The sequence below is a fragment of the Numenius arquata genome, chromosome 24 (genome assembly GCF_964106895.1).
Source record: "Numenius arquata chromosome 24, bNumArq3.hap1.1, whole genome shotgun sequence".
NCBI lineage: Eukaryota > Metazoa > Chordata > Aves > Charadriiformes > Scolopacidae > Numenius > Numenius arquata.
The window spans coordinates 2356277-2409924 of NC_133599.1; the positions used below are offsets into that span (position 1 = coordinate 2356277).

Genomic DNA, 53648 nt, shown 5'->3' on the forward strand with positions numbered 1-53648 from the left:
AGCAGTTTTCAGGAGGTGGAAGTCACTGATGGCTTAATTTGGACAGAGAGTTGGCTTTAAAAGTAACATTAGACACCAGGAACTCCCAGCCCTCATTCCTGCCCTCAGACTTTCCAAGGAGATGATCCCAAGCTGCTGTAAAGCAGTTGCACCACCATTAATTTTACAGTGTCTGAACCAGCCCAACATGACCAAAACTTGCTTTTTCCTGACCTGAACCACAGGAGGCATCTCAGTGATTAAATGCTAATGACGGACCGAGTACGCTTTGTGCTGTCAGCAATAGAAGTTTAACACCATCACATACCACAAATAAAATATTTGTGTTGAAAAGTGAGCCAAATCAGCATATAAACCCAAGCCAGCAAATTTCATTTATTTATTTAAGCAGCGAGCTATCCGCCAAGCAAAGTCACCAGCTCCTCTGCCAAGTGATTTAGCAATCACAAACCCCCTGCCTCCGTGCTCTCCAGTAAAAGGGCGCAGGATGCTGGTAATAGAAACAGCATCTCATGAGCGATGCTTCACGGGGTATTGATGCTACCAGCTGCCAGAAATTAGCTCTGTAATACAGCATTACCTCGACAAACCAAACGTTAAGAGCTTAGAAACGCAGTTACATGGTCCCACACCTCAGCATCGCACCCGGAGGGAAGGGAGGTAACACAGACCGTGTGACAACAGGGTTTCAGGGCTCAGGTCACGCCGTGGCAGCGATAACCAGCTGGCAGAGCCCTAAGGGTGACACTGCACACGCATCCTCCCTCCGCCGGGCACACAAACCACCCGAGCACAAAAAGATGGGTTACCAGAAAACGGCAGCATTTTCCTCATCCCGCAAGACCTCCAGGCTCTGCTCCCCAGGGCTGGGATTGTGGGAAACAGCCTAAATATCTACAGCTGGGGTGGGGTGGGGTTGGGATGCCCGGGGCCATCACCCCCCCGGGGTTCCCAGAGCACACGATTCCCGAGCTGCCGAGTGGGAGAACCCAGCCCCGGTTTTGCTGAAGCACGTACAGCCTGGCAATGCTAGCGATGTGTCAAAATGTCTAGGAAACTAGTGAAAGAAAAGGGGTTTATTTTTTAATCCATCCACTTGAAAAATTTCCTTGGCGCGCTAATCTCTCTCTCTCTAAAGAAAATGAATTTCTATTTTGCAAGGATCATTTTTCCTTCTTTTGTGAAATAGCTTCACTTTCCTCTAAGTGCCTTTGCAGAAGGATTCTCCCCGCAACTGAACTTAGGTAAATCTGGAGTAAAAGCTCTAACTCCGAGGGAATTGCTCCCAAATCAAACTGGTGTCAGCAGAAGCCGAGTCTGCCTCCAAAACCCTTTAAATGTTTCTTTCTCTCTGCAGAATCTGCCCTTCCATCTCTGCCTTCATCTTAGCTTTTCAACGCCTTGTAGGTTTTTTTTTTTGCACTGCCCTCTATTAATCTTCCAGAAAATCAGCTGTCTGATCACAAACATAGAAAATTACATTATTCACTGAAATACATTCCCCTCTCTACCTCCAGCACCTCAGCCAGGCGCTCTCCCATGACGGGTACTTTATATCCATAGGGGCTCTTATAAGGATGAATGTCTTTTAATTAGATACAAACTGCGCTCATTTATGGTTATTAGAGGTGATCTGCAAATCTTTACTCAGCAAATAGCAGCCTTCTTGCAGGCAACTTAATTGTAATATCCCAGCCAGCGAGCCAGAGCGGGCTCTGCGAGCAGCAAAGCCCGTCTCAAGCAGACAAGAGCTGGGAAGAAGCCGGTGCCGGTGGTTTCTTTTGTTCCCTGCTGCCGTCTTTCCCCAGTAGAGAAAGGAAAAAATGCTGGAAATAGATGGGTGGCTTTATTTGTTATTGACAGAATTAAGTTGCCAGTAGGGGAAAACCAAAGCCTTCATGTTGCGAAACAAAAGTGAAATTGTGTATATACAGGCAAACACACGTATATTTGTATAGGTATGCAATGAAAATGTTTTGCAATCACACACCATGTGGGAAAACACACTGAAGGCTCAAAAAAGAGTGGGAAGAGAAGATCAGGAGAAGAGACAGGCGAGGGGGGGCCTGAGCTCCCGGCCCCAGCTCTGCCGAGGCAGGCGAGATGCGGGAGCGTTTCAGCTGTAGCTCCATCTCTATTTTCAGCCACGCAATTTATAGTGCATTTGTCCTTTGACTCCGGGTGTTTCTGCCATTCATCGCCGCTCCCCTGGCTCACACCTTTGCATGAAGCCTGCAGCTGCTGAGACCCCTCCAGCTCCCTTCTCCCCAACACGCCGCAGAAGAGGGGACGCAGGGGACGAGGAGGGAAGCGCAGGAGGATTCCCAGCCTTCGGTTCTTGCTCAGAAATCACATTTGGTAAAAGCCCCAGGATCACAGCTCCGGAGGGAATGGCAGGAAGGGAACTGGGTCTCCCCTGCCCACTGCAGCGTCCGGCAGAGCCGGTGCGGTGGAGCCCGGAGGCTGGGGCCAGCCAGGGAGGGGAGCTGCCAGGCTATAAATCCCAGACCCAGGCGTGCACACACGACAGCGTGTGTGACAGCGACCGAGAGCCACCGCTGGCAGACAGCCGCCCCGCTTCCCGCAGAGACACAGACGCTCGGACACCGCTCCCCTGGCTTTGACTATTCTTGGAAGGAAGAGGCCAAAGAGGTGCAGCCTCTGTAGCTTTTTCTGTTATTTTTGCTGCAGCAGAAAGAAGCAACAAAGAGGAGTCCCCTTCTCCCGTCAATTTACCAGCGCAGGGGGAAGAGAGGATGCACAAGATGAGCACTCCAGGGAGAAACAGGGATTTGGGAATGTTTAGTGCAGGCAAGAGGAAGATCAAGGACTGAATCAGGGGCTCTTGCACCTCTTTGCTTATCAGGAATATTTGCATGGAGCATCCCAGCCAGAGAGGGGAATTACAGCTGCTCGGCACAGGGTTAATGTGATGCTGAGGAGCACAGGGGAGAGGAGGTGACAACCTGTGCCAGTGGGGAGGACCACAGGATGTCCAGATCCCCTGGCTGGGGGCAGAGGAGCCGGTGTAGTGGTGCTTAGGGGCAGCACTGACCCACAGAGCTCAGCCCTGGGGAGGTGGGGAAGGGTTTAACAGGCCATCAGAGAGGAGCATTTTAGCTGCCTGTGCTCCTGCAGAGCTTCCCAGAGGGATGGAGCCAGGCTGGGGCTGGAACGGCACTCATCACAGCTGGCCTGGGCACGGCCAGGGGCTGCTGAGCCCCCAAACCCTGGCAGGGGACCCCAACCTGACCCTCTTGCACACCCGGGACGAGGAGCTGGCCAAGGCAGAGATCGGGGTGCTGGCCACCATCCTGGCTGTCGCGACTCTAGGCAACGTGGGGGTGCTGCTGGCGATGTACCGCCTGAGGAAGAAGATGAGCCGGATGCACCTCTTCATCTTGCACCTGGGGCTGACCGACCTGGGCGTCGCGCTCTTCCAGGTGCTGCCGCAGATGATCTGGGAGGTGACGTACCGCTTCCTGGGGCCGGACCCGCTCTGCAGGGCAGTCAAGTACCTGCAGGTGCTGAGCATGTTCGCCTCCACCTACATGCTCATCGTGATGACCCTGGACCGCTACATGGCCGTGTGCCACCCGCTGCGCACCCTGCAGCAGCCCAGCCGACAGGCCTACGTGATGATCGGGGCGACGTGGCTGCTCAGCTGCCTGCTCAGCCTGCCCCAGATCTTCATCTTCTCCCTGCGGGAGGTGCGTCAGGGCTCGGGGGTGTTGGACTGCTGGGCGGACTTCAGGTACCCCTGGGGAGCCCGAGCCTACATCACCTGGACCACACTGTGCATCTTCATCCTGCCTGTCGGCATCCTCACCGTCTGCTACGGCCTCATCTGCTACGAGATCTGCAAGAACCTCAAGGGCAAGACCCAGAGCGGTGGCCATGGCACGAGGGGACCCACGGTGGCTGTCCCTCCTGCTCCCTGCTCCTCCGAGAGGAGCGGGCAATGCCCCAGCGGGCAGCATTCACGGGTGAGCAGCGTGCGGACCATCTCCCGGGCCAAGATCCGCACGGTGAAGATGACCTTTGTCATCGTGGTGGCCTACATTGCCTGTTGGGCACCCTTTTTCAGCATGCAGATGTGGTCAGTGTGGGACGAGGATGCTCCTGATGATGGTGAGTAGTGGTGGGGATGGTGGGCTGCAGCCCAGAGCAGGCACAGAGTGCGCCCATTGCATTTTTAACAAACAAAACCTGTCTGTTATTTTGTCGGTTTAAAAATCATGGGGAAGGCCACAGACTAGCTCCCCAGTGGTATTTATAGAAAGCAGTTTATGGAGTCAGATCACCACTTTCACCAGAAAAACCACTGAAAAGCAATGGCTTCTGACATTCACCTGTAGGGATGCATAAAGATGTTGTGGGCACATCGTTCCTAAGTGTGTCTCTTCCCTCATGTGGGAATTTGCTTCAGGAGCTTCTGTATGGAGCTCGCACTTGGTACCTGAGTGCAGGGAAGGTTTTAACTGTGCCAGCTGCCCCCATTCTCTGCCAGGATGGCTTCGCCGTGCTGCTGGAGCAGACCCTTCACGTGGAGCATCGAGTGGCCCTCAGGCTTTTGCTGAGCCAGCTGCCGAGGCTTCAGAAGTGGATTTCTGATTTCGAGGGTTGACTTTTTCTGGAAATTTTCAGTAGCTCTCCTAGCTTGCCCGTGGGTAGAAGGACCTTTATCCGAGATTGAAAGGCCTCTGGAAGGTGCTTTGGCCAGAAAACAGGGTGAAGGTAGGTCCAAAAGCTGCTGGGTCTCACCTCGCAGCACATCCCCATTACAGTACATCACCCACCGGCAAACCTCAGCCAAGGGTAGAGCCCAGCTCCGCCTGCCACGCTGCAAGCTCTCCTACCCCAAGAAATGCCAGTCAGATGATGGGGATGGGACAGAAGACACGTGGCTGAGCCGCAAAGAGCCCCCAAAATCCTGCCCATTGCACAGTGGGACCCTGCCCAGCCTGGTGGATGTTTCATCCCTCTCTTTTGCCTTCCCAGAGTCCACCAACGTGGCTTTCACCATCACCATGCTGCTGGCCAGCCTCAGCAGCTGCTGCAACCCCTGGATTTACATGTTCTTCAGTGGGCACTTGCTGCAGGATGCGGCTCGCTGCCTGTCCTGCTGGGGTGGCCCCCGGCCCAGGCTGCGGAGACAGGCCTCCACCGGCAGCCTCTGCAGCAGGAAAACCACCATCCTGAGCCACAGCCACCACGCCAGCCCCACCGGCCTCCCCCTGCATGGGGGCAGCGCCAAGGACTTCTACCCACCCTGCGAGGAGGTGGTGACAGAGTCAGGCACGCTCTAGGCTGCGGTGATGGCCGGTCCACGGGCACATCCCTCCATGGAGGATGTGACACCACTAATATTGTCACTGCAGACGTGTCTCCTCCCACCTGGTAGCACCTCATTTCGCAGAAAGCTGTGTGCTTAACGCAGAAAGCATCATCGTCCATCCTGCCCTTGTGTGGGCACTACTGCTGTGAGCATCGGGGGAGATGGACAGAGCCCCATCAGCATCCTCCTCCCTCGGACATTAGGAATCTTAGGAGGCTGCTCTCCTCCAGGAACACCTCACAGCCCAGCTATCCACCAGGGATGCTGCACCGGCACGTCTTCCCTGAGGCACCCGAGCTCTGGGTGTTTCACAGATGCCAGCAAAGCAGCCTGAGCACAGCAGCAGGCAACGTGGCTACACCTGCTCGAGAGCTGCCTGCGAGCAAGTCCCTCATCTCCCATCCTCGGGGCTTTGCTGGCAGAGCAGAGAAGGCAGACTCAGATTTCCCACGCCCTGGGGCACAGCACAGGCTCCCCCCTTCGCTCCCTGGCATCGCCCTCTGCAGACAGGCAGCTCTGGGGCCAGACCCCCTGCCCATCTCCCCAGGGGACAGGGATGGAGCCAAAGCCACAGGGCAGAAATGTCCCCTCCTGTCACACACAGCCGTCCTGCTACCGCACAGCGGCATCGCACCGCGCTGGTGTGAACATCTGAAACACAACACGGACACCACCACCGAGCTGCTGGCAGTAGCCCGGGCCCGGCTCCAGCTTGCCCAGGCAGATCCTGCCTCCCTCCCTCCGCACCCCGACACTCTCCATCAGCTTTGCTCGCAGCCCCCACTGCTGCTCCGGGTTGCTCAGCAGCTGCTGCGTCCCATTAAAGAGCTGCTCTCAAATTGCTGCTGCTTTTGTGGTATTTAGCAGAGATCAGAGTGCCGAAACCACCCGAGGCTCGGGGACGGCTCTGGGGAGCTGGGAGCACAGAGGAGGGGTGGCCGGCGGTGAGCCATGCCCTTGCAGCGCCATCCTGGCCCCTGCCCTTCTCCCTGCGTGTTGTGGGTCTCCCAGAAGCTGTTTAACTGAAGAAAAAAGCAGGAGGGAGGCAGGCAAGAGCATCCCTTTGCTCTGGGAGTCGAACTCAAAAGCTGCTGATGGGCGATGTACAACTGCCCCAGCAAGCACCGAAGGTACTGAATTCCCCACAAGCAAGGTGCATTAATCCCTCTGTTACCACAGGCTAAATCCATAAAAATAAGACATTAAGAATAAAGGGTTTTTTAACTCTTAAATTATTTTCACTTTTTAATCACCAAGCATTTGAATCCGTTTTTCCAGAAACCGTCACTATCTGGGTTTTGCAGTTCCATGAACACACCTCTCCTGGCCTTCAGGGACGTTTCCCAGAGATGGTTTGGGGTTTTGCACATTTTCCTTCATGTGCCCTTCAAGTTGGGCCCAATCTGCACAACAAGGTCATAAAACCAGGAGTCAGGAGTGCCTGACCCCTCCGGGATCGATACCAAATCGATCGTTCTCACAACCTTTCATTAAAGCACATCCCTGCTGAGCCGATCTGAGATGCACTTGGGGCAGCTCCATCCCTGGGAAGCAGCAGCTCTTGTCCCCCAAACAGAGCTCCCAGCTATTGCAGAGCTCCCCTTCTCAGCACTTGGGAGGTTTATTTCTTGTAAAATCATAGGTAACAAGCTGCAGAGTGATGGGAAGGAGCTGGCTCCGTTTGCAGCAGTGATTTGCTGTGGCAGAGCAAGGACAGGGAGCCCCAGCCGTGGGCACCGGTTCTCCCAGACCTCAGGAGCATGAAGGTGACCTGGCAGATGTAATCAGTGATGGGCAGGGGACGCAGCACCTCAGAGAAGATAACAGCCTTCGAGCATGTTCCCTTCACAATCCCAAGCTTATCTCTGCAAGCTGGAGAGCCCTCAGCTCAGTTTTGTTAGAGAAAATTACAGTGCTGGACCATGAGTCCCCAGGAAATCAAACCAATAGTTAAGGAAAATGTGCAACCTGGTGGCAAATCACAGTGGGGACAGTGGCATGTGCCCCAGCCCAGGGCACTGACCCCCCCATCCTCTGCAGCTCTGCTGGGTGCAGGCATCACTCCGGTGGGGAGATCCCAACTCCTGCACCCAGGGAATTTGGTGCAGGGATAAAGCAGGAAAAGCAGAAGGTGGGAGACAGGGAATATCGTCCCTCCCCACGCAGCACAGGGATTTGACTTACCTACACCCACATGGAGACCTGTGGTCCAGTGCTGTGCCCCTCACAGCCCGGAGGGGCCAGCAGCCTCCTCCAGCTGAGGAGGGAGCATATAAATCCCCTGGGAAGGCCCCGGCCCTTTTCCAGCTGGGCTAATGCCTACGGCTTTCAGCTGGGGAGGAAGCTCCCTGGCAGGGCCACCCTCCTTCCCTGGCCCTGGCATCCCCCTGATGTATGGCTGGGGGTCAAGCCACCCTCGTGGCCACCCCAGTCCCAGCGACAGCTCTGAGGGCGATGGGGACTTGGAAAGACTTTTAGCATCAAAGGAAAAGAGCGCGGGGGAGGACGATGAATCAGGGCTTATCGGGTAGTGAGGGCAAAGGCAGTGGAGAAACTGTATTTAAAAGTATTTTATGACAGCCATCAGCAAAGAAAGCATCATGCAGAGGAGATGCCAGCCGGTCTGGGTGGATATTTTAAAGACCAGTGTTTCCCTCCCTGAACTACATCACATTTTGAGGGACGGGGGGGGGAAGTTTCATTTGCTCTCATGAAATGAGAAAAAGGGCCATCCCACAGAACTGGAGTGCACGTTTCAGCCTGGGCAGGAGAAACGCTTTCCTGTGCCATCCCACGCTCAGCAGCCTTCAGGAACAGTGATGCATTTAAGTAAAATACCAAGCAAATTGTATTGGCGGGTTCAAGTGTTACAAGGAATAAAAGCTGTCAGGCATCAGGCGGTGCCAGGCACTGACCGAGGCAAGGGGAGGGGGAAACCCTGGTCCCACGGCTGCTGGGGGCTCCGGGCATCTGCCCGTCCCAGCAGCGGTCTGAGCCCCTACCCTGCCAGCAGCATCCCAGGAGTCACAGCTTCACCTCCGTGTACTCGATGGACTTGGATGCCACGGGGCTGGAGCAGGACCAGAAATCCACTTTCCTCTTCTTCGGGTCCACGTTGACATAGTCCACCCCAGTCTTCATGTTCTCGTAGTCCCCGGTGGAGCCTGGACCACGGCCTTTCCCTGGGAAGACCAGGGACGTGTAATTGAGGTTTTCTGTTGCGCGTGGGCCCTGGAGAAGCAGACATGAACCCCAGGTCAGGCACCAGCATCCACCCGGGGTGGCTTTGCCCTTAAACCCACACGAAGGCGCGGAGCCGCTCAAGGTGCCTGGGTTGTACCCCCCTGCCCCCTGGGGATGTTCCTCTCTAAATGGGGAACGTCACGTATGGCAGGTGACAACCACCACCCCGGCCTCATTGAACCTCACTGAAATACCTCATGCTGGTATTTCAATGTGTTTCAATGCATTTGCCCCCCCCAGATCGATGCTCTGTGGGTCTCCAGCCGGGCAGGAGCCGTGGGGACACGGCACCGTCAGCTCCACCGCTGCGGCTGGGGTTGGTCCTGGCAAAAGTCTGCCCGCGGCCGTACCTGCGGGCTGGAAGGGCTGCTGTCCGAGTCCTCTGAGGTCTCTGAAGACGTGTCACTGCCCCCTTAAAAACAGGAAACGTTACCACCGCCATCGCTACTTGGGGGGTTAAAGGGAAAAAAAAATGACCAGGGAGAAAAAGCAAACAGCACTCGAGGGAGGGTGGAAATGGAAAATCCAAAGGGCATCAGAGTAATCCCTCCCCTCGTCACCCGCCTGCCCATGGGGAACGGGGCAGGGAAAGCCCAGGGAGGCAGGAGGATGCGGGAATTGCCATCGGCTGTTGTGCCTGCCCTTCGCCCGGCCGCTTGCCCCCTCTCCCATCCCAGAAACAGCCAGTGAGGCTCCTCACAGAGGGCTAAGGAAGCAGGAATTGCACAAATGCAATACCACACCTTTATATTCACGTGCCAGGACAAACCCCCGTTGCCGCAGGATCCCCCCTTACCTGTGTAGGTCGGTCTCTGCGCCCCTTCCCCTCCCACCGAGGAGGTGGGCGGCTGCTGGGGCTGTGCCGGGGGGCTACTGCTGGCCCGCTCCCCGCGGGAATGGCTGGCTGCAACCGAGAGGCCAGTTAGTGCCTTGCTCCAGCCCGAGACCCCGGCTGTGTCCCACGCACCCCACACGCCATGCCATACGGACACCCCCCTGCTCCCTGAACCCCAGCACTGCCCCCCGGCAAAGCCAGTTCGGTGCTCGCAATAATTATTGTCATGTCTTGGAGCAGGCAAATATCTATCAATTCAATTACCGAGATGGTTAAGTGCGTGCCCCGTCCTCCCACAACGAAAGACCCCAGCGTTAAATCACGCCATCGGGGCCTCTTCCCGTGCAAGTTTGAAAAGGGTTCGACCCGCGGGGCCAAGCAGAGCTTGGTTGTGTGGGTTATTACCCACAAATGTGGGCAGAAGTTTTGGGGGAAAGATTTTTCTGCTGGAAGTAGTAGCTTCATCCAAGTTAATATTTTGCAAATGGATCCTGATGGTGTTTTTCCACCGCTTTACTAACCGGAGCAATAAAAGAAAATGTTTTCGAAAAAACAAAAGGCTGTCTAACCCTACCCCATGCTGCCCACGCCACACACAGCGGCTGTCGGGGCAGCCCCCGGCCACAGCCCGGCCCCCAGCACAGGGCAGCGATGCCCGTGTCAGTCCCTGCCCTGACCCATCCCCATCCCTGTCCCACCCGGGGGTCTGGCGGGTCCCTGGGGTGCCCGGCTCCCACCCTCACCCCCGTTGGCTCCATCAGCTCTCCTTCCCCGAGAACCAGCCCCAGAACAAGGACTTGGTTTTGCTTCACAGACCGGGGGATGCTGAAGCTCTGGAGAAAAAACTCTCTCTCTTTGAACTGGACGATCACGAGCAAGAATGAGGAGACAGTAAATTACCTATTTTCCTGCTGAGCATGATGTATAGTGTCAGCAAGAGGAGAGCGTATAGGATCAGGGTGACAGCTGAGATGGCCACAAGCACCCACCTGAACAGGAGGAAAATATTTTGTCAAAGTGAAAGAAACAACCAAAATTACTTTAAATCTTTCCGGCACCGTTTGGCTGCCATTGCTTCAGAGCGGGTTTTAGACCAAGGTTTGCTGGTACAGTTTTTTGGTTTTGCTTTTTCTCTTTAAGGTGACGTGCCCCGAAATCTGGGGCTTCATTTTCAAAAATGACTCGTGCTCCTTGCACTTCTTTTTTTTGGGTGCCCGTCTTAAGCAGGGTTTTCGAAAGCCTCACTGCCAGCGGGGGGGGGAGTGTGCAGGAAGGGAGAAGCTACGAATATGGCTCCTGCCAAAATCACAAGCCGTTTCTGCCACTCGTGCCTGTGTGTCTGCCAAGCACGGCCACCCAGTGACAATGTGGAATTGTCCCCAGAGCAGCAAAAAGCAGGAGCGGTGTCACCAGTGACAGGGGCTGCAGCATCCCCACGGCACAGCATCCCCATGGCCAGAGCACAGCCAGGCGAGGACCAAGAAACCGAGCAGAAAGGTGCCCAGAGTAGGGTCACCCTTCCATCTTAGAGCGTTCCCCCCACTGCAAGGGGGTGCAAAGGGCTACCTGAGGTTCTTCAGCCCGGGATGCTGTACTCACCACTCGCAAGTGCTCATCCTCCCTGCCAGGCGTCTCGGTGGCCGGTGTGACACCCCGCAAAGCACCAGAGGTCCTGGGTGGGACAGAGAGAGGCAGCCAGCCCTGGTGGCAATCAACCAAAATGGTCCCATTGAGCTTCACGCTGCTCCACATCAACCAGAGATTGGTCTCGCCACTTGCAAGCCGTGGTCTGACGTTGCAGGTATAAAGTCAAGGCACCCATCCCTCCCTCCCTCCCTCCCTCCCTCGCATACGGACCCTTCCCCAGCCCCAGACCCCTCCCCGCCGTTATCATCGAGCTTTACGGTTTTATTCACTGCCGCCTTGGTCCTTTCTGACACTTGGCTGGAGCTTCTGGGCTCCACCGCGGCGCTAGCGGTAACAGGAACTTAAATGTTGCTTTAATCTGCTCTCACATTTCTTTATTTTTCTTCTTTAAATCCACAAAAAATATGCGTTAACTATAATCTGGAAAAAAAAAAAGACCCATAGAAGAAAGTAACCAAAAGGTGGCCATGGGTTTGGTGTTGGGCTCTTGCATCGGTCAAGATCCAGCCAGAAAGGTCGGTGGCTCTTCAACACCTCTACATTCGAAACACCTCGGATTTCATTTTAGGTGAGCGCTTAAATCCTGTTGAAGTTAAGGGGACTTAAGGCACATAATCAGAAAACACATACACCTGAACTGGAGCCCTTGGCTTGGGACTTTTGGCCATAATATTCAAGAGATTTATAACAAAGGACATCAATCGAGGGCATTCATTTTGTGATCCGTCACTTGCAAAAAAGCACTTTAAATTTTCACTCAATGCGTATGTACTTACTGTTTATAAATGGCTAAAAGAGGGACGTTACCTTCAACTAAAGTTTTGATATGATGATTAAAGGAGCCATAATAAGAATATGATTGATAGCCTGATAGATAGATTGATAGTTAGAGCAAAGGCATTATCCACCCTATGGATCAGATGCTATAATTTCCTCTATGACACATTTCTAAGAGTAATTCATCAAACGCTTTTCCGATAGCCTCACCAATCTCCTGTGAAATTCCACTTACCCAAACAGTTTGGCAACTGCCAAGCTAAAAGTCCATTTCTCGCTGGAATTTTTCCCCTCCCTTATCGAACTGATTTGTCCCCAAATATCCTTCTCAAATGGCTGTGATTCTTAAACGGCTCATTTCCTATGGTGGGGCAGGAGACGCTGCAGCAGCAGATAACAATCTGAAAAATGAGCTGTTCAAAAGGAAATTGCAAAATAAGACCCAAATCCAAATATCAGTAGCAGGCAGCTTCTGTGCTGCGATGGGGTATGGCGAGATTGAAGAACTGATACGCATATGCGTATTGAAATATCTATTTTGAAGATAACAGCTAGTAAGATGCTGGCGGCACGTGAACTGTGTTGGTGTATTAGGTAAGTGGCTGTGAGCCTCCCTCCCTCCAGCCCCCAGGATATTAACCCTTTCTCAAGGCAGATGCCCTACTGAAATCGAGGCTTGTAGAGAGCTCCCACTTGGCTGGTTGCCGAGGAGTGAATTCACAACATCTACATTCAATCTAAAGGTAAGCAAAATCACAGGAATTAATTTAAATTATTTAATTATTTTGATCCCATTTGAGCCAGGCCTGGCTGCCCCAGGCAAAGCTCAGGCCGGCAGCGATGCATCCCTCGGATGCAGACACCAAACCCAGCTCTCGTCCCGATGTTCGACCCCTCCGCTTTCCCAGGCATCGCGTGCAACAGCCGGTGGAGAGCAATATCCAATGGGTTTTACCTGGGGAACCAGAGCTTTTCATACGTTCCCTTTCCCACCGGACTTGGACAGCCGGGGCTGTGGAGGGAGCAGGAATTAAAGATGTTTTGGCAGCATTTTTGGGGGTCCAGCAGTGCAGAAGCCTCGATGGCTCAGTGCCGGATGCGGTCTCGCTCTACCCCCATGGTTATGGTAGGAATGAGCCCACACGAGGTTCCATGACGCTTCCCCTCTGTCAACCCGCTCATTTAAATATACTTGGGTGTTTCTCTGCTGTTCTGCAGCCGCTTCTGCTCCGGGGCTGGGGACGCTGTATCCCCCTAGGTGGTCCTCTTTAGAGGCATCCCCCTTTTTGCTCCGTCTTCCAGCAATTTTGTGCTAAAATGCAGCTGAGCTTCGTTGGAGCAAATTGATCCCTGTGGGCAGAGAGCTCTGCCCAGCTGCAGTGGAGCTGGCTTAGCCATAAGTAATTCAGTTGCCACCCAAAAAGCGCTCTGGGTGCTCCCAAGTGAAAGTCTTCTATTGGGGTAAAGCATTTTAAATCATAAGGGATGTGGTCGCAGAGGCTGGCATGGCTTGGTGTCTGCTGGGGGTGAATCAATGGGCCTCCACCTGCCCATTTTCTGGAAAAAAATTCTGGCTTGTGGTCACTTGCTGCATCACTTAATAACGGCAGAGTCACAAACCCACTCTTGTCGGTTCACAGCAGATTTGGGGAGCTCTGGGGGACCACTCCATAAGAACTGACTTTTCAGCTCTGACACTGAAGCAGCTTTTGGTGCTGGAGATGCCCTGCAGCAGCCTGACCTCTTCTGCTTCTTCCCTGGCAGGAGATAGATGGGCAGGGAGCTAGGGACCCCCCTTCTCACGGGGTCTCTGACTCCTGGGGACGGTGCCCACTGGTGTTTAATCATCTCCATCACCCCCATGCTCCCATAGCAATGCTCTCCCGAGGAGGTAACATCCTGGCATCCCACTGAGCCTTCCCAGACTTTCTGCAGATGAAGAGAAACAGGTCTTGAGAAACTCTACATACCCCCAGATGCCGGATTCACCCCCAGGAGCTGCATCGCGAGTTGGGGTCCCCCACCAGGTCCCTGCTGTGAGCCAGTCACTGCCCATATCCCCCCCATCCCCTGGGACCATGGGGACCACATCATCTCCATCACAGGGGGATTCTAGTCCTGCTTCACCCGCAGCTTCTGTGCCTCGGGTAAATATTTAACTGAAGCTTGCTTGTTTTTATCTTTTTTTTTTTTAAAGTAAGTGTTTGCTATTGCAGGGTTTCACTCTTTCAAGTGCTCAATGATGCATACACAGATTAACAGGTGGAAGAAGTATTTGATAAACAGAAAAAAAGAAAAGGCTTTTCAGAAAATGCTACTTGGGTGCGATTTGAATCTGTGAGAGCTAATAGTGGAAGTGGCTGAAGTAAAGGAAATATGAAAAAAAAAAACCCCACAGATAACATATTTTTAGCCTGAAAGTGGGTTTCTTAAAATGAGTAAAGCGTCGTACACTGAGCTGGTAAGAGGCATGTTTTCCACACAAGGTGCATAACCAATTTCTAACGGATCCGAGGGCAAATATGTAAAGCTGGATGGGGTAAGGTACGGTTTATGACAGCTACTGCCTGGGAGTAACACAGGACTGTATGTAGGCCATATATTACTTATAAGACCTGGGATGTTCCAGTAGCTGGCAGTCACGTTTCATTCCATTTCTTCTGAACATAAGCGCCTTTTCTGCTGTTTTATTAACAAGATGGATTCAAAGGCCTTCGGTCTTATAAATAATTCTGCATGTTTTGGTCTGTTGCTCAGGGCTCCCTCCGCCACATCAGGAGGTGCCATAAAGGCGTGTGAAACAAAGCCTTTTTTCCCAATTTTCTGGACAAATACGTCTGAGTCTTGCATTGGCTCCCAAAAGAAAGAGGAAAAAAAATATTTCGTTAGAGTTGAAACACAGTTTTTATTTGCCTTTAAGAGTTTAGGTTTCAAAACTACTTTTAAAATAACTAAGTAAAAGTAGAAATAGATTTGCTTAACTTCAAAAATTTCTAAATGAAAGGTTGGGTCTCTTTATTTCTTTAGTCTTCGTATTTTAACTCTGAATCTACTGTCATGAGTTTGCAGATTATTATGATCCAATTAGAGAGCTTTTCCACTAAATAAACTATTTTGCTTAAAGTATTTGGCTCATCTGTGCTACAGCTCACACTCCCGTTTATCTCAGAAGCCAAATGACCCTTCAGGCTGGATTTTCTTATGGAATTTTCGGGTTATGAACCATGTCCGTAACAATCGAGTTGCTGCTTTTCAGCTGATCTGGCACTTGCTGCCATTGGTTTGGGTTTAGGATGTTTGTTTGTTTGTTTTTTAAATCCCTTCCATGAATACGTGATTAGGATGAGAAGGGAGGCCGGTACATTAAACTGCACCTTAAAAGGGAAATAGGTTAATAGTTTTGCATCAAAGCTACTCGGTAAAAAATACTGCAGCCAGGAACGTGGGCCTGGGGAAGCGCAGGGAGTTTGCACTTGACTCGGAAGAAATGTCTGCATCCAGCATCATCGTCTCCGCCGTGCCCCACGTCCCTGCGCTCACGCCGAAGAAACCTTTAATGGGATTTTTTTAAGCTTAAACCCGTCTTAAGCCATGGAGGGAGGAGCCCGGCAGCAGATCCTGGGGACAGAGAGACAAGACCCCCCCTAAGAGGAGAAGGGAGGTGGCTCTTTCTCAGGCCGGGTGCCGGTAGCCACGTTGGGCTCACAGCCCCGCCGGTACCTGTCCCCACAGGCAAGGGCTTTATTTTCCCGGGGCGAGGACTTTAATTAGATAAAATGGCCTAACCGAGATAAATGGAAATTTGATTAGAACAGTGCTAAGGGTAGAAACCCCATTAATTGCATGAACTCTACTTACCGGGTAAAACCCCCCAGCTTCGTGCTGCCCATCACCAGTGATTGCTTTGCCGTACACAGAGAAAACAACCACGAGGAGGACACGGCATCGGAGAGGTTGGTGGCAGCAAGAAAAGCCTCGCCTCCCCCCACTCGCCTCCCCTCCAGACCTGAAGGCTTTATTTGTTCGTTAGCATTTTTTATTTGCATTCACAGGGGCTTAATGAGACGGCCGTCCTGTGTTAAACAAAAATCAGCCACCGGGGAAGAGCCCATTAGCGGCTGTAAGGCACCATGTAACTGTCTGCCGCGCAAAGCCGACCGGGCTTTGATGACACTGACTGCTGTTTGAAAGGGAAAGTTGCAGATTCCTGAGCAGTCCCCCACTGCTAATTAGTCTTTGCCTTTTAAAGTCTGTTCAGCCACCACCCGATGCTACGAACGCTTCCCTTTCCTGCACCCCCCCCAGCACCCCATGGCATCAGGCAGGTCCCTGGGGAGGCTGCGGGGCAGAGGAAAGGGGAAACGGAGCATTTTGGGGGGGTTCCACCAGTTTAGCTGGGCCATGCGATTTCCAGTGGATAAGGGCCTGGTGGTGGGATGGGGACCCCGTTCTGCTCCTGCTGCAGGACCTTCGCTGCCCCCAAAAGCAGCCGACCCCCCCCCCCCGGCCCAGCGCCCGGCACGTCCCCGTGCCCCGTCCTGCTCGGCCCCTCGCCCACAAGAATAAACTTGACCCTGGGGCACTGGCTCTGCCTCTGCCTCGCCTGGGACGTGGCCAGTGATTCATTTCCACCGCCAAAGCCCCGTGTTGACATTGAGCAGGGCGTTATCGCGGGCGCAGTGGGGCGAGGGTGTACCTGGTGGTATAAGAACAACGCCGCGGCGCTGCCCGCACCTGCAGAGCCCGGCCGACATGAAGCGCCTCCTCCTCCTCGCCATGCTCTGCCTCTCCCTGGCCAGCGGCTTGAAAAGGTAAGGGGGGGTCCCCAGGGTGTCCCCCCAGCTCCCTGGGCTCTCGGAGGGGCTTTGCTCCCGGGGTGCAGCCGGCGCCGAGCGCAGCAGTGATGTGTGGGCAGAGCTGAGCTCCCCCAGCACCCTGTGGTGTCACGGGAAAGTGGGGACCATGCAGGGACCATGCATGGCTTTGCTGGTTTGCTCCCATCAGCTCCGTGGCCGTCTCCATCCCTCTGGATGGAGGGAGCAGCAGTGGGCTGCAGCGAAGGCTGGGGGATGAGCCACCAGCTCCAGCCCAGGGCTGTGCAAGCAGACGGGGCAGAAAACACCGGCATGAAGTCCCCTCTCCCAGCCTGAGGGTCCTTTTCCATCAGTCCTGCTGAGCTCCTGCCCGACCCCTCACTGCAATCAGGCTTGTGGGCTCTCCTGCCGGCTTTGCCCTTGATTTGCTGTCTCCTAAAACACCTCAGATGCCCCGTTTCACTCTGCCCCAGCTAGAGAGCATCATCGTGGGGGATGCAGGGAAGCAGGCTCTGGACCTGCATCCTGGTGGCATGGGGACCCTCAGGGTGGAGGTGGGGGACTGCAGGACATCGGCATCATTGGTGGCCCCAGGGCAAGTCACCGGGACCCTTGTTCCCCCAGGGTGACCCTGAGGCGTCACCGCTCCCTGCGGAAGACGCTGCGGGACCGTGGGCAGCTCTCCCACTTCTGGAAAGCCCACAGGCTGGACATGGTCCAGTACAGCGAGGACTGCGCCGCCTTCCCGGAGACCAACGAGCCCCTCATCAACTACCTGGACGTAAGCGTGGTGGCAGCGAGGGCTGGGGAAGGGGTGCCGAGTCCCAGCAGACACCCCAAAAGGTCATTAGTGAGTGGTCCCCAATGCCCAAATGCTTCCCACAAAGCCCATTCCTGCAGCCAGTGTTCCGGCGTGCCAGGGCTCGCCGCCTGCCTGCTCCCGCCTGGACCTTTGTTCCCAGGAATGTGATGATGAGAAGGGACAAGGGACCGCATTCATGGCAGGCACTGCCAGCCCTCCCCCTGCCTGCTGCCCTCCCCGAGCCCGCCACGCTCTCGGGCACACTGCGGGGAGACAAATTTCCTCCCAAATGAACACATATCTCAGGCAGCAGGGAAGTCCCCATCACAAAGGACCCAGAGGTGGAGGGTGTTCCCCAAGTTCACCCCGTTCCCTGCAGCATGAGGGTCCTGTCCCCAAAGCCCCTGCCACTGTCTGCATCCCGCTGATGAGGGTCCCCTCAGGGTCCTGCCTTCCCACTGAATCCAGCGGGAAGAGGATGGCGCCCGCACCCACCGTCCTGCCTTTTGTTCTGGGCTGGCCTTGCTGTTCCTTAAATATTTGCTTCCTATATTTTGCCTGGCACGATGTGGCCGTGAGAGATCAAACGCTGCCCCGGTGCCAGCCATCCCCCGCACCGAACCCCATCAGTTCCCTGCAGCCCCCCCTGGCACAGGCTCCCCTTTCCCAGGATTTCTTGGCGTGCTGATGGCTGACAGTGGTCTCTTCTCCACTCTGTGCCAGATGGAGTATTTCGGGCAGATTTCCATCGGGACCCCCCCCCAGAACTTCACCGTGGTATTTGACACAGGCTCCTCCAACCTCTGGGTGCCGTCCATCTACTGCGTCAGCAAAGCCTGTGGTGAGTGGGGGCTCACACCCCCCCCGGCCAGCAGCGGTGGGACCCCTGGGGTGGCCCCAGCGAGGCCGTGGGGTCACCAGCACACACAATCCAGGGACACTGGGGGGACCCCCCACCCAGCTGAGCCCCCCGAGGCACACAGGGATAACAGAAACCCGGGGGGTGGCTGGGGGGGGGGGGGGGTGCTCAGTGGGTTTGTTTGCTCAGGCGCAGGCGGCAATCACACCACCAGCACCATCAGCCCGCGGGAGAGACGGGACGTGTTCTTTAGACCATTCTTATGGGAGAGCCTTTAAACAAGCAGGCAAAGATGAGAGCACATAATATAGCTTGTCACCACGGGGCTGGGCGGCAGGAACAAGACGGGCACAGAGAGCATGGCACAGCTCCGGGCTGGTTGCCCAGGGGCTCAGCGGGTGACAAGCACAGGGCTTGTTGGGGCTGTCAGCCATGAGCCAGCTCTGGCGAGTCCAGCCCTGGCTGTCCTTGGACACGGGGCATCTCTGAGCAGCCCCAGGGCTCCTCGGCTCCTTCCGATGGAGCCCAAGGGCAGCTGGGGAGAGTAGATGAGTACAGCGGTGTCTGGGGGGCTGCTTCTGTCTGTAAAACAGGCAGATGGTGCTGATCAGAGAAGCTGTGGCTGCCCCATCCCTGGAGGGGTTCAAGGCCAGGTTGGAGGGGGCTTGGAGCAACCTGGTCTGGTGGGAGGTGTCCCTGCCCAGGGCAGAGGTGTGGGACTAAATGATCTTTAAGCTCTCTCCCAACCCAAACTATTCTATGATTCTATGATCTTCAGGTCTCACAAAAATACTGCAAGAGCTAATCCCACTCCCCTTAACAAGCCTCACCCCTTTCAGGCAGATTGAAGTGGGGTAAGGTTTACCCCTCCTCCAAACACCAGCGTGCCCCCTTGTCCCGTGAGCAGTTCTTTCCCTCAGCAGCGTGTCCATGACACAGGCATTTTGGTGATGCCACGTTGCCCCATCGATTTGCTCCAAGGCTGGTCGCTGCCACCAGCCATGGCTGGGGCTCCTGGCACCCATGGCCATGCAGATAAATAGCATTTCTGGTGAGAGCTCCCATCTCCTTCCCCAGCTGCGCACACCAAGTTTCATCCCTCAGAGTCCAGCACGTACCAGGCGGTAGGAACCCCCTTCTCCATCCAGTACGGGACCGGCAGCTTGACGGGGGTGATCGGATCTGACCAAGTAGCCGTGAGTCATCTTTGGTTTCTCCTGCTCTGGACAAAGTGCCTGGGACTTGCCTACAGACTCAGCATCACCATCGAGCCTTCTCCTCCCCACAGGTCGAGGGCCTCACCGTGAGCAACCAGCAGTTTGCAGAGAGCGTCAGCGAGCCAGGAAAAGCCTTCCTGGATGCCCAGTTCGATGGGATCCTGGGGCTGGCTTACCCCTCCCTGGCTGTGGATGGGGTCACCCCCGTCTTTGACAACATGATGGCACAAAATCTGGTGGAGCTGCCCATGTTCTCCGTCTACATGAGCACGTATGGACATGGCTTTGCTGCAGGCTGTTGGTTTTTTGCCTCAGTCATTGGGGTTTTTTTGGGGGGGCTGCTAAAATAAGGGTGTTTTCTGGAAATACTAAAGGGGTTTTTTTGGTCCCATGCTGAGCATCACAGAACTGAGGCCTTACAGGAATAAAGTGAATGACCCTAAGGAAGACAGTGGGTATAAATCCACCCATTTAAAATGTGATGTGCAAAGTAAAAGGGAGAAAATCCCTCACGTTTACTCCTCCTCTCTCCAGGAACCCCGAATCCTCCCTGGGAGGAGAGCTGCTCTTTGGTGGCTTTGACCCCTCCCGCTTCACGGGGACCTTGAACTGGGTGCCGGTCACCCAGCAAGGGTACTGGCAGATCCAGCTGGACAAGTGAGTGGTGCTGGGCAGGGAGGGAAGGGCTGGGCTGGGGCAGGGGAACAGGATAATTCCCTCCTGGTCCTTCTCTCTTTCCTCCTCCTCCAGCATCCAGGTGGGTGGGACAGTGGCTTTCTGTGCCAACGGCTGCCAGGCCATCGTGGACACCGGGACCTCGCTCATCACAGGTCCCACCAAGGATATGAAAGAACTGCAGAGCTATATTGGTGCCACACCTGTGGACGGAGAGGTGAGAGCGAGGGTGGGGAGAGGAGGGGGCAAAGTCCTGGGACCCCCACCCACCGGGATGGACGTCCCGTGGAGCAGCCCCGCTGAGCTGCCCGGCTATTCCGCAGTACGCCGTGGAGTGCAGCAACCTCAACGTGATGCCCGACGTGACCTTCACCATCAACGGGCTTCCCTACATGCTCAGTGCCCAGGCCTACACCCTCATGGTACGGCTGTGGCTCCAAGGGTGCCATCACCCCCAATTCCCATCCCCTGGGTTGGAAAAGCAGCTCCGGAGACAAAGGTGGCCCAGGTCCACCCCGGGAGCTGAGCCGCGTGTCCCGGCGGGTGACGAGCCCCAGTGCTTCATGCATGGGACCTGCAGACATCGTTCCTGCGTGTTTCCGTGTGCACGAGGCTCTCGGGTTCATCCCCAGCTTTGCACTTCTCCTCCCGCAGGAGTACAGCGACGGCATGGCCTTCTGCACCAGCGGCTTCCAGGGGCTGGACGTCGCCCCTCCCGCCGGACCCCTCTGGATTCTGGGTGATGTTTTCATCCGTCAGTTTTATGCCGTCTTTGACCGTGGGAATAACAGGGTGGGGTTGGCCCCCGCCGTCCCTTAGGGCTGCAGCATCCCATAGATCAGGAGGGGAACGGAGCCATCAGGCTGCTGCCCTCAGGCAGGGCAGGGGACATCAGTGTCCCTGGAGGTGATGAAGACACCCGGGGACCGCGGCTGAAGAGCCCAGCAGAGGTTTGGTCCACGCCAGGAAGCCGAGTTTCATAACGAATATAGAAATGTCCTGAGCAGCTCTGTGATCTGCTTTGCAGGTTCTCTTTTTTTTTTTTTTTTAAAACACAGATCAATAAAAGCTTTAATAAAACAAAACCTGCCACGCTTGTGTTGATTAGCACAGCACAGAATCACAGAATCACATGGGGTTGGAAGGGACCTCTGGAGATCATCTAGTCCAACCCCCTGCCAGAGCAGGTCCACCCAGAGCGGGTCCCACAGGAACGTGTCCAGGTGGGGTTTGAATGTCTCCAGAGACGGAGACTCCATCACCTCTCTGGGCAGCCTCTTCCAGGGCTCTGCCACCCTCACAGGAAAGAAGTTCCTCCTCATGTTTAGATGGAACTTCTATTGTTCAAGTTTGTGCCCGTTCCCTCTTGTCCTGTCCCTGGGCACCACTGAAAAAAGACTGGCCCCATCCTCCTGACACCCACCCTTTAAGTATCTATAACATTGATCAGATCCCCCCTCAGCCTTCTCTTCTCCAGACTAAAAAGACCCAAGTCCCTCAGCTTCTCCTCATAAGGGAGATGCTCCGGGCCCCTCATCATCTTTGTAGCCCTCTGCTGTACCCTCTCCAGCAGTTGCCTGTCCTAAGGGGACAGGGGGAGCAGCAGCCCTGCAGATCTCAGCTGGGATGCACGGGAACATTAAATCCTCCTTCCCTGGACCCTGCCCTCCTCCCGGCGAGCGAAAAGCCTCGGTGCACCCATGGCACTGCAGCAAGGTCGGTGTTACCAGAGCCTTGGCGGTGCAGGAGGCGCTGGATCTGAAGGGTCGGCCTCCGTGGTCTTTAGCTGGGATTTCCACATGGGCAGAAGAGGACACTTTGCCCATGGGGAGCAGAAAGTCCCCAGAGGTGGCTGTGGGCACCCACGAGCTCCCCGCCAAGGGCAGGGGCTGGGGGAGCAGCGAGTTCACCAGGAAAACAAGTCGCTTCAGCAGGTTCAGCTGATGCTGGGAAACAAGAAGGTGAGGAGGAGACTGGGGAGACCCTGGGGCTCTTTCTGTGCCACAAAACTCTCAGAACAACCGGTGATTTCCAGGGAATTTTGCTTTGATCCCCCAGGCACTTGCAAAAGACAACGTGGTTGTGGGTGCCCAAAGAGAGAGAGGGCAAACCAGTGGCGTGCAGCCAGCGGCTGCGGGATGGGCTGGCTTGGAGGGTTGGGGTCCTGGGGATCCAGGGGGCTTGGGGGAGGTCCACGGGGCTGTGGGGCTCCCCGTGAGTCACTGCGACGCATGGGACTTGCTGACGGTGCAAGGGATGCGGGAGGAAGCGTGAGCAATCGTGGCTCATGCATGATGCATCCCGAGACACGCAGGGAAGGCAGCGAGAAAGGGAAGCGCAGAGAAGGGTTATTTTTATCCGCGCCTTTGCTCGGTTCACAAGGCCCTGCAGCCCCCGAGGGGCCAGGGTTCCCACTGCCGGGGCCAGGCTTTGTGGCTGCTGTATCTTTCCCAGACCGGAGCAAACGCCAGGGTTGGGTCTGAAAGCACTGGAAAATTCAGATCTGGTTGCAAACTTTGCGGCTCAGCCTCATCATTTGCAATAAAGGAAAATATCTGCCTTACCCAGAAACATTGATTGTGCCACTGACCAACATATGGTTTCTGTAACCGGTTCCTGTATTGACTTCACCTCAGCCGTGCTTTCCCCAGGCACAGCACAGATAAGGTGCGGGGGCAGCTGGACAAAGGTCTCCTCTCCTTCTTCCAGCTTAACTCTTAGCACACCCAGGTGCTGCTGGGCACCAGCCCATCACCGTGGCCGCAGGCACTGGGGGAGCATCCAGCTTCCCTAGCATGATGAAGGGCTGCCTGGTGTCCCCGACCACTGGCCAGCAGCAAGAGGTGGCCCAGCCTGGACTTGCCCAGGACTGCTCCAGCGCCTTGTTCTCTTGGGATCCCAGAGCGTTCCACATCCTCTTGGTGGGTCTCAGGGGGTCTCCAGCCCTTCCCCCTGCACTCAGGGGATGCTCCAGCAAACACTCAGCATCCCAATAGGGAGCAACCAGGCTCCCGCTGTCCCCCGGGGTGCAGAGGTGCCCGAACAGCCGTAGGGAACAGTTTAGTCACTTGGATGCCTTTTGCTTTCTTCTGCTTCCCTCACTCTCACTGCCCCGCGAGCCCTGCCGCAGGGAACAGCCTGTCCCCTCCTCATCCACACGAGCCTTTCCTCTGGACGTGGCAGTTGCCAGCCTGTGTTTCATCCTCTCCCAGCTGCAAGACCTTCCTCATAGTCACAGGGCACAAGCCCCACGCTATTTTCCTCAGAATTGCTGACTCGGTGAAGCAATCAGGAGAGGACTGTAGACTGTCAGACCGACAGACTGTGGTTGCAGGAGCTGCTGAGCAACCATCTTGGCCGTCGCCTCCTCTTACACCACCGTTCCCACTGCCTTCATCCGGGGCGAAGCTCGCGTGGCCGCACCAGGAGCGGTAAGGAGAGCGGGAGCTTTGGGAAAATCCCTTTTCTTGTGAAATCAAACAAAAGCCGGCGCCTGGGCTGGGTGCCCTGATGGGTACGGCCCCTCCTGCCCAAAAGCAGAAGTAGCTGCGGGCATTGGCTGTAGCAACGCAACCGTAAACCCCATCTCCACCAGCCTGGAGAGGCATCGATCATCTGACCGGGTGAGCAACCTCCATCCCTCCAGGCTCGGAGGGGACACGTGGAGAAGAACGAGGGCAAAAGTAGGCAGGAAAGGAGAAGGCTGGACCACAAAGTCTCGCTGCAAGGGCAAAAGTGAAGCAGCGTGATAAAAATAGGCTGAAAACGGGGATTAGCAGAGACCTGCTCTGGGGAAACATCAGCCTTTTATCCACCACCGGTGAGAACTGGCTCAGGTGCTTCTCCTGCCTGATCCAAGCTCCTCCCTGCGCTCGCCCCGTAGGGGGGGGTGGAAAATCAGATTTTTCTGGCCAGACAGGTCCCAAAATTGCACCTGGGGAAGGAGGAGGAGGAGGGTTTCTCCCGCTGAGTGCAGCAATAATCCCTGAGATCCCATAAGGGATGTCTACAGGGGGAAAATATATCTACAAAAATGAGGGCAACCAGTGGAAAAGCAAAAGCCGGTGGCCTCGGCGGGACCCCGTGCCCGGGGACGCGGGGGGACCCCAGGTCCCCCCGCGTCCCCGGGCACGGGGTCCCGCCGAGGTCACCGGCGGTTGTTATTCAGGGTGAGGGAGCTGCAAAACTCCTGCTTCCCACCCTGCCCCTCTCCTCCTGCCTGCAAAAGGAGACGAAGCTGCACAGAGCCCACAGCCCCCTCGAAGGGACCCCTGCCCTTCCGCTCCTGCCACCGTCCCCCCTCCTGTCCCCGGCTCCCAAAGCGGCTTTTCCTGCCCCACGTTATCAGAGCTGCCTGAGCAAAGTCCAGGGTGGCTCCCGTGGGCTCCGGGGATGCTGCTTTTATTCTCAGCCCTAAATAATCCCCTGGCAGGAATGCAGATAAGGGGTCCCAGGGAGGTGGGTAAATGGTCCCGGGGGATCCTGAGCAAGAGAAGAGGCCAAAAGTCAATCCCAAACCCCAGCAGAGGAGGGGACCTTGTTCTCTTTCCCCTATCACACCCTGAGCTGGGGAACACCCAGCAGAGCTCCGGAGCTGAGGGAAATGCCGTGACATCCCGGCACCCGCCTGCTGCTCCTCTGCCAGCTCCGGCAGGATCTCGGCCCCTTTCTGCTGATGTCATGGCACGGGGCCCCGCAGACGCCTTCCCCGGGCGGCGGGCAGGCGGGAATCAGCGCCGGGGACGGCCGCCCTTTCCTGGATCCTCCTCTCCTACCTCTTCCCTCCCCAGGACGGCAGCTGGAACGGAGCCCAGAGCCTTGGCTGCCCGGCAGACGGATGCCCCGGCAGGTGAGTGTGCTGCAGCCGAGACCATGGCCGAGCAGGAGACCCCCGGCGCAATAACCGGTGGGCAAAAAGCTTGGGAAACTCCATTTTGAGTTTAAAACTGCCTGGCTCCTGAGAAAGCAGTGCAGTGCTGGGAAAAGGACCGGAAATTTTGTGCATGCTGAGGCATGAGGCTCTGCCTATGCTGAGGGTGCTGCCCGTGGCCGGGCTGGGGTGGCGGAGGGGGTGCAGGAGAGCCTGGACCCCACAGCCGAGAGCCGCCCTGGGCAGGGGCGATGTGCCAAGGGGGAACGGCGCAGGGCCGGCCAGCGCATCAGGGAAAAATGCGGAGAAGAGGCTGTCAGTAAGTGTTTCCATCTGTGCCGTGGCTGGGGATGCTCGTCCCTTCCTGGGGAGGGGGTCTGCTGGAGGTGCTCGGGGCTCCTTCCTCGGGACGGCCACGCACAGAGCACGTGGGGACACAAGGACGCATTTGGGATGCAGACTGCGGGGAGCTTTTTGGGGTGCTCCCAGGCTGGGTGGCATCCCTGGGCTGTGCTTGGGGCACCCAGAAAAGTCCAGATGGCTGTGGTCTGTAATAAATGTAATTTTCCCCAGAACCTTCGGTTTGTGCCAGGTTTAGGGGGAGGGATTGCACTTTAGAGGGAGAGGGAGAGGCAGGGAAGTTGTTGAGAGCAGCTTTTAGTGGTGCAGCGCGCTGGCGTGTCTGGACGTGCATCGGCACCTCAGGAGCCAGTCCCAGGAGGTGACGTGGGCCAGGCTCGTCACAGGGGTTTCTGCCCCCACCACCACCGCCGGGACACCTGAGCAGCAGGGTGCTGGCCCGGCACGGCCACGGTGCTGCCATGGTGAGGACACGGCCAGGATGGGAGCGGGGAAAAGCCATGGGGAGCAATGGCTGCTCCCACACCTCCACCAGTGCCGCGGGGATCACCGGGAACCGGTCCCATCCCTGCGGCCAAGTGACCCCCCGCCTCATCCCACAGGGCCTGTCCATGGATGCCAGCAAGAAGGTGGATCTGAAGATAATTATCATAGGAGCTCTGGGGTAAGGAGTGGTGCTGGCGATGGGAGGGAAGCCCCACGTGTGCGCTGGCCCAGGAGCCTTGGGCTGTGCAGCCCCCATCCTTGCTGCGACCGACCCCCCTGAGCCCGGCTTTGCAGGGCAGACCCTCACCTGCGTCCCTTCCCTCCCGCCAGCGTGGGCAAAACCTCCCTCCTGCACCAGTACGTGCACAAGAGGTTTTACGAAGACTATCGCACCACGCTGGGGGCCAGCATCCTGACCAAAGTCCTCGCGGTGGACAACACCCCCCTGAAACTGCAGGTGAGAGGGGCTGGGACTGCCCGGGGTGCCCGTCCCGGTCCCGTGGCACCTGTGTCCCACCATGTCCTGCTGTCCCCAAATGCCTACTGGTGTCATGAGGTGCAGGGCTCGTGTCGTGTGTCTGTACCCGTGTCCTTCTCTGCCCTAGATCTGGGACACGGGGGGACAGGAGAGATTCCGGTCCATGGTGTCGACCTTTTACAAAGGCTCGGACGGCTGCATGCTGGCCTTTGACGTGACGGACAGGGAGTCCTTTGAGGCCCTGGACAACTGGCGAGATGACTTCCTGGAGAAGGTCATTCCAAGGGAGCAAGATTTCCCCATGGTCGTGCTGGGGAACAAAATAGACCTCTGCGATCGGCAGGTAAGGGTGGAGGAGACTGGGGTGTGTGGATTGGGATGCCTTAGTGCCCCAGCAGCTTATGAGCGCTGCTCCTTTGCCTCCAGAACCATCCTTCTGCCCGTGGTCATGTGGAAACCAGGGCTCACAGGCAAGGAGCCGCCTCCCCCATGCCCCTTGGAGGCAGAAGCAGCATCCCCCCGCTGCCCTTCACAGCAGAGATTGTCCCCACTGAAGGCAGCAGGAATTTAGCATCTCAGAGAGCTGCCTGCACTGCCAGCATCCTGGGTGGGCCAGGAGGGTCCCCTCCGCCACCTCTCCAGCAGCTACGGGCAGCCCCGCGCAGGGCTGTGTTGTGGCTCCATCCTCCTTTCCCGCAGGTACCCAAGGAGACTGCCTCGGCCTGGTGCAAGGAGAAAGACATCCCTTATTTTGAAGTCAGCGCCAAGAACAACATCAACGTTGCGGAGGCTTTTGAGACGCTCGCAAAGCAGGCGCTAAGGACGGTGAGCATCGCTCCTGGGCCGGCAGCAGGGCATCGGGTGGGAGCTGGACTCAGCCCCTGGTCGGAGCTGATGGGACGGACCCTCAGAGCCCACCTCCTGATGCAGAACATCTTCTGTTCACAACGTGTGGGACAGCCCCAGGAAACAGAAACGCAGCAGCGTTTGATTTCTTAAAATAGATCTAAAACAAGTTAGAAAAGAGTAAGAATTGCTACTTCTCTCTGCCCGTGGTGACAGGAACAGGGCGTGCGGTACCACACAGCGCGCCAGCACTGTCCTCTAGTGGCCAGCCCATGGGGACATTCATGTCCCCAAGCCACACAGGTGGGGTGGCCCCGCTCCTCGGCTGAACCAGGATGGCTTTTCCCTGGATTTTGTCTTTAATCACGAATCAGGACTGAACCTGCACTCCCTAGTCCTTCAGTCCGTTTAGGCTGGCTCTGATCTGACATCACTCACCCTTTCTCTTCTCTTTTTTTTTTCCCAGTATAAAGGGATTTTTGAGAGTTATTTAACCGACTCCATCAAACTCACTCCCAATGACAAGCCCAAGAAGAGCTGCTGCTGACCCTGGGCACGCACCGCGCTCCGGGCTGTACCGCACGAGCATGGCCCGAGTGTGATGGACCCCACGCTGCCCACTGCTGGAGCTCTGCCCAGGGGTGTCCGTGCCCCCCGCCCGCCCCAGTCCGGCTGCAGAGATTGGCCAAGCCGGGACACAGGATGGTCACCACTCGATGCAGGTGCCTGCGCATCCCGGGGCTTGCTGCTTCCCACGTCTCCGGAGCTGCTCTCCCAAACCAGCAGCCTCCCAAATCACCGCTGCGTCACGGTGGCCCCATCCCCCTCGATCCGCTGCCATCCGGCACCCGAGCAGGCGACCCCCCTGCGGTGACGGTGCAAGGGAGCCGGGCAGTGCTGCTGATGCCTTTCCAGAGACCGTGACCTCGTCCCCACGGGTGACCCTTCCCGGTGTGTGGATGGGTGGCCCCGCGGTGCTCACGATGCGTACGAGCTGTCCTGGGGCTGGTGGCCACGGCACAGGTCTGAGAGCAGCCGGGTCCCCTCCCGGGGTCAGCCGCTGCGGATGTAACCGTTCCGTGCCTCAGTTTCCCCTGCTCTCACGCACATCCCCTGTCAAACACCCTCCACCTCCTGCCTCACTGGTGAGGGTCCTCAGTAAAGCACTTTGTCAGGGATTCTTTTTTTAGAAAAAAAGGAGATTAAATATTTCATTTTATTTATATATGTGTGTGGCAAAACGCTCCTGTGGTCCGGCAGCAGGAGGATGGGGTGGGGGCTCCGGGCTCTTCTGCTCTCCCGTGGACTTTCCTCTGGCAAGGCCGGCACCTCTGAGCCTGTGCTTCTTGGGGCAGGAGGATGCATTTTGGGGCTGGATTATTTTTTCTTTCCAGTGCAAATTTTGGGTCAGGGGAGAGAGGAGGCGTCTGGGACATTGTGCAAAGTGGGTGTGCGGTGGTGGCGTGGGGGCCTGGCCAGGGCAGTTGTCGGCAGAGGGAGCCCGATGGGAACGGAGCCCAGTGGCCGCTTCCCTTCTTGCATCCATCCCGCTCTGGCTCGGGCACCTTCGAGAAGCTGGAGCCAGCCAGAGAGGTGGCCGTGGCCACCCTGTGCCACCTTCCCTGCAGCCTCGGGAGCCGCATCCCTGGGGCTGCAGCACCCTGCTTGCTGCAGAGCCATAGGGCTGGAGGGACCCAGGGAGACCCCCAGCTTGACACCCTGTCCCGTGGCTACCTGGGCAGGTCTCCATGGGACCTCCTGCCCCCTCGCCACCCTTCCCCAGACCCATCCACACCGACCCCACTGGTCCCACAGAGCTTCCCAGGGGCTGTGGGGTCTCTGCCCCGGCATCACCCGGACGCTTCCATGAGCAACAGCCCCATCGTGGCTGGTCCCCACCCAGGACCAGCGAGCGGTGACACAGGCTGGGGACAGGACCCACCTGTGACAGTGGCAGGACATGGGGCCAGCAGGTGCGTGCGGGCAGGGTGAAACCTGAGCGAGAGCTTGGCGCGGGGGGTGTGGGGGGCCACAGTGCTGTAATTAGCCTGCCAGGCTCTGGAGAGGCACGTAGAGATCTTCCCACCCTCCTCCTTACGCAAGGCTCAGCCTGTTTATTTGGGCACCATGCCGCGCAGGAGAGGATTTGTCCCTTAATATTGGGAGGAAAGGGGCATTAACTATTTCCTCCCTGAGCTCCCCGCGCCCCTTCCCCCTGTATCCCCAAGGCAGCTGGGCAAGCTGGAGCCCCCCTCATGCTCAGCTGGAGCCCCCCTCGTGCTCAGCATCGCCCGTGGGATGCAGCCCCCGTCCCGGCGCAGTCGGAGTGAGCATCAGCCAACACACTCGGCCGGTTTGTTTGGACGGCGGGTGTTCATCCGTGTCTGTAGTGATATTCTTTCTAATTCCATCCTTTCTCCAGTGGTTCTCAGTGCTGGAGGAGGATGCAAACTCGATCCGTTTTATTCCAGCGAGCAGCAATTTGGACACCCAGAGCTGAGCAGGTCAAATAAATGCACTCGGTGGAGTGGGTGCTCCCTCGGCCAGGGCTGGGCAGCCGCTGGCGCGTGCCCAGGGCTGCTGAGGGTGCCGAAGCCCACGAGCAGGAGCTGGAGCCAGGCAGGAGCTGCTGGCGTGGCTCAGGGTCTGTCTGCAGAGCAGGCTGCCGTGGCCAGGAGCGTGTCACAGCACCCAGTCAAGCTGGGGTCAGACCTTGGACCGCAGGCACAGCTCGCTCCAGAGCCCTTGACTCTAAGATGCTGGGCTTAAACTCAGGGGGATGAATAGTGGGACCTGAGCACTTGTGTGGCCATGGAGCATCATTCCAGACACAGGAATTAAGGCTGCATAAGAGATTGCATCCTTGGGAGCTGGAAGGATCTCTAGTGGCATCACCACCCTATAGAGACCCTGGCTAACCCACCTCCAGATGTGCAGCACCAGTCTGGAGCCCCCCACAACCATCCAGCCTTTCTTCTCCCACCATCCCTCCTGGGTAGGATCACTGGTGTGGTCCTGCTGACCCAACAGCCCTGGGATGGTCAGAGTCAGCCCAGGAATTGTCCCTCCAGGAAGATGGGGAGCCGGGGGGGGGTGGGGGTGGCACGGCGCCAGGCAGGATGCTGGCAGGAGCAGCCAGAGGTGCTAAGCTGGTAACACTATCCCCCGGCCGAGAGGCGATAAAGGACAAGGGGGAGGTTTGCGACGCGTAGGATTAACAAGGTCAGCTCGAGATTTTCTCAGGGTGAAAATCAAAGCGAAAAATATTTGCCTTTGCGTGACTCAGTGAGTTCCTGTGAAGCCGGCGGTACCAGCTCACCCCGGCGGGGGACTGGCCCACGGGGATAGTCCAGAAACCAAACCAACCTGAGCTCTCCCCCTCCCGCTGTCCTACCCCACGCGGCTGTATTTAATAAGTCAAAGATACTTTCCAGCCGTGGTGCTGGGCTCGGCGCTTCGCTCGGACGGGCTGCACCTCTGCCTTCACAGGTTTTCTTTCACTGATCGAATCTACACACAAAAATCACTAAAACCCCAGCCTGAGGATGCTGAGCACCGAACGGAGACCATCCCTACCCTGCCGGCACCTACGGAGGAGAGGGCTGCCCCCGGGATTTGCAGAATTAGCCCCTGACACTCACTCCAAGTCCTTGACTGCAGTTTGCTTCAGCGCTTCCGAGGTTTAATGACTCCTAACAGCTCTCCCACCTTCCACCATCCCAGGTGCTCCAAAAATGCAGCGTGCGCTCCGTTTAATCTCCTGGGACCAGACTGGTTGTGTTCTGACTGGTTCCAGGTGTGGGGAGTCTGGTTCGAGCCCGGGGATTTGCCTTGCAAACCGCCTCTCGGCAGGGCTGACCCACGGCGGCTCCTCCGCAGCCCGCGGGGACATCCCAGCGCCCCGGGGACAGCCACCAGTGTCCCTCCACCCCAGCCTGCGGCACCCGGAGCTGGCCGGGATTAAATTCTCTGCCTCAACTTGCGAGCGTTAAAATGAAGTCGCTTAAAATCCGCAGAACGGATTTTAAAGAAAGTCAAGCTTTCCTGTTCCGAAGGAGAAGCCCCGTTAAGCTGGAGCTGGGATTGAGAGCAACCAACGCTCCGAACACGATGACCCCCAGAGGTTCAAAGTTGCAGGTAACCTCTCAAGAGCTGCAAACATGAAAAATAAGATCGTGGCATCAGGCAAAGCCCTACCTCTGCCCTCCAGTGCCACCAGGCAGCAGGTCTGCAACTCCCTGGAGAGCATGCCAGCCCACGTTTTCGCCGGCCACACGTGCCACGCTTGGCCATGCCCGGTCCCTCTCACCGGTGGCAGCCCCAGCCCCGTGCGGGTCCCGTTTGCTCATTAATGAAGGGTTTGGCATCGTGGGATGGGGCTGGGCACGGAGCGACGCCGGAGCATCCCGCAGGGCGCTGGCACCCCTTGCTCTGCCGCACACGAGCACTGCTGATGCTATTAATTATTTCAATGACTATTCTTTGTTTCCTCAATCATTGCCCCGTTATTCCACCTCAACCGACCAGCAGTGAGCTCGTTGCGGGTGACACTAATGGGATTTGTGTCACTGTCGTCCCCCCCACTGCCAGGGACACACAATTAGCCCCCGCTTGGAGCAGAGTCAGGTGGGAGTGGACGCCGTCCCCTCGCCCTCTGCTTCACTGTCCATCTACTCATGGCAAATATTGATGCTTCTCCTTCAAACCCACCGCACGGGAGATTTTGTCACCGTGTCCCCGAGCGGGGTCATGCGGGGCCACAGGGCTCTGCCTGGCCCCGGGGGCTGCGAGCAGCGGGGCTGGGGGACACAGCAGGTCTGCGAGCCGGCACGTAGAGAGGATTAGGGGCTGTGGCCAGTCCCCCAGTCAGCTGAGGTCCCTGCTGAAGTCAGCAGCCAGCCTGAGCCCCGGGCGTCCCCCAGCCGGGTGAGGGACGGCAGCAAAGTGCAATCTGCTGGGACTGGGGGGGGTTTGCTCCGGCCAGCCTGGCAGGGGGCTGCTCCGTGGTCCCGTGGGGCACTAGGTATGGCAGTGCTCTGCTTGGAGGGTTTTCCACCCCTCGCTGCAGTCGATGTGCATTTTGCAAAGCCCTCCAGAAACGCCGAGAGCTGTGGCGAGGGTCGGTGCACGGGCAGGGGACGGGCAGGAGTAATGGCAGCAAAAGCAATACGGAAAAGTCCATGAAGGATGGGTTTCACCGGGATGGGATGGCTCCCTGGGCAAAGGGCCGGCCCAAGGCCAGGCATGGGTGGTGGGCAACTCGGTGATGACCAAGGTAGGACCAAGCAGTGGTGCTTCCTATGGGTGGACATTGTCTTCGCTAAGGAATTTGGTGCTATCTGCACCTGGAGAGCAGGAGCAGCTTCAGCCTCCTGCTGATGTCTACCTGCTGCCCAACGAGAAGCTCACCACCCCCAAATTCCCTTGCTTTTGGCTTGAGATGGGCCAGACTCTGTCCTGCGTGAACAAGCAGCTCCTCAGAGCCTGGACAGATGTGAACCATGGTCAGCAAGAGGAAAGTGCAGACATAATTCTCCTTGCTGTGCTGGCTGAGCACCCTTGGGTGTTGCAAAGCACAGCCTGCATGAGGCCACCAGCATCCCTGGGGACATGACCAGACCAGACCAGGAGCCAGGGACCTGGACCAGGAGCTGTGGACCATCCTGCAAGCCCTGGGTGAGTCACAAGGCAGGGACTCTCCCACAGATTTCACCCAGGCATCGCATCCCTCTGGCCTGAAATGATTTATTCAGCTTTAAACGCCCGCTGTCCGCCAACTCTTTCCAGCCAGCCTGAGCTGGCTCCTGGCCTCATGCCACCGGCTCCTGGCCATCGCTGCAGCACGGCAACACCCTGCCTAAAACTTTTGGAAAAAAGCACAAGCGGGCTGCCGGTGCTTTCATCTGAAAGCTGGATCCTGATCTCTCTAACCAGGGGCGACAGCACCTCCATCGCAGCCATCCTCGCTTTAAACACCTGGGTGCTCCTGAAGATATTGACCTCAGAGCCCTGAACAATGAGATGTTTTATGTCGCGGCTTATCTCCCATCACTGAGGTTTGAGCATTTTGGCCCTTAATGAGTTGCCCAAGGCCACATAGCAGGCGGCCACGTACCAACACGATGGCTCCTGCTCCGCTGGGACCACGTTTGCTTTTCACCCACAGCCCCCACCCCCCCGGCTCCCCCGGCTTTGCACCACCTTGCACAGACGCTGCCGTCAAGGAGGGAGAAGCTGCGTGTTGCTGAGCTTCTCCCAGACTCCTCCACAAAACCCCCCACGTTTCTGGGGGGAAAGATTCCTCTTTTTTTAGAAAAAAAAATTAAAAATTGGAAAACCTCCCTTTACTGGAATTCAATTGTTTGTGTGAAACAAACTCATTTTGGTTGACTCTCCTAATTCACCGAGTGGGCAGAAAGCCCTAAGGGGGGACGCAATGAGTGGTGGGGGGAGGCAGAGCCCGGAGCCAGCCCCAAGCCGGGATTCCAGGAGAGCGGGACCCTCGCCTGCGGGCTGGGGGGGATCCCGGGAGGCCCCCACCGCCCCGAGCTGCTGTGACACCAGGCATTTTTGACTGCAGGTGTGGGCTGGGGCTGCTCCCCACCCTCGCCCCACCGCTGGGTGCTGCTCCTGGGCCTTGGGCAGACCTTGCTGAGCGCTCCCCGGGAGAAGGCAGCTATCTTGCACCTATTTTGCAAATAAGATAACAGCCCCTGCTCAAGGTCACCGGAGGCAGAGCTGGGAAAAGGGCTGTCAGGAGAGCACCGTCCAGCCTCAGCACTTTGCCAAGGACAAAAGCAGCCCAGCGTCTGCCACGCACCGCACAGCCCACGCCTGCTCCACGATGCTTTCCGAGGGCTGCCCCTCCGCTGGGCAGGGTCTTCTCGGGGGTGATGCTTGCTCTGGAGGTCCTTGGTGTGCTCCAGAGGGACATCAGAGCTGGTGGGGTTGACTCTGACCAGCAGAACATGCTCTGCTCCCCAAGCCAGGACATCTCACGCTGCAAAGCCTTCCATTTGGGGACGCACTTGCACAGTGTGCTCGTGCCAGCCCTGCTGTTGTGGCCCAGGGCTCTCCCGTGAGGAGATCCCCCTCTGAAGACAAGGGCCAGCACCAATGTGATAGGGCTTGTTTGATAGACACGTGCAGGGGACACTGTCTCATCAGGAGGCCACCCCTTCCCTTGCCTTTGGAGATGTTCCTGCAGGGCTATGGCATGTTGTGAAGGCCATGAGCAGATGGACACGGCAATTCCCTCCAGTAGACAACCAGAAAGTTGTGGTGCTTCTCCCCAGCTCTAAGTTCACACCATGAAATAACCTGTATGAAACGTCCACATGGTGCTGAGACATAGGGGCAGCTTTGAACCTCCCGACGCCTTTCTGCATTCCACCCTTTATTTTGGTGCTGTAAATAATCCCGCTGTCTCCCTCTAGGACATTGTGTTCCTCATTCCTCCCCGGATAAAGCCATTGACCCCTGTGCCAGCTGGTGAGACCAACCGCCTGTCCCTGCACAGAAGGGGGAAGCCTGGGAAGTGTTAAAAGTTGGCGGTTCCCTTTCAGGCGAGACCCGTGTCTCCATCGCCTGGCACCACGGAGCCGGCGGCTCGGCCACGTCTGCCAGTGAGAGCGTTGCGTCCGGCCCGAGCCCGGGACCTGCATTCCTGGGCGAGAAGGAAACGGTGATAACCAGCCCTGGGAATCTCGCCGCTCCAGCCAGGCTCTGTGCGGTGACATGTGGCCCCCGTGGGTGACACTGCTCTCTACGCTGCAGGTACCCAGCGGGGACCAAGCCCTGTCTGCCCTCCAGCAGATCAGAGCATCCCATGGCACTGGGCACGTCCAATGCTCCATGAATGGCCACCTCATTCCTCATTCCTGTAGGAACCTGGCAGCCCCAATCTCTGCTGTCCCCTCTGGCTAGGACAGACTATGGATTTCAAAAGCTCCTGAAGGGACAGATGGACAAACAGCGAGGCAGGACACCCCACCGAACTTCAGATGTCCCCTATGCAAGTGTCACAGCCTGAGTTAAATGGAGCAACAGCCCCTCAGGACCTCCCAGTTCCACCTGGAAGCACCAGTGTCTCTCCAGTGACCACAAAGGCTGCCCCGCTCCACCTGCAGCATCTCCATCCCAGCCCCTGGCTCCCACCCACGCCCGGGGCTGCACGAGCCCCGGTTCCTTGGCAAAACTGTCTGAAAGCAAGAAGCAGCTCCGTCCACAGGTCCGAGGGAGGGAAGCAGGTCGGGGGGATGCGCTGCCTGCAGGTCCCACCACCAGCAGAGCTCCCAGGAACCAGCCCCCTCCGCCCCGGGGGGCCGCGCTGCCTTTCCCTGCTGACTCTAACCTCAGGGCTCCGAGAAAGCTTTCTCATAACTTCCAGCAGTAAATTACCACTGAATTATTACCCTCATTAAGTGCAATATAGCTGCTAATATTAATCATCTGCAAATAAATCCACGCATTCCAGCACTTGGTATGCTGTTATCGGACCAGAAGATAAACAGCTCAGCAGTCCGTGCACCCAGGGCTCCATGTTTGACCCAGGGAAATCTCTCTGGTGTCTTTCCATCTCCCAGTTCTTCCCAGATTTCTGGGCTGCCTCGGTGCTCCCCAGACACTCCTCTGTGCCCTGCACATCCTCCTGGCCAGGCCGTTGGTGGACACATCCCAGCAGAGCAGCTTGGGCCACACACGGTGAGTTTGGCCAAAGCGGAAAGATGCAGAATCAGAGTTTTATTTATAGTTACTGAAAGTGGAATTTGACCAGGACTGCACCTCCCGTTGCAAGAAATGCCAAAGGACCATCGGTGCCTGTACGGGGCTGGTTTCTCCACAGGGCAAGACCTTGCAGTTCCCTGATCACACCCACCGGGACTTTGGAATAGCAGCTCCTGTAACGGGGAGCTGCCAGCCCCCCGCAGCGAGCTCCGGGGAACCGCTGGTGACTCTGCCCCTGCGGGAGGGACATCTGGTCATCCCCTGTGGGCAAGATTACCTTGCACAGGATTGAGAACTTCCTCGGGTTTTGCCAATGCCGGGTGGGCAAGAAACCCAACCAGTCAGACTTTTGTCCTGCCAATATCCCAGAACAAGCCCCAGAAAACTGCACCACTGGGTGTCTTTGCCCGGTTTGGTTCTGCATCCCAGTGTAACTGCATTTTACTGTCTGTCAGCCAGGGAGACGTTGCCTTGGACCCGGCATCCCTGGTCCAAGGGATCTGGCTGGTCCCCGGGGTGAGACCTGTCCCCTCTGCCACGTGCCTTGCTCGGGGCAGACGTGTGCCAGCCTTGCTGGAGCTCCACATGCACAGACTGGCCACACCAGCCTCTCTGCTTGGCAGCTTCTCCTCTTCAAAGGGAGATGGCCGTGATTGATTAGAGGGGAAGCTTAAATTCAGGGCTCTGTGGTCCTATTCCAAACCCAGATACTGATCTCGAACATATTTATCCCCCCTTCCCCCCTTGCCCCTGGCCACTTCTCCAGCTCCACAGCTCTGCCCACACTGGGATGCCAGTTTAGGAAAGTGAGGGGTAAAAATCTTTCATTGGTGAAAGTCCCTTTTAGCATTAGTTGATCATCCAGGCAGTTTAGCAATGCCAGCATCGTCTCTGCAGCAGAGATGCTCTTTCCTCTCTTTCTGTGGTCCCTCGCGAGCAGGACCCCTGTGGCTGGGACCTTTGGGTGCTGGTGCCCTGGCTTGCCTGGATCTGCCCTGTGGCAGGGACCACTGCAGACACTTGCAGGCTGGTCCTCCTGCCATGTCACACGTTTCCGTTTCAAAGGGCTCCACGCATATCAGGCTGCCCTTTAAAAAAAAAAAACACTTGATATGGGTTATTAATATTTACAGGATAACTGCTTGGCAATTATTACCTCTGTCTGTCAGATGGCAATGAATCAGCCCCTTTCCCTCTGGCACACTCCAGCAGGGTGTTCCTTTGGCGTGCTCCGGACACTATGATTGATTTCCATAAGATGAGGTTTCTTGGCAATGAAACACCAATGCACAAGGTACCAGAGATTTTCACTCTGACAGCCTCTGGGAGCGAGCAAAGCCCACATCATCGCCTTCTCCTGCCTCCCACCCCAGCCATGTCTCCCCCCTCTCTCGGCGCCCTGCCTTCTCTCTCCCCTCTCCCTTTTCCCATCATTTTCCCCATACACAGGCCAACAAAAGCTCAGAGGTGGCAGCACATCCCACCTGCCCTGTGTCTGCACTTTGGGACTGAGCCTGGAGCAGGGAGGGCAGCAGAGCCGACCCTCATAAACTGCTCATGCCGAGCTGTCCTTGGGGACAACGGGAACAGGAAAGATCAATTCCTTCCACAGCAAATAACCCCCTACAGCTTCCTTCTAGTGACCTATTCCCTATGTGATGTCCCCTGCTCATCAACTCTGACAGAGAATCACAGAATCTTCATGGTTGGAAGGGACCTTTGAGATCATTGAGTCCAACCAAAAAAAAACCAACCAAACAAACAAACAAACAAAAACCACAAAATAAACCAAACAAACAAAAAACCAAAAAAAAAACCCAAAACATCCTGAGTGGTACCTGGCTCCTTCACCCTCGAATCCTTCTGGGAGGAGAAGGACCATGAGCCTGGACACAGCTCGGCACAGTGGTGCCCGTGTGGGTCACGGACACGGTGACAGGAGGGGACAAGCCCTTGCCCCAAGTCCCAGCTGGCTGCTCCCTGCCAACACGCATGTCACACCAGTGCCTTCTTCAGCTCAAAACGCTGCATTTCCCAAGACGTCAGCAAATTCCCGGGGCAGGAGGTTGACTGATACCTGCCCCCAAGCCTGCAGCTCCCGATGGCCCATCCGGCACCTCCCCGCTCCATCCCTGTCCACTGCCAGGGGCATCCGAAGAACTTGTCAAACTCTCCTCCAGAGGAACACGTGGAGCAGGTGTGGCTCCTGCCTGGGGACCGTGCCTGCAAGGCTGATGACAGATAGACCAGCCTGATCTTCACCGGCACATCCCCGCTCCACGGAGAGCTTCCACCTCTTCCCAACGGAGGGGAAAGGCAGGGCAGGTAGCGGGGGCTTCACCTCTCCTTCCCGCTCCTCTCAGCCCTTTGAACCTGGAAATAAGAAAGAAGCTGCTTTCCCCTGCCAAGCCCATCTTCCAAGCCCGAGCGGCGGGGTCCGGCGCTGGCACAAAGCGCACCATTGTCCCTTCCGGAGGCGGAGAGTCGGCCAGAGCACAAAGGCCGGGGAGACGCTACCCACCGCGCCGGGAAGCTGGCCCACGCCAACAAAAGCATCTTCTCTCGCCCCCGAGTCCGAAGCAGGCAAAGGAGGGGGCCCCGGGGTGACGGTGAATATGAGCTATTGTCACCGAGAGCCCGGAGCACGGAGGGACCTGCAAAGGGGATCAAACGGCCCAAGCCTCAGCGGGAAGGGGTGGGGTGAGGGGGGACATCCAAAAAAGCCCTTGTCCCTCTTCAGATGTCTCCTTATCTCCCCGGGCTATCTCCTGGGCTTAGCCTGGGTGTACTCGCTTGCAATTACCTCCTCCAAGCCAATCAGGCGCCGAGCACAGCCCTCGGTCCCCTTGACTGGGGTGATTTATAAATGACTCACTGGCTTATTTGAGCACAGACCTCTGCACACCTCCTCGGGAGCACCTCTCTCGGCCCCGGGCTTTCTCGCCACATCTGCAGCTCCCCTCGCAGAATCGGCCCTTTCTCCGCCCGGCGAGGCGCAGGTAACCCAGCTCCAACAATCGTGCTCTTTGTCTGGGTGGGCGTGGGGGATTTACACTCCGGTTGCACAGCCACTGGGTGTGAGTTTCAGTATTTGGAGAACTGGTACTTCTTTTTATTTCCCACCCCCGCCCCCCCCCCCCCCCTCCCCTTTCGCTTTTTCTCCCTCCTTTCGCAAAGGGGATTTACAGCAGCAGATTTACTCAGGAATTAGCAACAGCAACGATCCAAGAGCTTGATTTACGAAGAGAGGCTGGAAGAGCCAAATATGTGAATTAATTATTGCTAGAATAAATCCTGCCATCTTATCCTGGCTGGCTCCTGCTGAGATCTGTGGGGGGATTTGCCTGGTATCGGAGAGGCAATACCATCCAGAGACCCTCAGTTTCTATATCCTTGTATGATCAGAACTTTCTGTGCACAGGACTATGTAAAGTGGTCCCTGCCCCAAGGATGTCGCAGCCCAAATTAGACTTGGCCCGTACAGGCATAGAGAGAAAGGATGTGGAACCCAGTGCCTGGCTGAGGAGCACTGGTTGTGCACCACGATCTAACCCGGGCAAGGGGTTTTGCTGCATGGGACATCCTGGTGCATGGACGCATGGCTGAGGGCACGCAATCAGATTAGGAGGGAATTTTAAAGCTGGGAATGAGAAGCGCTCCCAGACTGAGACCTGTCAGACTGGGTGCAGGGTCTCCAGCTCCTCCCAGTGCCATTTCATGGGATGTTTAGATCCAGTTTGGGCAGGCTCGAGAAAATATCCCCATGAGCTGGCTCCACCGCAGTAAACTGCTGTTCACGCAGTTAGGATGCTTTCTGCTCTGCCCTGATAAAATTTGTCCACACTCCACACCTTATTTGTAAGCAAGCTCAAAACTTCAACTAGGGACCTGTCCTTCCCTCCCTTGAAGATAAGTCCTTGAAGTGACTTTTTTTTTTTGCTGGTCACAAAGTCTTTCTGCCCCAGGTCTGAGATTTCCAGTAGAGAAATGCTCTCCCGTCCTCTCTCTCTGGGAGAGGATGGACTGGGTGACCCCGCAGGTGTTTTTCCTCCTCCGAGAGCGAAATCGCAGGGGCAGGGAGCGTGTGCCGGAGCGAGCTCTCAGCAGGCATCCCGGCTAAGTGGTCGCAGGCAGTGCAGGAATGCTGCAGTCTGCAAACTTTTTAATTCCTTGGGATTTGCGTTGCCCACCGGCTCTTCAAAGGCGGAGGGCAAGGTCTGTGTCAGAGGCATGTGGAGAGCAGAGACTCCCGGCAGCAAGGGACACCGAAGTTTCACTTCTCCTTCTCTATAGTGCACTTTCCAACCTTCCCTCCTCCCACCCCAACGGCTCTGTATGGAGAGGGAGCTGCAGGGGACAGGGAGGATGGACACACCACTTCCCAGGGGACAGCCTCAGATGCTGTTACGCTCAGGCACTGCTCTCTGCCTGCCCAGGAGCTGGCAGCCAGGTCCCAGCACCGCTGGGACACACTCAGCAAGGTGACACCCCCGGGGGACCGCAGGGCAGGCAAGCTGGTGGCTTTCGGAGGATGATGACGGGGCCGTATCCGCATCCCGGAGCGCAGCACCCCGGGGCCATGCCTCACCCAGCCCAGCTCTCCCCTCCCTCGGCGAGGGACGGTGCTGGATGCGACGGCAAAAGTCATAGAGAGTGAGGGTGGGGTTGAGAACAAGTGGGTTAATCAAACAAATCACAGCGAGAACGGGCCAAATCTGGGCTCGTTTGCCCCGGTGTTGGTGCAGAGCAGATCCTCCGTGCCCGCCGCATTTGCTGCATTTACAGCATTTACAACAGCAATCAAAAGAGCAGAAGCCGAGCCGCTGAGTATAAGCATTTTACTTCATAAACGCCCTTTGAGCCAAACACTTTGGCTTCACCTTCAGTAGCTGGCAGATGCCTGCAGATCTTATTATTCTGGTTACCAAGCGCAGAGCTAGTTTGGTTAGAAACTCGTGTGAAGTGGTACATCAAACATTGGCACCGGCCCAGCGACGGCAGAACAAGAGCAGGGGGCAGCGCTCCTGCCTGGTGCCTGCGCTGGGCTGGGTGGCTTAAAACAAGAAAAGGGCCATCTGCCTTGTGGAAATCACCTATTTAACACTCCAAATATTTAATCTAAACAGAAGGAAAACATTGATTTAATGCCTGGCTGCCCCGTGGCAAAAGTGCAGGAGTGGAGGAACGGGATGGCTGCTCCCAAGGGGGACGTTAAAGCCGAGGCAGCAGCAGGGATGGAAGGTGGGAGCCGGAGGGAAGCAGAGATGTCTCCTCCCTGCCCCTGCCCGGCTCCCTCTGCGCCGCACCACGGCCGGGCTGCACCTCCCGGCACCTTCTCCCTCCTTCGCCCTCGTCCTCTGGCTTTTATTCCACCAGCCATCACGACGGTTCCCATTCGCGGAAAATTGCTTGAAACAGCCAAGTTTTGTCTGAACTTTATGGGCTCTGGCATTTTGCCTTTTCTGAGGCTAACAGCTGGTTTTGGGACAGGGTATTTTTCATAACTGATCTATCTGCTCTCCTAGCGTCAGCCTCTTCTATTTCCAAAGGGAAAAGGTTAAGAATAAGTTAAATCCCATGGCCAAACGTTGTGTGCATCCAGTGCGTGGCACTGTGCGTGCAGCCGACTGCTCGGCCCCCTGAAACAGCCACAGCTTCCCCGCTTCTGCCTCTTCCCCTTCCCCACAGCACTGGGAAAGATACTTTTACCAATATACTTGTGCCAGAAGTGCAGGACTATAGATCTGGCTTTACCACCACAAGGCGCTTTCTTCCTGAATCAGTTCAGCCGTAGATGAACCCTACAGAGCCAAAGGTAAAACAAAACCAAATCCGATCAAAGCGATTTTAACTGTGAACAAAAAGGTGTGCCCCATCAAACGGCCCAGCTGAAGACACTAAACTGAATGAAGGTGCCAGGGTCCCTTGGTGACAAGCTCCTGGTGTGGCCCATCAGCCAGTCTTGGTCCTGGCCTGTCCCTGATGCCAGGAGGTCGGAAAGGGTGAACAGCTCGGGAGCGCGGGGGCGGACGGCTGGGCTGATCAGCGCCCGGCAGCGGAGGTGAATTATACAACATCCTTCTGAAATATCTCAACTGACTGACAACAGAAACCTCCTTTTTCCTCTTGCCTGTGTGCTTTTCCAGCCCAGCTCGACACCAGAGGTGTGAAAGGGAGAGGGAAGCGGGTGTGAGGCAGGAGGGTGAGGCAGAGTTCAGTCGGGGGGAGCACCCAGCACTGCAGCACCCGGCGCTGCAGAGCCAGGCACTGCAGCATCCACTGCTGCAGCATCCGTCGTTGCAGCATCCATTGTTGCAGCATCCACTGCTGCAGCATCCATCGTTGCAGCATCCATTGTTGCAGCATCCATCGCTGCAGAGCCTGGCATTGATGCATCCATCACTGCAGCATCCATCGCTGCAGAGCCAGGCACTGCGGCATCCACTGCTGCAGCATCCATCGTTGCAGCATCCATCGCTGCAGAGCCTGGCATTGATGCATCCATCGCTGCAGCATCCGTCACTGCAGAGCCTGGCACTGCGGCATCCATTGCTGCAGAGCCGGGCACTGATGCATCTGGCACTGCAGCCACCCTGTCCTCCCCGGTGAGGAAGCACAGCACAGGTTTCAGAGGAGGAGGTGATGGCTTCCTCGCCTGACCTTGCGAGACTTGAGCCCTTTCACCGTGTTGCCCCAGGGCTTCCATGGCACCTGCAGCCGGCGCTGGGAGGCTAGGAGTCGCGGCAGACACGGTGCTGAAGGCACCGGTTCAGGGGAACAGGAGTCAAGACCTTGTCCTGGTGTCGCAACCAAACCCTTGCACCTGCGCTTGCCCTCTCCAGGCAGACCTTGCCTCCTGGGGTAGGGGAGAGCTGCTTTTTATAACCCTTTCTTGGGCAATGGAGCTGGGAGAGAGATGTTTTTAACGAAGATTCACCCAGGATTTGGAAAAGACCAGACCTCTGAACTCCATCTCCTGAGAAGCAATCAGGGAGGAGATCTGCATGTGCACTGCCCTGTGCGAGGAGAAGCGGGGATGGACAGGGGGCAGACAAAGGAGGAAACAATATTTCTAGAGCACTGAATTTTTTCTCCCTAAAATGTAGCGGAGACATTCCCTGAATCATAGAATCACAGAATGGTTAGAGTTGGAAGGGACCTTAAAGATCATCCAGTTCCAACCCCCCTGCCCTGGGCAGGGACACCTCCACTAGAGCAGGTTGCTCAAAGCCCCATCCAGCCTGGCCTTAAACACTTCCAGGGATGGGGCATCCACAACTTCTCTGGGCAACCTGTTCCAGTGTCTCACCACCCTCACAGTAAGGAATTTCCTCCTAATATCTAATCTGAATCTCCCCTCTTCCAATTTAAAACCATTACCCCTTGTCCTGTCGCTACATCTCCTGACAAAGAGTCCCTCTCCGGCTCTCCTGTAGCTCCCTTCAGATATTGGGAGGCTGCTGTGAGGTCTCCCCGGAGCCTTCTCTTCTCCAGGCTGAACAACCCCAGCTCCCTCAGCCTGTCTTCACAGGGGAGGTGCTCCATCCCTCTGATCATCTTTGTGGCCCTCCGCTGGACCCGTTCCAACAGGTCCACGTCCTTCCTGTGTTGAGGACTCCAAAGCTGGACACAGTATTCCAGGTGGGGTCTCAAGAGCGCAGAGTAGAGGGGCAGAATCACCTCCCGTGACCTGCTGGCCACACTTGATACAGCCCAGGATGCGGTTGGCTTTCTGGGCTGCCAGCGCACATTGCCGGCTCGTGTTGAGCTTCTTGCTCAACATGTCCAGCTTTTGCACTGGGATCAATTTGGGCCCTTAAATTACGCCTCAGGCAGAGATAAGATTGCTTTTTCACTAAATTTTGACTCACGCTCCTTGGACTTGAGTCCCTTTTCTGTGCCCATGCCAGCACAGGAAAGTGGCTTTATGCCAATGGCTCCTATCAACACCAGCCAGAAATCTCAATGTGACTTTCCTCTTCCCAAACACAGCTATCACCAGCACAGGGACAGAAGATAAGTGCTTAGTAAGTCCATTTGCAAGATGAACACGGGGAAGAAAGGTCTGTGGCTGGCACGCACAGACTGGTGTGAGCCTGGCAGGGCTGGGGTCAGCCAGGTATGGACCGATGGTCCACAGCTGGTGACTTAGTGGGACAGTATCTCTCACCCACACCATATTCTTGGAGCGAAGCAGCTCTGCCTTCATTTTTTGCTTGCTCCAGGTGTCACATCACAGTTATGTACTCAGGGTGCCCCAATTTCCCCAAGACCCCAGGCTCAGTAGACTTATCAGTGAGGCCAAACTTCACGTTTCTCAGCATCACCCACTCCAGCCAACACACAGCAGAAACAGGCTTCCTGAAAAGCTTCAATCAGGGGCTCTGCACTTGGAGCTCCTCCCAGACCTTGTCCTTTATTTCCATGCCCAAACTGGAAATAAACCTCTTGAAAAACCTGGTCCCTGCAATGCCACAACTTACTGGCACTCTGCTTTTCTCCCCACACACGTTGCATCGCTTTGGTGTCCTGCCCCAGCTCTGCAGCTTGCCGTAGTCTTACCACATCAACCCCAGGACAGCTGGTTTTGCCTCTTGTTCAAGGAGCAGTTGCACAGCCCCTTCTCTTTAATTCTGAAATCTTAAAGGTTTAACCTGCTGTTTGATCTAGGGCAAGGCCATTGATAAGCCAAGTCAAGAACCTGACTGTGTCCGAGACGCTGACATCATTAGCCTGTTTGTTTAAGATGGAATTTAATCATGGGGATATTTTTCCCTCTATACTTGCCTTGTTTATTATTTTTCCTGATTGCCAGCACTTTTGCTCAGCGGGGGAAATTCATTAAAGAGCTGTGATATAATTGGCTGATTCAGTCTGTCTGATGGCAGGCACGCTGCTTGGCAAGTGATGGAGCCGAGAAATAAATCTGAGAGAGACTTCTTGCACCAGGAACTCGGGTGGGTTTCTCACCCCTTAGAAGCATGTTCCTGAGCCTGGACCTGGGCTACAAGATATTCACGAGGGAGAACTGGAAATCCAGAGCAAAGCTGTGGGGCTGGGACCCGGAGAAAGGCTGGGAACCTGCTCAGCAACAGCATCTGAAGGCAGGGACATGACTTGTGCAGAGTGACGTGGGAAAACCAGGGAATGATCGTTTATCAGATGGGCTTCTGGCTTGAGTGTAGAGGCTGGGAAAGAGCCGAGGACACTGCGTAGTCTCGGCCTGCACCCATCCTCTCAAAGGTAAAGCTTGCCATTGCTCTTGGAAGGGTATCTCTAGTGCCAAGGAGCGGAAGGATGCCAGTTTATGTGTGCCTGCAGAGGGCACTGGATTAAGCACCTGGCCATGCAGGAAGAGGGCCACATCCCCCTTTCAGCTCTGGAGCCCAGCCCTCCCTCCAAAGACACCGGCTGGGGTCCCTCCTGAGCCAGCGTGGGTGCAGATCAGAGCCTGGAACCAGAAACACACCATCGCTGGAGCTGTTTTACAGCAAACTGCACTTGATTGCCCCTGTGATCACTAAAGTATCCACTGCAGGAGTGGGGTTGATGACCTCCCTTTCCAAATCCATTACCTTCTATTTGCATAATGATTCTGTTGACCTAAATTCTCCCAAAAGTTTCGGCTGCCTGCATCATACTTTCCTTCCTGTCCTGGACTGCAGGGCCACTCTGCTACTTCTTACTCATGTCTTCCAGCCCCGACTCCGGGGTACCTGCTTATCAGTGAGCACTGACATTAGTCCTACGGATGGACATTTTGCTCATCCTGGTTCCACTGACCTCGGTGTCAAGGTGTGCACTGGCTCCAGCGGTACTCACAGTGCCGAGAGAGGGGAGAGGAGGATGTGGTGCATCCAAATCACTCCACAAGCTCTCGGCAACCTGGATGTTGTTTCTTGATGCATTCTCCTGCCTGAATCACCAGTTTTTTCCACCCCCTCTTCTACTCCTGTGTTGGGCAATGACCCACTTAGATATACGCCGTACCACAAATAATTACCAAGATCCTTGTTTTATATCTGACCACTTCCTCCCTCCACCCCCAGCCTCCCCAGTCCATAATGATTCTCCCCTCTTCCCAGGCATCGCCGGTCATAGTAAAATAAGGGCGCTCTGAAGTTCATCATCTCTCTTTGGTAAGACCCAGATACTGGGCAGGACTAGTCCATCAGGATGTTTTGGCACCTTCATCACTGAAATGAATTGGAAACGGTTATCTTTCTGCACATCACTTCCTAGAATAAACCCAGGACTCGTCCACAGCCTCTCGTGGCAAACGAGAAATAGGAAAGGTGCCGAATGCAAATGAGAGCCCTCGGCAGTGTGGCAGGAACAGCTCGGAGGGAAACTGTCTTTAATCACGGTGCCAGTATCTGCCATTGCAAACTGTGTCAGGGCTGCCCAGCCTTGCGAAGTCGTGCCAACCCGGTGGTGAAACTCAGGCATGAGAAAGGTCAAGTGGCTCGCCCGAGGCAAAAAGGCAGTCTCTGGCAGAGCCAGGATTAACACCCATGCTCATCTGCCAGGCAATCCAGGATGCGCCCCGGCCCCTTCACACGGCATCGCTCATTAGCATCACCTCAAAATAGCTGGTAAAAACTCCCTGTGCCGGGGAGCAGCAGCCCCCGGTGCTGGGTGAAGCCACTCCCAGGACCTGCCTCTGCGCCACGGGGAAACTATTTAGGGTGGAGATGTTCGGGGAGGGCTCCCAGACGCTGGAGGTGTCCGGTCTGTTATACCGCAGGTGGGGCCAGCTCCAGTCACATTCTTGGCTTTGCTTTTTCTTTCTTTTTCTGGGAAAAATTTAAATGATCCAGAGATGAACCACGCCAGGCCTCGCTATGTCATCGAACGCCCTGCGTATTCAGTCAGCCTCTTCGACGAAGAGTTTGAGAAGAAAAGCAGAAGTTACCCCATCGGGGAAAAATTGAAAAATCTCTTCAGGTAACATAGAATGCTACAGCTGGGGCAAGTGTAAACCAGGTTCTGTCTGGAACTGGGATACAATTCGGACCGGGGGATCTAGTTCCCATTTTTCTCCTGGGAAACCTTCTCCATGATCTTCAGGGCTTTGATGGATGGAAGGCACAGGAGAAATGCAAATTGTACTGAAGCAAGTGCAACTGGTTGCTCTTTTCACCGCCTCAGCTGTTACGCTGTAAGGCAAATAAGCGGAACACTTTGCACTGCGTGCATTTGGGAATTGGGCTTCTGTTTTCCAAATTTTTTTTTATAATGAGAAAGGTATAAGTGGTGATGTAGGTATGAGTGTGTGGATTATTTCTTTAAGCTTTCCACCTGGGATTTCCTTTCATCAAGTTTCTTGTTAAAAACAGTACTAGGTTTCCTTAAAGAAAGATGATTAATCCTGCTGATTTCTGTCTTGGAAATCTATTTCCATTCCTTGAAAAAATGAAGTCAGTAGTACAGGAAAGAGAGAACATACATGTTAGCAGGCAGAGATGTTGCATTTGCCATCCCAAAAGCAATCTTCTTTCAGATACACCTAAGGTTTTTTGACCAAAGACCTGAAAAAATTTGTCTTTGTCTCCGTGCAACTGCCCCACGGATCCCTGAGCTGTTTCCTCTCTACAGCTCACTCATCTGATGGGTATGAGGACCCTGGGGAGCTAAATCCTTCACTCTGTGCTGGTTCTCCTTCCAGCCGTGGCAGCACTGGGGACCTCCCAGCAAGTCACGAACATCTCCTCAATCCTCCATGGGATATCCAGCTAGTTAACTGCAAGAGCCTGGCACCCGCAAGGAAGGGCTGTGCACCATAAACTGGGCTCAGGATTTGGTGTGGGAGAAAGATTGAGACACTCATACAAATATCCGTCCTTGCTTCCCAGCTCACTTCCTTCCTTCCTTCTTTACTTATTTGCATTTATATTTTTTTTTGTCTCCTCTAGATGTTCTGCTTCCAGATTCAAACTCGCCCTCTTTAGCCTGTTCCCAATACTTGTGTGGCTTCCCAAGTATAAAATTAAGGACTACATTTTGCCTGATGTTCTCGGCGGGCTCAGTGCGGGGACGATTCAAGTGCCACAAGGTGAGACGCAATGACTTTCTTGGTCACTAAGAAGGGATAGCACTTTGCCAGTTCAAGTAAAGGTCTGCAGATGGCAGCTGGTGTCCAGCCTGGGGAATTAGCTACCTTCACTGCTGACACGTATAAACCCAAGCTCTACCTCCTCCTTGGTTGTCCCTGTATTTCTCTCTGGTGCATTCCCTGCCCTCTTTGGCCTCTCCTGTCCAGAAAGCAGCAGTTTGTGGTGGCCACAGCACCTTCTTGGGGCTGATGTGAGTGTGAGCAGGGCCAGGGGCTGACACCAGCTCCACAGACCTGGGTGACCTGCCCATTTCCCTTGTGTTTTCCAGGGATGGCCTTCGCGCTGCTGGCCAACCTGCCTCCCGTCAACGGGCTCTACTCCTCCTTCTTCCCCTTGATAACATACCTCTTCCTTGGCAGTATCCATCAGATGGTCCCAGGTAAGAGTTTGCAGAGCAATTGTCTGCACAAGGCAGTTAAATGCGGGCTGGGAATCCTCGATGTGCCCCAGAATAGAGATGTTTGGCCAGGTTTGGTCCATCTGGTGTTTACAGGATCCCTGATCCTGGCTGGACAGCAGGATCTCACCCCAATGAACCGCCACCGCATTCCGCCGTGGGGCTGGCTGCGGTGATGGGCTGGGTGTCTCGGTCCGGACAGCCTAACCTGCCCGAGTGCCTTTCAGGACAGGACGCTCTCTAGAGAAAACTACTGACATCACTGTGTTGTGCTGTAGGTACTTTTGCAGTCATCAGCATTATTGTTGGCAACGTCTGCAATGAGCTGGCTCCGGAGTCGGACTTCCAGTACTTCAACCATATTACCAATGAGACCAGGGTGAATACCACAGCCCTGGAAGCGGCCAGGCTGGAGATCTCTGCCACGTTAGCCTGCCTGACAGCCATCATACAAGTAAGGACTCGTTGCACCACCCGTAGTGTGTGTCCTCTGGCCAGCGCTGACCCACACAGGCTCTGTCCCCGGAGCAGAGATGCTAGAAGAGGCCCCACTTCTAAGTGGATGCTTAGAAGCACTTCTAAGCCATCAAAGGATGGCTTGGGGGGGGGGATTCTTGGTGTGAAATTCTCTGAATGGACTAGCCAAGGGTGAAGCTAGCCCCTGGGGCAGGATGGCAGGCGGTGATGACTCCCCAGCACCCCGCAGCTCTCCTGTCCCCATCCCTGCCCCAGCCCAGCCCTCGCCATAGCTGCATGGGAGGGATGCGTCCTCCCTCCCGGCAGAGCAGCCGGCCCGACACGGGCACGCTCCGGCTCCACACATCACCCTCCCTTCTAACAACGCCTTGTCTGTCCTACCCCTAGCTCTGCCTGGGATTCGTGCAGTTCGGCTTTGTCGCTATCTACCTCTCAGAGTCTTTCATCAGGGGCTTCATGACAGCGGCAGGGCTGCAGATCCTCATCTCCGTGCTCAAGTACGTCTTCGGCTTGACAGTCCCACCTTACAACGGCCCCTTAGCTATCGTCTATGTAAGTGGGTGCTCTGGGCAGGGGCCTTCCCTGCACCTCCTCCCCCAGTGACCACCACACCGCAGGCACCACTGCCACCCATGGAAGGGACAGGGGGGCTCGGAGAGAAGGAAAGGGTGGAGGGGGGTAAAATAGGGCTGTGCACCCCTCCCGGCTCAGCACACTCACGCTGCTGCCATTGCCTTTCCCATACAGTATTATCTGAGCCCTTGGCTGCTAATTTCTAATTAGAAATAATGAAATGGGTCTGGGATTTGGGGAGAATATGAACTGTGTTGCTTTACAGCAGGAGTCTTGCACAATTATGAGCAACAGAAACTTTTCCTGGGAGCAGGAAAGTCATCGTCCATGGATGCGCCCTCCATGGATGCAGCCAGAACCTCATTTAACTAGAGAGCACAGACCCAGGGCTGGTTGCTGATCTCTCAGCAGCAGGGTTTCCAGCACTTTTCACCCACCTCAGGGTGTTTGCAGTGGTAACAAGTGTTCTCCATTGTGCTGTCCATGTTGTCCAGAGCCCCTGGTTCCCCATGACACCTTCTCCTCTTCTCTCCCCTTTAGACATTCATTGATATTTGTAAAGGTCTGCCCCAAACCAACATGGCCTCCCTGGTCTATGCCTTGGTCAGTGCTGTGCTCCTGATCATCGTCAAGGAGCTCAACCTAAAGTACATGAAAAAGATCCGGATGCCCATCCCCATGGAGATCATCATCGTAAGTGACACACGAGCTGTCCCTCAGACCCTCCAGGAGACAGTCCCTCCCCTCACCTTATGGCCCTGGGACACCCACTTCTGCTCATCATGTAGAGAATCTACACAGTGAAAATGACGTGATCCCCACATCACCTGGGGTCAGGAATCGGGCCATCCTCATGGAGGATACCTGTGACACCCACCTCGCCCCTGTTAGACTGTGCCTGCATCCTGGTGATGCTGGGGATGAGCAATATAACTCGTTTTGGGGAGGTTTTCTCCTTTCCTAGCCCAAATCTGGTGCTAATTTTCTACTGTCAGCCCCAGGGGCACAGCAAGCTTAGTCCTTCTGAGAGAGCTCATGCTCTTTGCACTTACTGCTCTTTTATTCTCTGTACTTTCAGGTAATAGTCGCGACTGCAATCTCTGGCAGCTTTAACATGCCCGAGAAGTACGGCATGCCGATCGTTGGGAAGATCAGCATGGGGTAAGTGCATGTGCAGGTCTGACACAACTTCCAGACAATTTTCCTTCCTCCTCCTCCTCCTGCAGTCTGGAAAACACCTCACTCTTCCTTGCTGTATGACAGTCCCCTTCCAGGACTGTCAGGCAGCGCTGCTGCACCCTGTTTCACAACTGCCACCATCCACACAAGCTGTCCACAGCGTAGACGTGGATTATGTCATTCCCGAACACACAAGCTCCTCACCCTCTTCACCAGCCTCTGGACACCAGTGTCACCACTGCTTCTCGCCTCCTCTCTGAGCGCAGGTTCCCAGAGCCGACCCTGCCCATGGTGAACAAGTGGAAAGACATGGTCGGCACAGCTTTCTCGCTCGCCATCGTGGGCTACGTGATCAACTTGGCCATGGGGAGGACGCTGGCAGCCAAGCATGGCTATGACGTGGACCCCAACCAGGTAACGCTTGGTCTGGAAGGACACAGGCAAGGACCGTTCCCCTCGCTCTCAGGCGTGAAAGGAAAAACTCGCTGCATGAATGGGAAGCTTTCAAATGCGTTCTGCTTAAAACAGGGGGGCTGCTCCCATGCATGCGGGCTCACGTGGCAGCTTGCCATGGAGGGGTCGAAAGGACAGATGGCAGACCTATCTCCCATGGATTGGAGAGAGCCTGCAAAAGGGAAAAAAGCCTTAGGCTGAGCTCTCTGCTTTGCTCTGCCTCCAGATTGGAGGCTTCAGCCCTGAGTGCTGGCACCGACGGCATTTTTGCAGGTTGTTGGAGCACAACGAGGCACATGTGTTTCTCAGTGAGCAGAGAAAGACCTGGATTCCTGGTGTGTCACCTAGATACTGTGAGAGACAGGACATTAAATAATCCTCTTTTGTCATCACTGGCACAGTGGCAGCTTTCAATAACAGCCACGCATACCACATGAAGCCCTGCCCTTAGTGTGTCAACAGATGACAACATGTTTATATGGAATTGTGCTTCCAGGTTTCCCTGCTATACCAGAGCCTGTCCCAGCTCTTACTGGATGGAAAGGGTCTGGGACACACTGGTCCCTTCCCTGGCCACACAAACCGTAGACTCAGGCACCTGCACTCCTGCCTGGCAGCTCTTGGGCATTGGCAGGGCAGGACGGGCAGTTGTCCCTTCTGATGACCACGTTCCCCCATCTCCACAGGAAATGCTGGCCCTGGGCTGCAGCAACTTCTTTGGATCCTTCTTCAAAATCCACGTGATCTGCTGTGCTCTCTCCGTCACTCTGGCCATCGATGGGGCAGGAGGGAAATCACAGGTTAGTACCTCCTCCTCCTCCTCTCTTCCCTACATGACCTTACTTGACCACAAACCCCTGTAGCTGCAGCACGCTGCCAGCCTGACATTGCTGCTGCAGGTCTGGAGAAGCTCCATACACAAGTGCTTCACACTGCTGTTGTTAAAAGCAGAATTTTCTCCCTCCCCAACCCCATTTTGTTCCCTGGATGGTTCTTTGGATTGGGCACAGATGTAGGGCTGTAAACCCGCATTCCCAGACTGGCTCCCCCAATTGAGCAGAGCTACCACATGACAGAAGGTTGGGGTTATCTATGACATCTGCAAAATCCCAGCCCATTGCTCAGATGCAATCATCTGCTCACATAAAATACAGCAGTGACCAGTTGTGCCGTTGGCTGAAGCAGCGGGAGAGGAAAGACCCAGAGGGATTTTAGGAAGACCCTGATGTTTGCTGAAGTGATTTCTTTCTTTTTTGCAGGTGGCATCTTTCTTTGTGGCCTTGGTGGTTATGGTGACCATGCTGTCTCTGGGGATCTACCTCGAACCTCTTCCAAAGGTAACACAAACATCTGTGCAAACAGCGTGGCCATTGCGTCACATTCTCCACACACCCCAGCGAAGGCACAGCCTGGCTCCAAAAGCCCCTGATGCACGGCACAATTTGTTCCCGGCTTGCTGTCCTGTTTGCACCAAGTCTTTGGAAGCAAAAATAGTCTAAATTATCATGCTCAGATCCAAGTGAGATCTTTGGGCGCGTCACCTTTTCCCATTCCCTTGTGGTAACTGGACCGAGGAGGGCAGACACTGCAGAAAGCATCTCCTGCAGAACGTGGCACATCCACCCTGCACACCCACACCCCAGCTGATACCATCTTCTCTCCTCTCCAGTCCGTCCTGGGAGCCCTCATCGCGGTCAACCTGAAAAACTCCCTCAAGCAGCTGGCTGACCCCTTCTACCTGTGGAAGAAGAGCAAGCTGGACTGCGTGAGTACCTGGGGATGGGGAGGAGGCAGCCACTGGGCGAGCAGGCTCACCCCCCGGCAGGCTTTGGGGGACAGGAGGGTGGTATGAGTCCCCTATAGAAGGTGGGTTTCGCTCTCTCGGGGCAATCGTGCTTCCAACCCCTCGCCAACGGGGTCCCGAGCAGCGGCGGAGCCCATCCTGCCCAGCTGAGCACCCTCATGCTTAGCGCACATATCGGAGAGGCCTGAACTATTACCTGCTCTGTTTAAATGCCAATCAGCCGCGGGAGCCTGTTTGCCCAGAACTAGCCAAACCGGCCCTGCTCAATATCTAGGAGTCATGACTTAAAAACTCACACAATAGCCCTCCAGGGTGAGGAGAGCCCTTCACAGCGATAAAGACTCCAGGCACTGGTTGATGTATAAACCCAGGCAGGGGGTGCGGGGGAGTGAGAACGGAATTTGGAAATGTCTGACATAAAAAGACAGTGTTTGAACAGGACTCCCACGGCTGAGTGGTGTGTGTGGACACTGAGCCAATATCCTGTCAGGTCCCGACAAAGCATCTTATCGGAGGAATCAGGAGTCCAAAGGGGCTGACCTGAGTCATCAAGAGCTTTCCCAAAATACTGTTCAAACAGGGTCTGGAGAAGAGATGGGTTGGCAGCACCGGCAGAGAGTTCACAGGGGTGGGATCATGACGTCAAGGCACACGCCAGCACAGGCCATGAGCCAT

The 53648-nt window shown here is 55.8% G+C and overlaps 5 protein-coding genes across 7 annotated transcripts in view; 4 read left to right on the forward strand and 1 right to left on the reverse strand.

Moving 5' to 3' along the window:
- The first annotated feature begins 3152 nt into the window (after nt 1-3152).
- Nucleotides 3153-5309, forward strand: AVPR1B (arginine vasopressin receptor 1B). Its single transcript, XM_074163381.1, has 2 exons — nt 3153-4131; nt 5002-5309. Exons 1-2 carry the CDS (start codon nt 3153-3155, stop codon nt 5307-5309), a joined length of 1287 nt encoding a protein of 428 aa, XP_074019482.1.
- A 3053-nt stretch (nt 5310-8362) lies between these two features.
- Nucleotides 8363-11032, reverse strand: RHEX (regulator of hemoglobinization and erythroid cell expansion). The gene is made up of 5 exons (XM_074163493.1): nt 11016-11032; nt 10317-10405; nt 9378-9485; nt 8932-8993; nt 8363-8569 (listed from the first exon to the last, which is right to left on the reverse strand). The coding sequence occupies exons 1-5, from the start codon at nt 11030-11032 to the stop codon at nt 8363-8365; spliced, it is 483 nt and encodes a 160-aa protein (XP_074019594.1).
- A 5560-nt stretch (nt 11033-16592) lies between these two features.
- Nucleotides 16593-21026, forward strand: CTSE (cathepsin E). Its single transcript, XM_074163172.1, has 9 exons — nt 16593-16651; nt 17279-17435; nt 18180-18297; nt 19393-19511; nt 19604-19803; nt 20067-20189; nt 20283-20424; nt 20531-20629; nt 20862-21026. The coding sequence occupies exons 1-9, from the start codon at nt 16593-16595 to the stop codon at nt 21024-21026; spliced, it is 1182 nt and encodes a 393-aa protein (XP_074019273.1).
- Nucleotides 21027-24882: 3856 nt separating this feature from the next.
- Nucleotides 24883-28469, forward strand: RAB7B (RAB7B, member RAS oncogene family). 3 transcript variants are annotated; one of them, XM_074163391.1, is made up of 6 exons: nt 24883-25056; nt 26040-26101; nt 26254-26380; nt 26529-26744; nt 27101-27226; nt 27714-28469. In XM_074163391.1, exons 1-6 carry the CDS (start codon nt 24883-24885, stop codon nt 27792-27794), a joined length of 786 nt encoding a protein of 261 aa, XP_074019492.1. In that variant the 3' UTR covers nt 27795-28469. The 3 variants fall into 3 exon arrangements, with proteins under 3 accessions (XP_074019492.1, XP_074019494.1, XP_074019493.1); XM_074163393.1 differs by having other exon boundaries at nt 24957-25038; nt 26020-26101; nt 27714-27794; XM_074163392.1 differs by lacking the exons at nt 24883-25056; nt 27101-27226 and having other exon boundaries at nt 26049-26101; nt 27714-27794.
- Nucleotides 28470-46796: 18327 nt separating this feature from the next.
- The window catches only part of SLC26A9 (solute carrier family 26 member 9), a 13438-nt gene continuing 6586 nt past the window's right edge, over nt 46797-53648 (forward strand). Inside the window, exons 1-11 of the mRNA XM_074163352.1 lie at nt 46797-46921; nt 47890-48029; nt 48359-48469; nt 48766-48941; nt 49352-49516; nt 50078-50230; nt 50616-50698; nt 50983-51130; nt 51856-51969; nt 52429-52506; nt 52839-52934. Of these exons, the coding sequence (XP_074019453.1) occupies nt 46797-46921; nt 47890-48029; nt 48359-48469; nt 48766-48941; nt 49352-49516; nt 50078-50230; nt 50616-50698; nt 50983-51130; nt 51856-51969; nt 52429-52506; nt 52839-52934 (1389 nt within the window). The remainder of the gene's footprint in view (nt 46922-47889; nt 48030-48358; nt 48470-48765; nt 48942-49351; nt 49517-50077; nt 50231-50615; nt 50699-50982; nt 51131-51855; nt 51970-52428; nt 52507-52838; nt 52935-53648) is intronic.

Excerpts from the sequence above, each read along its gene's own strand:
- AVPR1B (XM_074163381.1), top strand. The coding sequence starts at position 3,153 with ATGGAGCCAGGCTGGGGCTGGAACGGCACTCATCACAGCTGGCCTGGG. Across the intron at positions 4,132-5,001 it reads CGAGGATGCTCCTGATGATG|AGTCCACCAACGTGGCTTTC; the intron begins GTGAGTAGTGGT and ends TTGCCTTCCCAG.
- RHEX (XM_074163493.1), bottom strand. Across the intron at positions 9,486-10,316 it reads CATGCTCAGCAGGAAAATAG|CCAGCCATTCCCGCGGGGAG; the intron begins GTAATTTACTGT and ends TCTCGGTTGCAG. Across the intron at positions 8,570-8,931 it reads GCAGCCCTTCCAGCCCGCAG|GGCCCACGCGCAACAGAAAA; the intron begins GTACGGCCGCGG and ends CTGCTTCTCCAG.
- CTSE (XM_074163172.1), top strand. The coding sequence starts at position 16,593 with ATGAAGCGCCTCCTCCTCCTCGCCATGCTCTGCCTCTCCCTGGCCAGC. Across the intron at positions 18,298-19,392 it reads CTGCGTCAGCAAAGCCTGTG|CTGCGCACACCAAGTTTCAT; the intron begins GTGAGTGGGGGC and ends CTCCTTCCCCAG. Across the intron at positions 19,512-19,603 it reads TCGGATCTGACCAAGTAGCC|GTCGAGGGCCTCACCGTGAG; the intron begins GTGAGTCATCTT and ends TCCTCCCCACAG.
- RAB7B (XM_074163391.1), top strand. The coding sequence starts at position 24,883 with ATGTCATGGCACGGGGCCCCGCAGACGCCTTCCCCGGGCGGCGGGCAG. Across the intron at positions 25,057-26,039 it reads GCAGACGGATGCCCCGGCAG|GGCCTGTCCATGGATGCCAG; the intron begins GTGAGTGTGCTG and ends CTCATCCCACAG. Across the intron at positions 26,381-26,528 it reads ACACCCCCCTGAAACTGCAG|ATCTGGGACACGGGGGGACA; the intron begins GTGAGAGGGGCT and ends TCTCTGCCCTAG.